At 35.9% G+C, this 70,764-nt stretch overlaps 1 protein-coding gene across 3 annotated transcripts; it reads right to left on the bottom strand.

The window, feature by feature from the left end:
* Positions 1–12,927: 12,927 nt before the first annotated feature.
* On the bottom strand, positions 12,928–66,673 carry KPNA5 (karyopherin subunit alpha 5). 3 transcript variants are annotated; one of them, XM_008007240.3, is made up of 15 exons: positions 66,454–66,673; positions 66,241–66,300; positions 58,110–58,243; positions 55,440–55,541; positions 55,204–55,303; positions 50,769–50,863; positions 47,441–47,572; positions 44,433–44,521; positions 32,096–32,195; positions 26,218–26,381; positions 24,127–24,205; positions 22,638–22,763; positions 21,868–21,995; positions 18,765–18,943; positions 12,928–16,396 (listed from the first exon to the last, which is right to left on the bottom strand). In XM_008007240.3, the coding sequence occupies exons 1-15, from the start codon at positions 66,455–66,457 to the stop codon at positions 16,209–16,211; spliced, it is 1,680 nt and encodes a 559-aa protein (XP_008005431.1). In that variant the 5' UTR covers positions 66,458–66,673; the 3' UTR covers positions 12,928–16,208. The 3 variants fall into 3 exon arrangements, with proteins under 3 accessions (XP_008005431.1, XP_008005430.1, XP_008005432.1); XM_008007239.3 differs by having other exon boundaries at positions 66,241–66,346; positions 66,454–66,558; XM_008007241.3 differs by lacking the exon at positions 66,241–66,300 and having other exon boundaries at positions 66,454–66,581.
* Between the last annotated feature and the right edge of the window lie 4,091 nt (positions 66,674–70,764).

Raw genomic sequence — 70,764 nt, 5'->3', positions numbered from 1 at the left:
AAACTAATGAGCAAAATCAAACTTACACAGTCACGCATCATTTAATGATGGGGATACGTTCTGAGAAATGCATTGTTAGGTGATTTTATCATTGTACGAACATGACAGAGTGTACTTACACAAACCTAGATAGTGTTTATATTTTTATTTATATGTACTTTTCATATGGAAAACCAAATGTCCCAGCACCATTACTGAATATCAGTCATGTCCCCTACTTGATCTGCAGTGCCAATACCAAGTGCCATATATCAGGCTTCTATGTATGCTCCCTATAATCTTGGGAACCACTGTTGTATATGTGGTTCATTCATCTTATACCAAAATGTAATTATGTGGCACATAACTATACTTTGTTAGAAAAAGGCTTACTTTGATTTGAAAATGAAAATGTTAATATATATATTCCTGTGACAATAATCTCATTTTTGAATCCTAACTCTTAGAGAAGGCATGAAGCATTGTTATGAGTCTGTGTCTTGGATGAACCAAGGCACTGCTGCTTTATTTCTTTTTAATTTGTAAATTTGTACACAATAGATGTACATAAATTCAGGGTACATGGGATAACTTGATATATTTTTATAATGTGTAAAGATAAAATCAGTGTACTTGGGATATCCGTCACCTTAAATATTTGTCTTTATGCTAGAACCATTTGAATGATTCTCTTCCAGTTATTTTGAAATACACAATAGATCATTGTAAACTATAGTCACCCTACTGATCTATCTAACACTAGATCTTATTTCTTCTACCAAACCATATGTTTGTACCTGTTAATCAACTTGTCTTCATTTCCCTCTCCCCACCACTCTCTCTGGCCTCTGGTAACCACCTGTCTACTCTCGGTCTTCATGAGATCCACTGTGGCACTGGCTGCTTTCACATTTTGCACAGTAACTCCTTTTGTTTTGCTTTCATGGAACTCTTACTCTGGAGCTATTAATTCTTAAATTATCCTTTGTCATCCAGGTTTTTATATCACAGAGCAAAGCATGAGTAAGATTCAGAATGAGAGTGAAATGCTCTTTTTGAACAATAGTGTAAGGTTGGTTATGATGAGAGGCGAGAAAGGAGAACCGTCAGACCACATTCTTGGGCATATACATCGTAGGAGGGAGTATATATGGAGTTAAAATATCTGAAAATCAATTACCTTAAAAATATACTATGCTTTAAAAGTCTTTTTATACCTTGACGACTCCTGGAATATTCTAAATATTATTGAGATACTCAGAGAATAAGAATGAATATGATGATTTCCATTTCTGGTTACATGGAAGATGAGATGTCCAGAGAAAGTCTTCCAGTATCGGACTAAATAATCTGGAGAAAGTATTTTTTTAAACATCTTTTAAAGTACTTGGTTAAACTGTTGGGAAAAGAAGGAAGATCCTTGTCATAGATAGTCACAGATAATAAAGTAAAAATCTAGAGTGTTAATAAGCATATCTGATGCTGCTGTTTGCCATGGGCATATCCAGTTATCCTAAGTGGTTATATGCTGGAGAGAATAGTCAAAAACATGAACCTGTAAAGGCTGCGAGAACATCCACACAAAGGCAGAATTCCAGAAAGGTTATACTTATCCATATGGTTGAACTGAAGTTTGGTAGTGGTGGGGTGCACATATCAGAGTTCTACCAGATAAATGGAACAATAGGAGATATAATGTCCTATTTCTCTGGTAGAATGTATATCATATTCATCCTTATAAATATTCTCTTTGAGCTGTTCAATAATATTTAGAAATTTCATGAGTCTTGAAGGTATAAAAAGACTTTTAAGGAGTAGCATATTTTTAAGAGAATTGAATGTGTGTGTGTTATACTTACATGTATGTATGTATATGTAAAAGATGATAGATGATAGATTAGATAGATAGATAGATAGATAGATAGATAGATAGATAGATAGATAGAGAGACAGACAGACTATAGGAATTAGCTTATCTGATTGTGGCGGCTGGTAATTCCGAAATCTGTAGGGCAAGCCAGTAGGCTGAGAATTCTCTGGCAGAAGCTGAAGCTACAGTCCAAAGGCAACATTTTTTTTTTTTTTCTTCCTCAGGGAAACCTCAGTTTTATCACTAAGGCCTTTCAACTGATTGGATAACACCTACCCAGATTATCAAAGATACCTCCTTTAATTTGAGTTATCTGACTATAGATGCTTACCCAACTACAGAATACTTTCACAGCAACATTTAGATTAGTATTTAATTGGAAACTGGGTACGGTAACCTAGCCAAATTTACACATAAAACCAGCCATCACAGTGCTCCAGAGAGAGAGAGAGAGCAAGAGAGGAGAAATTTACTTATCATCTTGAGATCTAAATGAACAGTAAGAGAGACAGAGTAAACGAGAGAGAGAGAAACCTATCATGTTAATATCTAAAAAAAAGAAAAAATAGAGGAAAAAATCTTTAAGAACACTTAACCATATTTGTCATTACATGTTTTTTGAGACCAGATTTTATGCCATCTGTGTTAACCACCCCCCCTACATAAGTCTACACCAAGTATTTGGTTAAAAGTGCTCACAGCAGAATTTACTGAGGACTTAATGGAAGTGTTCTAAAACTGGCTTGTTGTAATGGACAACTGCACAAGTGGGTAAATTTACAAAGAAAAATGTACACATAAAATGGGTGAATTTTATGGTATATAAAAATTACAGTGGTATATAGAAATTATATGAAAATAAAACTGCTTTTAAAAGTAACCTGAACAACATACTATGTTTCCAAGGCTGGGACATGGTAAGTATTCTATGTTGCTGTTCTGAATAGAAGATAGTATGACCCTTGTGGAGGGAAATTGAACAGTTTCTAGCAAAACTGTACATGTTTATGGACCTAACAGTTTACAGTGATTTTCACTGTCATACTATTTGCAATAGCAAAGACTGAAAACAATTTAATTGTCCATCAGCAGAGGATTGATTCAATAAATAATGCTAGGTTCACACAATGGAATACTGTGCAGATGTGGTAAGAAATGAAGAGCTCGGCATCCTGCTATAGAATGAGATACAGAATAGAGTTAAGTGAGAAAAGCACATTGGAGGAAAGCATATGTAGTATTCAGTAAAGGGAGGGGAGCTGTAAATGTATTTATTATAATATTTTTAAAAATGGAAGTATAAACCAAGAAAAAGTTTTTAATGTTATATATGGAAGAAAGGAAGAAATAGGTGGAGGAGGGAGTGATAAAAGTGAAACTTTTCTGAATATAACTTGTTTTATCCTTTTGAACAATGTAAAGGTCTTATATATTAAATTGTTTAAAAAAGTGGTCAACTTTTTAAAAAAATCAAAACCAAAATCGAACAAATAAACCTGTGTATTAAATTGCTAGGATGACCAGATGGAGAGTAAATATTTCAAATGATTTAAAAATATTTCTAGTGATATATACTAGATATATACATATAGCGATATTTAAAAAAGATATCCCCTCCCCATCTCCCAGAAAACATTTTCAGTAAGCAAATTGTGATGATTAATTTTAGGTGTCTACTTGACTAGATTAAGGAATATGCAGATAGCTGGTATAACATTATTTCTGGGTGTATCTGTGAGGGTGTTTCTGGAAGAGACTGACATTTGAATTTTGGGCTTTTAAAGAAAATGCACCCTCTGTGTAGACAGGAACCATCCAACCAGCTGAGGACTTAGAACAAAAAGGTAAAGGAAAGATGAATTCATTCTCTCTTATGGAGCTGGCACACCCATCTTCTCCTGTCATTCATTGGTCGTCAGACCTCCAGGTTCTCTAGTTTTGGACTCTAAGACTTGCAGAAGCCCCCTGGATTCTAGGGCTTTCACCCTTGCACTGAGAGTTATACCATCAGCTTTCCTGGTTCTGAGGCCTTCAGACTTGGACCAGGCCAGACTACCCACCTTCCTGGTTCTCCAGCTTGGAGATGGCCTATTATGAGACTTCTCAGCTTCCATAATTGCATAAGCCAATTCCCCTAATAAATCCCTTCTCACGTGTCTATTGTTATTAGTTCTCTCTGGATAATCCTAATACACATATTATTAATGATAATATTGGTATTGTTAATATGACAACCATACAAATATATATATATGTAATATAATATGATACAGCAAGTAACACACACACACTTTTTGGGCCAGGCACAGTGACTCACGCCTGTAATCCCAGCACTTTGGGGGGCCGAGGTGGGCTGATCACCTGAGGTCAGGAGTTCGAGACCAGCCTGGCCAACATGGTGAAACCTTGTCTCTACTAAAAATACAAAATATTAGCCGAGCATGGTGGCACATGCCTGTAATGCCAGCTACTCAGGAGGCTGAGGCAGGAGAATCGCTTGAACCCAGGAGGCGGAGGATGCAGTGAGCCGAGATTGTGCCACTGCACTCCAGCCTGGGCAACAAGAGCGATATTCTGTCTCAAAAAAAAAAAAAAAAAAAGCCACTTGTGACGGCTCATGCCTGTACTCCCAGCACTTTGGGAGGCCAAGGCGGGTGGATTACCTGAGGTCGGGAGTTTGAGACCAGCCTGACCAACATGGAGAAACCCCATCTCTACTAAAAATACAAAATTAGCCGGGCATGGTGGTGCATGCCTGTAATCCCAGCTACTCGGGAGGGTGAGGCAGGAGAATTGCTTGAACCTGGGAGGTGTAGGTTGCAGTGAGCCGAGGTCGGGCCATTGTACTCCAGCCTGGGCAACAAAAGCGAAATTCCATCTCAAAAAACAACGACACCACCACCACCACCACATTTTTCCTAGTTCTGTCCATTGATAGCAATGGACAACGCAGTAGTAATATGCAGTTCTAGCACCCAGATCTTGGTTTCTAAATACTATTTCATATTAGAAGAAACCCAGGGCTCCCTCCTGAGTTGGCTTATTCCAGGTCTGGTACACGAAATACAGAAGATGGTCCTGGAACATCTGGCCATACAGAAAATAAGGAAGCTAATAAAGCTTTGGGTTCTATGTCTAGAACTAACCTGACAACAGTTCCACCAGCCAAAAACAGGAACATCAGCAAGAATAGTAACTGGAAAAGGTTGAACCTCTTCAAACAGATTTAAATCTGTGAGTTCAAAATAATAAAACAAAAACAAGAAACCAGGTCACTGTTGGAGAAGGCCAGGGAATCACATTATTTTGAAAACAGTTAAAGGAAGAAGTGAAATTGTCTCTGTTGCCGATGACGTGATGTTACACACAGAAAGCCCTAAAGTCTCTTCCAAAAAAACTGTTATAACTGATAAAGGAATTCAGTAAAGTTGCAGGATACAAAACCAGCAGCATTTCTATAAACTAACTACAAATTATTCAAAGGAGAAATTAAGAAACAAGTCCATGTACAATAGCACCAAAAAATACTTAAATCAACCAGAGAGGTAAAATATCTACATGCCAAAAACTATAAATAAAACATTGAGAAATGAAACTGAAGAAGACATAGAAAGATATCCTGTGTTCATGGATTGGAAGAATATTGTTAAAATGTCCATAACTATCCAAAACAATCTACAGACTCAATGCAATCCCTAACAAAAGTCTAATGACATTTTCCACAGAAATAGAAAAACAAATTCTAAAATTGATATGGAACCACAGACGACTCCAGATAGTGAAAGCAATACTGATTAAAAAGAACAATGCTGGAGGAATCACAATATCTGATTTCAAAATATATTACAAAGCTATAGCAATCAAAATAACATGGTACTGGCATCAAAACAGACACATCAAGCAGTGGAAAAGAACAGAGAGCTCAGAAATAAACCCACATATCTATATGGTCAATTGATTTGTGACAAAGGTGCCAAGAACACCCAATGGAGAGAGTCTTTCAGTAAATGGTTGGAAAAACTGGACATCCACATGCAAAATAATGAAATAAGACTCTCATCTCACACTATGTAGAAAAATCAACTTGAAATAGATTAAAAACTTAAACATAAGACCTGAAACTGTAAAACTAGTAGAATAAAACAGAGAAAAGCTCTGTGACATTGTATGGGCAATGATTTTTTGGATAAGAACTCCGAAGCACAAGCAACAAAAGAAAAAAGATAAATGATTACTTCTGAGAGAGGAGATAGAAAGATACTAGCTAGGCAGATAGTTAAGGCAAAAAGTTCTTGGCAGAACTTTCTTTCTAACAAAAAGCAGTCAAAGAAATCACTTTTTTTTTCCTAACAAAGAGCAGCCTGGAAGATCAGGCTGCAAAGGAAGTTCGAAGCTTGCATGGGGAGGATATCTGCAACTGCACCAATAGAAAGGGGTACCTGGGACCAGGCATGTCCACCATGGGGGCTCCACCTCCCCCTTTTTTAAGCACATGCACAGTAGGAAAGCAATGTGGAGTCACTCAGGCAAAGGACCCACAGCATAATAAAAGGTTGGGGTGGGGGATGCCAGAGATTCACATTCTATGCAGATAGCATACCTGGTCCTAACCAGTTTTTCGTGCCCTTTGAGATAAGATACTGCCTCCCCACTAACTACTTATAAAACCCTTGCATTTCACTGCTGAATGGCACCCTTTTGGGACCCCTTTCTGCAACAAACAGTTGTTCTCTTTCTTTTGCCTATTAAACGTCTACTTCTGCTGTGACCTCACCCTTGGTGTGTGTGCATCCTTGATTTACTTGGCCATGAGACCAAGAACTTCAGATGCCACCCCAGGCAACGAGGCCATTTAACTTCAAACTAAAAATATATAGATATATATAGCAAAGAAAACAATCAATAGAGTGAAGAGAAAACCCATGGATTAGGAGAAAATATGTGAAAACTATGTATGTGATAAAGAGCTTCTATCCAAAATATATTAGAAACTCAACTCAATAGCAGGAAAATAAATTACCCAATTAAAAAATGGACAAAGGATCTGAGTAGACACTTATCCAAAGAAGACATACAAATGGCCAAGATATATGAAAAAAAAATGCTTAAAATCACTAATCATAGGGAAATACAAATTAAAATTATAATGATATATTACCCACCCCACATCTGTCAGAATGGCTATTATCAAAAAGATGAAAGGTAAGTATTGGTGAGGATGTGGAGAAAAGGCACCTTTTGTACACTGTTGGTAGAATGCAAATATAGCTGTTATAGAAAAAAAGTACAGATGTTTGTCAAAAAATTTCAAATAGAATTACCATATAATCCAGCAACCCCACTTTTGAATATATATCCTAAGGACTTGAAATCAGTATGTCAAAGAGATATCTGCACCCACATGTTCATTGCAGCATTATTCACAATGGCCATGATATGAAAGCAACCTAACTGCCCATCAAGGAGGAATGAACAAAGAAAATGTGGTACATATACAAAATGGAATACTACCATCCATCTGGACAAAAAGAGAAAATTCTGCCATTTACAACATGAATGAATCTGGAGGACATTATGCTGGGTGAAATACGCCAGGAACAAAAAGACAAAACTGTGTGATCTCACTTACACGTAGAATCTAAACAACTCAAACTCATAGAAGTAGAGAGTAGAATGATGGTTACCAGATTGGGGATATGGAGGGGATGAGGAATTGGGAGACAGTCAAAGGGTACAAAGTTGTCAGTAAAACATATAGAATAGGTTTTAAAGATCCATTGCACAGCATGCTGACTATAGTTAGTAACCATGTATCGTATATTTCAAAATTGCTAAGAGTAGATTTTTGCCAGATGCAGTGGCTCACGCCTGTAATCCCAGCACTTTGGGAGACTGAGGTGGGGTGGGCGGATTGCTGGAGGCCAGGAGTTCTAGACCAGCCTGGGTAATATGGTGAAACCCCGTCTCTACTAAAAATACAAAAAACTAGCTGGACATGGTGGTGCACGCCTGTCATCCCAGCTACTTGGGAGGCTGAGGCATAAGAATCACTTGAATCTGGGAGATAGAGGTTGCAGTGAGCCGAGATCATGCCACTGCACTCCAGCCTGGGTGATGGAGTGAGACTCTGTTTTGAGGGGGAAAAAAAAAGAGTAGATTTTAAATGTTCTCATCATAAAAAAGGGTTTGTAAGGTGATAGATATGTTAATTAGCTTGATTTTTATCATTTCATGATGCAAATATATTTTAAAAACACAATATACCCCATATATACCATTATTTCTCAATTTAAAATAAAAAATACATTCATGACAGAAAGAAAAAAAATGTCTAAAAAATGGAAAAGCAAAAAAAAATTTTTTTAATATCATGTTAACATTAAACTAGTATTTCTGAATCTATAGTCACTGAGCTAACTACAATATCATCGTGATTAAGTAAGATTAAAATCTTTTTAATTTTTGAAATGTTGATTATACTTTAAAAACTCATTTGTACAGCTGATTATTTAAAATTGGAATTAATATCAATTAGCAGAGTGTGACATCTTTCAAAACATAGACTCTAGGGAGAACAATAAAAAGGGGTGTTTGCTCATTTAAAAAAAAAAAGGATTTTTCCCCTTTTAAAGTAACCAGTATAATTTCCAATTCCAACAAAAAACTTAGTGGCAAATCCCCAGCACTAGGATAGATTTGACAGTTTTATGGGTACAACTAGAATACCCCTTCTTACATAACAGAATATTATTTATATAAATTGTCCTCAACTTTCACACAGAAAAATTGTGATAGCTGTAAATTTTCCTTAATATATATGCTTCAAAATACAATATTGAAGGATTATCCTTTGAAAAGTTTTAAATCCCACTCTAAGAGGAAAGCAGGAATAGATATTCACTTAAATACAGTAAGCTGTGACAAATTACTGAGTTAGAAAGTCAATATTTTAAATTTTTATACTGATAGGATTTTCCTATTTGTTGAACTTTTTAAATTGGTGTCTTCTCTTCGTGTGATACATCAAAACTCTTAGGGCACAGTGAGACATAAAATAAAGTAGGTAAGTTCAAGTAGTGCTTTCAAAGATGTGATAGTTTTAAAACACACCAATATTTAAGTCTATTTTTGTGTGTCTTATTCTGTTAGGAGTATATAAAAAATATCCTGTGGTTAGTACAACAGAAATCAGTATCAAATGAAGGAGAATTGTGTTATCTGGTAGAGGGATTTCCAAAAATGACTTGTACTTTGGGTTAAATATGTTTATTTAAAAAAAACTTTCTCCATAGACGTTTTAGATGTCTATTATCGATAGAAACTTGTGGTTCTTGATACTCCTGTTTACATTTCATGAGGTAGTTCACACATATCTTTTCAAGTGGAATGGGTAATGGCCAGTGTATTTGTTAAAAACTGTATATATCACATGTGTTTATGTATGTATGAATGTATATTCTATACACACATGTGTATTCTGTTATCTTTCTGAGGCAACGTTAATGAATTACCATATGCACAGGAAAAAGAATAACTGTCATTTGATCCATAAATCTGCATTTGTGTTTTAGTATGTGTATATAAAAAATTATTTACCCAGTAATGTTATTTGACATTAAATTGCAACAAATAAAATTTATTGGTGCTACTGGTTTGCATGATAAACACAAGTTTTTTGTGTATTTATGACCAGCACTTTGTATTGGGTGAAAAGATAGTTAATCCTGCGGTTCAAGAAGGGGGAAAATAAAAGACTTGACTGTTTCATAAAAGGCATAAAACATTAATACACAAAGTAGATTCTTTTATTCTGGAATTGTGACTGAAGGACAGTCATGGGGATTAAGAACAATGCTTTAAAAAAAAAATCTTGTTTCCCTTCAGTTAAATCATTTCCTTCACTGTTTCCTATCTCATCTTTTTTGTTGTTGTTTGTTTTTTAACAGTAAATCCCAGAACAAAGGTTTAATAATCTTCTTTTCCATCGACTGACTGCTTTTTTGGATGGTAGGCATTCTCTGGTGCATTGGTACAGAAGACTTCACCAGGGAAGCCCATGGTAGACCTTTCAATATGATCATGATATTTTTCATCTTGGCATAATATGGCTGCTGTGTCCTCATCCTTCAATGAAAAAAGTCTGTCATTTCCACCATAAAGACCAAAGGGAAAACATTTTCAATTAAGTTTCAACTATTTTGTTAAAATTCACTTATCAAGTACTCTGAAAATATCAACTATTGTTCTGTTCTTTTAGCACATAAATGTACAAATTCTCATCTGAACCTTAAAAAAAGACATAATTCTTAATTTCTATGCATAAAATAATGTAAAAAATATATAAAACATAAAAAAATTATCAGAACTATATGGAAAATTCAAAATTGACCAATCATCTTGCAAGATTTTAACACACTTCTCGTACAAACTGGCGAATTAAAAACTGATGAATTAAACAGACTGGTATGTAAAAGACATGAATCAATTAACAAAACACATTCTTTTCTTACACACATGGGCCATTTCACTAAAACCAACACATACCAGATCATAAAGCAAATATCAATGAATTTCAAACTCATGTAGTCACATCATAACTTAGAAGTTAGTGGCATAATATTTTTAAGGTCTGAAATTTAAAAGCACATTTCTAAATGATTCATAAGTCATGAATAAATCATAAACTTTAAAATACTTAGAGCTGAATAATTTGTGGAATGCAGCTGAAATGGTACTTCAAGGTAAATTTTTAGCCTTCTCAAATTAAACATTTAACAACCTTAAGAAATTAGGGAAAGACTTAAGAATAAATCCAAAGAGAATAAAAGATTGGAAATTGTAAAATTAAGAGCAAAAACTAAGGAAATAAGTAAAGACTATAATCACTATAACTGAATTCAGCAAGAGTTATTGAGACAAAAAGGTACAAAGAAAACAATATGAAAAATGATAAAAGCGCACATTAAACAGAGATTTTAAAAAAGAACATGGATTGGTATGCTAACTTCTGCTTTAAGCCAAACTAGAGTAATAGGGACCAGGACAAAAACAAGAAACAATAGTTTCCAGACATTAGACATCAGATAATGAGGAACCATGATCTGCAAAACAGAGGAAGCAAATTAGCTGAGCCCTATGACTGCTCTGTCTCTTACTGCCTAGAGTTTCACAATTGCCGGGCAAGGAAGGGAAATCCAGGTATAGCTACGAAGTCTCTAAGTTGGGGAGAAAGAGTTAGGAAGCCACGAAGGACAAAACTAGAGTTCACAAGGTAGAGTACCAAATGTGACAAAACTACAGATTTCTCCAGATTATCTGCAGAGGATTCCCCTTGAGTCTTCAGCTGAGTATTGTTGACCGCATGTGACTACCACCCAAGGCCTTCTAAAGAACCACCTGAAAGCACAAGGGGAAAAAATTTTTGGAGCCCACAATGATCAGGAACAGTTTAAGTTCCACTAGCCAAAGTGAAAATCCCTTGTAATTCATAGGGTAATAGAGTACTTGGAATGGTACTGACTCAGCAGTAAAATAAATGTTGTTCTATGCCTGCCTTACAAAGTTTAAAAGCAATCCTTTCAATGTTCACATTTTCCCCCTAGTAACTTGTGTTAAGAAGAATATGGGAAATTCAATATCCAAACATGTAAATGTATGCAAATGAAAAATACTACCCATAATAAAAAAATCAATAAACAGAAACAGACCAAGAAATGACAGAATTAGTAGCAAGGCCATTCAAATAGCTATTATTGTTATACTTGCTGTGTTCAAGCCAGCAGAGGAAAGCTTGAGTATGATAAAAACTGGAAGATATAAAACAGATCCAAATTGAATTTTTAAAGATAAAATACACAATGTCTGATATAAAAAATACACTAATGGAATTAAGAGACCAGACACAACAGAAGACTAGCGAACTTAAAGACGAAGCAATGAAAACTACACAAAATGAAAAATAACCAAAAATAAGCAAAGCATTAATAAGCTGTGTGAGTATTTCAGGCAGACTAAGTAGAATTGGAATTGAAAAAATGTTTAAATAATTGCTGTGTTTCCAAATTTGATAAAAACCATAAATCCATGGATCCTAGGAAGCTCAGCTAACTCCAAGAACAAGAATTGGTTGCTTTGGGGTGTAAAATATGCGTTTAAAACTTTGTGTTACTGGCATGTAATTTAAAAAACATACTGTAGCCCTGCACTCCCTACTGAGCACTTGAAATATGGCTAGTGCCAGTGAAAAGGTGAACTTTTGCTTATGGTGATGGCAGCATATCTCTATGAATTTATTAGAAAATCATATTGTTACTGCCCAAAGAAGAAACTTTGTACCCAGTCACCTCCCATTTCCAACTTTCCCCAGTCCTAGATACTAATTTATGTCTGTTTCTATAGATTTGTCTATTCTGAACATTTCATATAAATGGAATCTGGTTTCTTTCACTTAGCCTAATGTTTTCAATGTTCACCCATGTTGTACTATATATCCGTATTTCATTTTACTACTGAGTAATATCCCATTTTATGAATATAACATTTTATGTATCCATTGGCTGATGAACATTTGTTTCTACATTTTGACTATCATGAATTGATCCCTTTATCAAATGACACTCTTTATCTCCAGCAATAAATATTCCTTGCTCTGAAATGTACTTTGATATTAATATGGCCACTCCAACTTGCTTTTGATTTGTGATAACATGGTATATCTTTTTTCCTTCCTTTCACTTTTCACCAATTTGCTTCTTAAAAATGTTTTCTTAGAGGTAAAATACAGCCTTACTTTTTTATTAAAACTGATAACCTCTGCACTTTAATTGGCATGTTTAAATCATTAGTAATTACTGTGATTACTGATATAACTGGGTTTGATCTATCTTGCTATTTGTTCCATCTTCATTTGCTTTTTCTCTTTTTCTGTCTAGTTTTGGATGAGCTATTTTTTATAATTCTATTTTTTCTCCTTTGTTGGTTTTAGAAAGTAAATGGATTTTTAACCAATAATAGCATCTATCTTTGTTCTGTTAGGAAACAACAATCTTAAGAAAAAATGAAATGGACACATTTATATAAATGCCATTTTAAAATATTTTATTATTTGTTAATATAGTGTTGTAACATTTCATAATATTGCATACTGCTCAAAAGTTGGTTTATTTAGTAGGGTAAGAATATCTTCTCTTCTTACTCCCCAGTCAGAATTTAAAGATATACTATCCTTTTAGAGCTCTATTATATTGGCTCCTAAAATGTCACATTTCATAAAACCATGTAATGAATAAAGGTTAAGAATAGTTTGATTTCACAGTTTCACAAGCAGCCAGTAGATTGCTGAATTGAGAACCGCAACAAAAATTCGCTAAGACTTTTTTATATTTATTTTTCCATAATGCTCCGTCTTAAAAGAAGAAAAAAATATAAAGGCAAAGGTAATATATGCTTCTTTTAGTCCTTTATCCAATAAATCAACCTTTAACTGCAAATAGGTTTTACAGTTACCAAATGATATGTCAGTTCCGTGCCAGCAGAATTTATTACTTTTTTGCTTTCTTGTTCTGGTGTTACCAGTAAGTTGAACAAATGACACTAAAATTTAAGAACACTATCACTTAAAACAACGTTTTGAAATAAAACATAGTAAAAAGACCACACCAGTCAGTCAAGTGCTTATAAATATAAAACAAGCATAATTGCATAGATTAAATAGGAGAAATTCAGATTCAGACAAAAATAAAACACCAAATTTAATTAAATAAATGAAAAGGACTCTTTCAAGTATTTTCTTGATATTTGCATTAATGCTACATGCATTCCTCTTTATAACACTTTTTTTTGGCATAGTTTATCTTGGATATAAACATAACAAATCTTAGAAAAGCAAGTTAAAAAAGTATTTTCCCCCCACAAGGGCCAGTGAAGACTAACGAAAATACATTTTGGAGCATTTTATTTTCCTTCTTTCTTTCTTTCTTTTTTCTTTTCTCCTGGTCAGGGCTCTGCCTGATGAAATATTTTAAATGGTATACTTGAAAAGAGTAGCTATATTTTTGTAGAATTTTCATAACAAAGTATTTGTTAGTCTTGATCCAATAAACTCATCAATAAGCCAAGTCAAGCCAAGTCAAGAGCTGGTCCCAACTGCTATATAGTGTTCTTTGCAATCAAATATAAAATTAATTACCCAAGTAATATATTCAAGGAAATAAATATAACTGTATTTAAATGCTTATAAAGTATAATCATAGTCCGTAGAGATATGTTTGTTTTACCGGCAAAATTTAAGTTCCCTTTCATAGGTCATTCTGTGTGTATGCATGAACACACACATATATATTATTTTTCCTTCTATAAGAACTATTTTGCTTGAAAAATTTGGCTTAGAAATTTATTATAGTGACTACAGGGTCCTCAAAATAAAAGGAGGCACAGCTGGTCAGTTTATGAATCATGCTGCATTATCAATTTTAATTGACTAGAAAGAGTAGAATACCCTGTCACCTGATACTTAGAACCATCTGCACCACAAAAATGTTTATCTGATAAATTCACCATCAATTTGGTAAGCTTTAATGTAACTACCCTGTTTTTTTAATACAGATAATGCAAAAGGAAATCATTTTATATTCAACTATATACCTTCCACTATGAAAAAAGGGGCACAGATACAATCTTCTACTTAATAATAAAAAAGGGCTGGCAGATGCACTCAGCATTACGAACACCATTTAAACCTGTATTTTACACCTGTAGGTTTTAAGTGTCTTGTCAAAAGCTTAGTTTCATGATATGTAATTTACAAAGTGATATATTCTTTAAAAGTACTTCTATATACATTTTCCTCTTGGAACGTGCCTCTGATTTCCAGCAGAAACATTACAAATACTATCATAAATGAAATCTTTCTTTAAAGAATAGACCATGAATCACATCAAAATTGCCTTAGTTCTCATCTTAAAAAGAGTTGTAAACTAAGTTTTAAGTAAGTGTTCTAGGTATATAATTGGACACGTAAATAGCCTATGTATAACTATAAATTAAAAGATTAAGTTCAACAGTAGTTGAACTGTGAGAGTAATGAACACACATATGTAGGTATAAATAAATATATATATAATTTTTCTATTGAAACCTTTCTTTTAAATTTTCAGTTTGAAGAGGTTTTTGCTGTTAAATCATAAAACATACATATTGACCAATCTGATATGAATGTAATCTATGATTCATAACAAGCAGCAGTATGACCCTCTGAGTATTACTAAAAGAAAAAAGTCTATCATAGATTTGAACCATATTAAAGAATCTTTAGCAATTTTCATTATCATCATCATTTAGCATCCAAATGTTAAACGTATTTAATAAAATTTAACACATAATAAGGTTATTTCTTCAGGATAATTTTGTCATTCAAGTACCTAAACTTACTATTATATAGAAAATGAAACTTTTCAATTACTGCTCTGAAAAATCAGAGAAATAATTAGTTATTATTTTAGATACGCAGCATTACTTTAGATTCATGATGACATCTCTTTCATGATGCTCTTTAAAACGAGTGAAAAACAAACACTGTTTCAAAAATGGTAGCATATTTGGTTGAAATACAAAATATACTAACATACGTAGCACTTATATGTTAAAAACAGAAATATTTAAATGTTTTGTAATCTTTTTATGTGTTCAACATGAAGAACAGCTTTTCTCTTCACAACTGCCACATTTGAATGGATTATCAGTACAATATTTCTTCTGTTTTATAAATAAATTTTATAGGTATTCTGTTGCAATTTTTTGCAAAGTATAACCTACAGCACAGTGATATATATAATTTAAGGTAATAAACACTTTCACATTCTAATTTAGCATTTGCATTATTTCATGCTTCTGAAGCTTTTTTGTTTTTATTTCTGCTTCAAGATAGAGGTAGATTTAGTAGAGATTGGGTATGTAAGACTTACTGCCAAAATGCAATTATCAATAGGTTTACTGCTAATGTGCAGTTTCCAAGAATGCTTGAAAAAATTCAGAATTACTAAGTAATACTTCACCAAAGTTCTCCTTTTCAAGCTTAAATTACTAAACAATTGCATATTCAATTATTCACAAATAGATACAAAAATCCAAACAATAGAAGATATAAATACAGGCACAACATCAACAAAACTAAAACAACAACAAACTACAATGAAAGATTGCATCTGAATGGAAATTTTTGTTTCATTTTGCTTTCTAAAAGTGCACCAAATTCTCTTTTCTGTTCTATGTAAAAAAAGAAACATTCTTACTGACGCTGGCAACAAAGAGGAGTTACCTGAAGCTACCCTTTTTAGCCATAAATTTTTTTTCCTCCAGTATGTTAAAGTTGAAATCCATCCATTGGTGCTTCCTGCTGCTGAAATATAAACTGTTGTTGGTTTTCATCCACCTGAGGTACAATGCTGGGGTCATCTTCTTCTACACCAAAGTAATGTTCAATCAGATCAAATGCCTTCTGGTAAATTTCCTGATTTTCATGGCTTTGCAAAAACTCTATTTTATCCAGACCTATTATACAAAGCATATATATAAAAACAAATTGTTACTACAATTTCAGTATTTGTTAAAATCAAAATAATAAATGAACATCATCTATCACCTCACTGGCAATGGGACTGCTATTTTAATCTAATTGTTGCACATATTGATAGCCATCACTTATGGTTTATACTTCAAGAATGAGAGTATGTGGCAGTGTGATATGAAGAAGGACCATAGGCCTGGGAGTAAGATCACAGACACCACCCTGCTAGGTGTGTGATGTTGGCCAGGTAAGTTCAGTTCTTCTGTTTCTCAACTGTAAAATGGCAGTTTTAGATAAAGTAACTCCACAGGTCCTTTCTAGAGCAACTAACATAGCGCAAAAAGGGAAAGCAACAAAACAAATTAAATGAAGAAACTAAAACATGCTGAGCCAGAGAATATCAGTATGAAATAAATGTGTAAAATTTGCAAACCCATACAATAAAAAACATACAGCTGCTGTATGATTTAATAGAATTACAATCTACAATTGAAACTGAAAGGCCTCATTTTGAAAGGATGACGAGAATCTATAGCAATAGATTTTACTGCTTATCAGAAAAAGCTCTACACATAAGTCTGGGTAGTGCTGAAAACATATTTCATTTAATTACAGATAAACCACTTCAATCAGATTATCACAGAATAAAAAAGCAGCAAAGAAGTCATATCTATATACGATCACAGAATAGCTCAAACCCTAGTCTAACTTGGGGTCAAAATAATGACTGAGGTAAGACAATACTCTTAAATCAGTGACTAAATCTTGTATTCATGTAATGTCTTATCCAGTGATGTTATATAATTTGAAAGAAAGACAAAGTGATATCATGGGCAAGAATCAAAAGTAAAAGTCTGAATCAGCCATACAATGTAAGAGGACTTAATACAGAAAAGTGAATATTTAATGCAAATAAAAGAAAATCAATTTAGATTCATGCCTTATCTAAAATAAATTCCATATGATTAAGTGAAAAGTTTTAAGAACCTAATTTTTAAAACTTGGCAATAAAAAAATTAATTTTCACCAAATCTCTGTGGAGGCAATGACTTTGTAAACTTTGAAAGAATAGAAAATTAGACTGAGTTATTTATGTTAAACATAAATGAACATGGGATATTTTATTAAAATAAAAGAATGTACTCAATGGACGATCTGAAAAAAAAAAAACAGACCTAGGAAAAAGCCGTATCAAAATAAACTACTATAAAATAAAATTCAAATTTTTACCAAAAAAAAAGTCAAATAGATAACCAAAGTATAATAAATATGCAATTTGGATGAGGAAATAGACTAAGTCATGAAAAATACATACTACTATCTATAGTAAATAAACCAAAAAAATGTACATAAAAGCAACTTGGTGTACTATTTTACATCTGCTGAGTCGGCAAAAAAAAAAAAACAAGTATGAGGTTGTAGAATAGATTTATACAATGCCAGTAACTCTGTCAGCAACAGGCCTTTGGAAAGCAAAATGAGAAGACATATCAAACGCTTAAAAAGAAGTCAGTGCCTAAGACTCAGCAACTGAATTCCTGAAAATTTATCCCTGGATATTAATTCCATAAAAGAAATAAATTTATACACAGAAAGATGCTTATTTTGGTATACATAAAGTGATAAACTGGGAACAAACTAATGGTCAACAACAGGTTATGGTTAAATTTCCATTCAAATGGCTAAAACTTCACTCAATATATAACATTATGGCCAGACACGGTGGCTCATATCTGTAATCCCAGCACTTCGGGAGGTTGACGTGGGCAGATCACTTGAGGCCAGGAGCTCGAGACCAGTCTAGCCAACATGGAGAAACCCCATCTCTACTAAAAATACAAAAATCAGCCGGGCATGGTGGCATGCACCTGTAACCCCAGCTACTCAGGAGGCTGAGGCACATGAATTGCTTGAACCTGGAAGGCGGAGGTTTCAGTGAGCCAAGATCACACCACTGCACTCCGGCCTGGGAGATGGAGTAAAACTGAGTCTCAAAAAAAAAAAAAAAAAAAATTACATATTTATATATAGTATATACATAACATTATGTGGCCATTATAATAAAATTATGTAGAAATTTAAAATTTCTCCAAATGTTAAAAAGTAGAACATAAAACTATACATACAATACAATTAAGTCAATGTAAAGTATTTGTGCATAAAGACAATGTAAAAAAAAGTAAATAAAAAAATAAATTGTTAGGGTAATAAAATTATGGGTGACACTTTAAAACTTAAAAAAATATATACTGCTTTTACAACAAAAAAAATGTAGGGAACTAGAAGGGGAAAGTATCTATGACAGATAGTTAAGAACTGACTACAATTGCAAATTTTTAACTGATTGTTTACCATATGCTTCTTCAATGAGAGCACAGTATGGATTAACGCCGATTCCATTCTGCTTAGATTCTTGTTCTCCAAGACGTAAAATATTTTCAAGTCCATTTAAAGCCACTTGGACTATTTTGGAGTCCATAACAGTCAAAAGATCACAAAGTGGTTTAATGCAGCCTAAGGCTACCAAATACCTTCAGATTAATTTAAAAGAGAAGAAATGGGAAAAAAAGATTTAAAAAGACTTAAGTACAAAGGTGTTACTATTTGTAACAATAACGCAAAAATATTTTTCATAGTGAAATGTTACATAAGCAATTAAGAAAAAGTATTCCTATACAAATGTAAACATTACACATATTTAAATTCTCACATAGGAAACTTAAAATTTTCTCTACTCAACTATTCTCTAATTTAACATACTTAGCAATAAATGGTCTTGCAACGACTATAAAATACACACACAAACTGGTACTTGGGCGTGTTTTTCATGGTGCTCATCTGAGCACTAAACGTACGTTCGAAAGGTTTCTGTTTGTTTTTTTTTTTAAAGGCAAGCCCACACACACAGACACACACACACACACATAGAGGTCATAAGGGGGTAGACAGAAATGGAAAGAAAGAAAAGACATCTAAATTAAACTTGAGAAAATTTCCCATAAAAACAATCACAGCTAATGTTCTAAAACATATGCTGTGTTTCAGAAGTGCAGAAGGCCTCTAGGAACAAAACAGGCTCTCTTGTGAATAATTTTCATAAATAATATTCACAAAAAAATTCCATTAATTTCTGAATGCATGTCCTTTTCTAGTTATTGGCTGGTTTTCTGTACTCTGTAATGTAAATTAAGTAACTGATTTGTTCACTTGGCAAAAAATCCGTATTAAGTACAAAGGTTAAAAACATACTATGAAGCCAGGCTGTGTGCCTTCAAGTCCCAATTCCACTCCTTATTAGTTTTGTGACCTTGAGCAATTACTCTGTGTCTGTTTCCCCATCTTAAAAATGGGAATAATAATAGTACCAACTTCAGAGAGTTGTTGTAGGAACACAATAGACATTTAATAAAAGTTTCTGTCCCTCTTAAAAAAAAAATGTATATACCTTCACTGGAGCACTCATTTACCCTATACTGTACTGTAATTGATCAAAAATATCTGTTGAATGAATAACTGACTCACCGTTAAGAGATTAAAGGAGATAAAATACATGAAAGTAGCTGATACATTGCTGGTGCTCAATAACTGAAATGACTTAGCACAATAACTGGCAATAGTAGGCACTCAACTAGTGGTATGGATGCAGAACTTAATCTGAGATCAAGAGGTCTTTTCCCATATATGCAGACTTAATGAAATGATTAAAGTGGTTAGAAAAATAATTATCTCAATTTGGGTACTTGATCCATACTAATAAATTAAAGGAATAATATACAGAATAGATATAACCACAAAAATTAATTGAAAAAATACAACTATTTGCAAGTGAACAAACTTGCAGCCCAAATAAAATAAAAATAACATCAGCATTTAAAAAACACAAAATAGAACAAAGGAAGGGTCTTGATTTATTACTGCTTGTATCCATGACACAAAGTGGAAATACTGATTAAAGCAAAGAGAATAGAAAATAAAAGGCAGAGACAGATGTTACCAATATACAGCAATATAAATTTGAGAGAACAAGATAATACTACAAATGAAGGCAATAAAAGACAATTTAAGAATAGGTAGAGTTCAAAATCATGTGATTTATAAAATAGCATTGCAATTTGACTTGTTTTATAAATTGAAAAATAAATCAAATATGCATTAGAAAATATTTTCTAAGAAGTCTAGTTTCATGGAGGGATCCTCCAAACAAGACGATTCTGTAGAAGTAAAGCTTTTAACAGAGGTGTAAGTGAAACTTTGCTATGTCAGATAAAAAAGAGTGAAAGTACATGATAAAAAGAGATTCAGGAATCAATACTGACAATAAAAATTATGATGATTACAAATAATAATAGTAGCTATTCTTAGTTATTATCTATTAGTTATTAATAATATGTTTAGGAACTGTGCTGACACTTCAAAGACATAAATTTCACTTAACTATCAAGATACAGTCCCTCAGTCTCATCAGAGATTGGTTCCAGGACACCCTTCCTCTCAATACCAAAATCCACAGATGCTCAATTCCTTTATATAAAATGGCATAGTATTTGCATACAACCTATGCATATCTTTCCATGTATTTGAAATCATCTTTAGATTACTTATAATACCTAAAACAATGTAATTGCTATGTTACTAACTGTTGTATTGTGTTTTTAAATTTGTATTATTTTGTATTGTTGTATTGGCATTTTTTACTGTTTTTTCTTTTTTAATATTTTTGACCTGCAGTTGGTTGAATCTACAGATGCAAAACCCAAGTATATGGAAGGCTGACTATACTACCATTACTATTTGTTACTGGAACTCATTTTTTAAAATGAAGAAACTAGATTAGAGGGGTTAAATGACTTTGTCAAGACCACACAACTTTTACTGAAGGAGCAGGATTTGAAATCAGGCTGACTTAAAAGCCCATGCACCTATTATTTATATTGTCAGCAGAATAAATAAATTTAAAAAGCTTAGACTCAAAAAGCTAATATTAAAAAAGGTAACTAGTATAGAAAAATAAAAGTAAGATACTATCCATAGGCAAGGCTAACAGTCAATGAGGAGCAGAACGTCACCATATAAACAGTGTCTATTTCACTTTTTATTTAAAGTGGATATTCAAAATTGTTAGCCATTTCTATATAATAAAGCTATATTTTTATGATTAAAAAATATTTAATGCCCATGACAGTGTACTCTACAAATTAACACAGACCGTTCCCATTTGGATTTTTAATCCCTGATTTTTCATAAGCAGCCTATCAGGGAGAATGATGTTATATTTTAAATGAAAAAAACAAAAAAACCATTGTGAATGAGTAACTGATATAATACATGCCATCATTTCGTATTATCAAACTGACTTAGAAATAATACTTTAGTTGCATCAGTAAATAAAAATACGTTTTATTTCAACTTTTGTCTCATTTACATTTAAAAAACAATTAAAAAGTGTATATCATACCTTATTTGCTCTGGAGTACCTCCTGATGTCGCATTAGTTATAGCCCAAGCTGCTTCTTTTCTGGTACGAAACTCTGCTTTCTGAAGAATCTCAATCAAAACAGGAAAAATATTTGCATCTATAACAGCCTGAGAGGGGGAAAAATATATAATCAGTACAAACACTGTTTCTAAAATATTACCAGTAAAAAAAATATTGAAACTCAATGGCTTCAAAATGTCAAGGTTTTGGAAATACTTTTCCAAGAATTTTTAATTTCTATTCTATCAGCAAACTTTCAAATATTTTTCTTTTTACATAGGAAATTGGCTTTTTAAAGACTGGAGAATAACAAAATATAAATTTTAGAGATGATAAAGCACAAGGCATGTGACTGATCAAAATGGATAAGTAATCACTGACACAAAAAGCTTGATAGGACCCTAATAAATCATTAAAAGCTTTGAGAGGAAGATTATTGCATAACTTATTTAAAACTAATGCAAAAAATATATATTTCTAAAGACAAACCATTATGTGTCAGGCACTGTGCTAAACACACACACACACACACACACACACACACTTGCTATACTTCACTAGAATACTACAAGTAAATGTTATTATTTTAGAGGAGGAAAGGCCATGTTCTTTAAAATACTTTTTCGGTATCTTTTTAAAAAGGAATCTTTTTTAGTAACTCAATAAAAAACATTTAAAAAGTGTTAACTTTTGTCCAAACTGGTTTCTTAGACCTTGCTGTTCTACTCTCAGATCTGGAGGGTAGTTACCTGAATCTGAGCTCTATTTCCAGCAGTGATGTTAGAAACAGTCCAGCAGGCTTCTTTTCTAATTGACTCCTTTGGGCTACTCAATAAATGTAAGAGACAGGGTAATGCAGAGCAATTCAAAATTACCTAAAACAAGTTAGAAATGGAAACAAAAAGTTTTATAGTAAATAACCTATGTGAAAAGCTACTAATGAATTATTTAGATATACAAAAAACATTCTAGAAAATGAAATTAAGAAAGGAGAAATTCCTTCCAAAGGAAAATTTGCTGTCTTCTACACTTCTGCGATTGATAAACCTAGTCTCATGCCACTATAAGGAAGTGTCCTGTTCTCACCCCAATAAAATGAAAATCAGAGGTGTATCCTTCATATTTACAAATGTTCTAAGAGTTCAACTGATAAAACTGAAAAAAGATTTGGTGACTTGAGGTCAGGATCCAACCTCTAGTTTTGCCAAATGAATTGTTGAAAAATATATATATATCATACAGTCTGAAAAAAATCTAATTCTACAATAATTAAAAACATTAGCATGTAGAATCAATTGGCTTCATAAAAATTTTTACTATCTTACTCTTCTTCCGTAAACAAGTATATTCTGCATTGTCCCTTTACATTCTTTATTCCATTGCAAGATTAATTATATTCCTATATTCAAAATACTCCAATGATTTACATTAAATTCATCTGGTGAAGAAGTACGGAGCAGTGCACCAGAAATCCAACGGAAAATTACAGTATATGTCTAGAATGGCATTTTCATTTAAAGAGCTATATTAAATGAATAACTGTCAATTACTAAAGAGCAACTGTTTAATAACTTTGATTAGTATCCAAATAGGCCTTTAAAAGGATAAAACTGAAAGAAAATATGTAAGTTAGAATAAAAAATATACTGTAAAGCAGTAAACAAAGGAGAATCTAAAGTGTTAAATAATTTAAGTTTCTCTATCTTCAAGAAAGATTGTGCTGGGCATAGCGACTCATGCCTGTAAGTCATACTTTGAGAGGCCAAAGCAGGAGGATCGCTTGAGCTCAGGAATTTGAGACCAACCTGGGCAACATAGCAAGACCCTGTCCCTAAAAAAAATAAAAAAATTAGCCAGGTGTGGTGGTGCACACCTGTGGTCCCAACTACTTGGAAGGCTGAGGTGGGAGGACTGCTTAAGCCAGGGAGGCAAAGGCTGCAGTGAGTCATGATCACACCACTGCACCCCAACCTAGGGGAAAGAGCAATATCTTGTCTCTAACTAACTAACTAAATAAATAAATAAATAAATAAGAAGATTGTAACCCAAATCTGGCTGGAGTCGATCTTGACAGCATATCTTCTTTGACATCTCACCATCCTCCAAGATACAGATACAGACACACACACAATTATGGTGATGTTAAAATCTTGATTAATATGTAATCAAGTTGTACGAAACATAAATTTTTTTAAGTCCCTTATGTTAACACCTTATGATACTCAAGTATGGACTCACCTGTGTTTGAATATCATCACCAGTCACAATATTACCAACTGCCCTTAATGCAGGTGATACAACTTTATAATCATTGTGCCTAAAAATAATAAAAACATGAACCTAAATACTAGTAAGAATTTAAAATGTACACAAAAGTTACAAAAATACTACAAACTCCTGCAGGGTGTTCAGCCAAAGATCCCATTGAAGTTTTACTAATTATTCTGATAACCTTTATAACAAAGGATCTAATCCAGGATCATTCACTACAGCCAGTTTCATGTCTCTCCAGTCTCTCCAGAATGGTTTCTCAGTCTTCCCTTGATTTTCATGATTTTGCCATTTTTGAAGATCATAAGCCTGTTATTTGGGTTTATCCAATGTTTTCCATGATTAAGACCCAGGTTATATACTTTGGCTGGGGGATATCATAAGTGCTATAATCTTTTCATTATATCCCAGTCTGTTTTTTCCCATTATATTGGTACTGAATTCTGGTCACTAATTACGATGATGTCTGCCAGACTTTTCCACTTTACCATTATCGTTTTCTCGTTTATAATTAATATAATTAATATTTTGCAACAAAATACTTTGAGATAATGCAAAATTCCACTCCTTAACCTACTTTTACCACTAGGTTTTAGCATCTCTTGATGCTTATTCTGAAGTATTGGTAATTATTAGTATTATTACCAGTGATGTATTTCTAATACTATCATTCCAACTACATGCTTTAATGTAGACTTATGGGTTTCGTATTTTAGTCAATAAAATATACATTAATATAATTTATTTCAAAGCACAAATTGTCCCAGGTTTGGATAGTGAGAACCCCTTCAAATAGGCTTCTGTGTCCTTTTGACATCTGTCCATTATTTGAGCACTCATTACTTCCTGCATTCATCTTACATTTTCTCAGTCCCACCCCTGAAACCAGTCATTTCTCCAAGAATCTTGGTTCCTTTTAATGGAGAGTAGTGTTTAGAAACTTCAATTTGAACTTCAGTTTCCTTAGCTTATTAATGTAGAAGTGTTACTGCTCCCAGGCCCTTCAAGAGGATGTACACACACACTTACACACATATATATTTACTTCTATACCTAGCTATGTTAAGAGCCATGAGTTCACACTGATATTTTTAGTTCTAACCTAAAATCATTAGATTATTCAGGCTTTCTCCTCTTCTATATTTTTATCTCTATTCTCTGGTAACAGGAAATAGCTTCTATTTTCCTAACCTCCGTATATCAGCCAATCTTTTACCTCAGCTAGACTGGCATCCCACGATGTGCTGGCTCCAAGCCCTGCTCCAGTCTGCTTATCTGCTCACCCCAGTGGGTGTCATTATCAAGTTTAGGCCCTGATCCCCACTGCTGAACCTGCATGCCCACCCTCCTCTGATGCTGTCCTCATGCTGGGACCCCAACTCCTTATCAGACCTCGCTTTGTGCCATCTACCTTGTTTGGCCCTACAACGGCTTCTTGACAAAAGAAGAAAGGAAGGAAGATAATACATTTTTTAAAGAAGGTAAGAAGATGAAGTTATGAAGTTACAACATCTTTTTAAAACAAGTTTTCTTAAATGTTTTTAACTTCTTTGTATAGAAAAGCTGTTCTTTTTAAGGAAAATAGCTATAACAGCCCAGCAAAGAGAAACATGTTATCTTTAATAGAGGTGAAATACTAAATGGCTTTCACTACATGGACTTTTACTCAAATTAATTATTATAATGAAAAATAAACTAGATTATTCGTTCTGTGAGAGGAGAAACTATGTTCTACACTTCATTAACAATGTTTCACACAACACCTTAGCAGGTAACAGGCATTCCATAAACACTTATTAAATTAAGTTTCTCTAACTCATAAAGAGATCACATTAAACTAAGGAAATTCACTTACAAAATAATTAGTCCCAACTACAAGATATAAGTTCCAAATTTTAGGGTCAACTTTCTAGGATTGTGTCTATTAAGTGTAGGGTCAGTAGCTTTTTAATTTTCCCTGAAGACAGTGACTCTTGAGATATTTACAAAGCTATTACTTGAATTGCTAATTTTAAATCCCAATCATACAATTATTAAGCATAAATTATTTATAGTTACATCAAAAGTTCCACCAATCTTCGACAGACTCCAGAATCAATGACTGCTTGAATTTTATCATTGGGTCCATCAGAGAGATAAGAAAGGGCCCAACACACGTCTGCTAACACATCTGGGTCACTGCTAAACAACAGTCGTGACAGGACATTTAAGCAAGGTGAAACCTGTAAGGGAAGAAAGAGCATATCTAAATTTTTTCTCTATTTAAAACCAAGTTTTCTCAGAAAAATATAGAAATTAATTTTAAAACAAAAATTTAATGTTATAAAAATTTATATTGTTTTAAAATTATAATCAGATATATGAATATGAAGCTGATTATGACTACTGTTAATCTTATATTGAATAAGATATGTAGTAAAATTTGTTTTAAAAAATAGTAAAATATTTGGGATCTCTTGTCTGTGTCTAAATCATACACACTCCCACAAAAAAAGCACACCAAAACTGAGAAGTTCAAAAGTTCTACTTAAGTGTTTGCTATGAGGATCACAGAATATAATCTAACTTTAATAAGCCTCACTTTACTCATTACATGTACTTATCTGGAAATAAATCTACTAATCATTTGAGGAACTAAGGTACAGAAAGTACAAAAATAAATATATTTGTGAAGGGTACTCAAGTGGAAGTCATTATTAATAAACTATTACACTGATAAGAATGCATGTAGCACCTAAGAACAGAGCCTGACATAGAGTAGGCACTCAAATGTTGGCTTTTTTTTTTTAACTCCCATGATCACTATTGATGCTATGTTCCTTAAAGTTTTTTTTTTTTAAATAAGCAACCTAACATATCCCTTAGTCTTTCTCCTCAGTTAAGAACTATGTTAAGCTGGGCACGGTGGCTCACGCCTGTAATCTTAGCACTTTGGGACGCCGAAGCGGGTAGATAACCTGAGGTCAGGAGTTCAAGACCAGCCTGACCAACATGGACAAACCCCATCTCTACTAAAAAAAAAAAAAGAACTATGTTATATGTTATATACCCCACAAATAAAAAGTGATGACATTTTTCTTAAATGTTCTAATATTTTAGATGACTTTTCCCTTTAACCCTGTTTTAAAGATTATCAGTATATAAACCATTCTCTTCTGAAAGCAGTTAACATCTCTGCTGCGCCTGTCCTCTAAAGATGATTTTCAAGATTATCAGTATATAAACTATCGTCTTCTGAAAGAAGTTACTGTCTCTGCTGGGCCTGTCCTCTAAAGATGACCCTAGGACTCATGTACACAAATCAGTTAGCTTACAAAATAGGTATGTCCATCTGTTAGTGGGCAAATAAAATCAGCACAACTGGATCTTTCTCCAGCGATCAAGCTTCCACCCTTGCCAACCTCCTCTTCCTTGAACAGAGAAATCAGGGTTTGTTTTTATTTTTTTGTTTTGTTTTGTTTTTCAGACAAAGTCTTACTCTGTTGCCCAAGCTGGAGTACAACCTCCACTTCCTGGGCTCAAGCAATCCTCCAGCCTCAGCCTCCTGAGTAGCTGGGATTATAGGCGTGAGCCACCATACGTAGCTAATTTTTGTACAGACAGGGTTTCACCATGTTGCCTAGGCTGGTCTAGAACTCCTGTGCTCAAAACAATCCGCCCACCTCAACCTCCCAAAGTGCTGGCATAACAGGGCATGAGCCACCATGCCCAGCCAAATATCAGGTTTTTAAAGCAAATATAAAGTACGTTAAAAAAAATTAATATAGCTGACATATGTCTTTTCACTGAGTTAAAAAACAATGAACTAATACATATTTCCAGTATTAAGTGAGCAAAGTAAAAACATTTCTGCCCCAGTATCTTCTCAGGAAAAAAGAAAAGAAACAGAAACACAAATTCTAACTCTGAAAAATCCAGTAGACATTAATAATCCTGTCCACAATATATAAAGACAAAAGTGAATAAAGAAACAGTAACCGACTCAGGAGAGAAAAGTGGAACCTTAATGCCAGGAGAGGGAACTACCAGTAAGAAGAAAGCTAATTTATCTCCCCACTATCACCACCAAATGCTTAGAAATCAGAGGCATCAGGTATCACAGACAGTAGGGGAAACGGTGCTAAAATAGAGGAAGAGATTAAAAATCCGATAAGCAGCAGGTTAGACTTTGGGTCCCTACTACAAAGGTAAGTGACTAGCATTCTCAGTGCTACCAAAGACTGGAAGTTTATTTGAAGGAGAAACTGGACAACAAAATGTGAATCACAGAAACTGAACTTCGGGATATAAAGCACAGTGGAGGCTGAAATGAAGCACTAGACTAGTAAGTAGGAGATAAGTGTAAGTCTGCATACTGACTACTGAAAATCTCTAGCTCTCTTCCAATACTCATTTCCCAGATGTTTATTATTTGTATTTTTTTATTTTTGAGACAGGGTCTTGCTCTGTTGCCCAAGCTGGAGGTACAATGGCATGATCACAGCTCACTGTTGTCTCAACCTCCCAGGCTCAAGCAATCCTTCCATCTCAGCCTCCTGAGTAGCTGGGAGGACAGGCATGTGCTACCACACTCGGCTAATTTTTTTTATTTTCTGTAGAGACAGGTTCTTACAATGTTGCCCAGGCTGGCCTCGAACCCCCGGGCTCAAACAATCCTCTCACCTCAACCTCCCAAAGTGCTGAGATTATAGCATGAGACACAGTGCCCAGCTGCAGGATATTTAGTAGCCAGGTATGTTACCTACTCCATACCTCAACCCAATCTACCCATCTTCCAGCAAGAGAATGGAAACCCTGTCTCTGAAAAAACTGAACGGTCTCTGAAGGGAGACTGAAATTTAGTGTTCCTCAAAGAAAATATGGTTTTGCTGCCCAATTATCCTACAACAAAGTCCATTTATACACTCATCTTCCAATCAGCTTTTTAGTTTCTTCCGAAATTTGTTCAAAGATCACCAGATAAATGAAGATAGCCTCCAACATTAAAGTGATTAAGACAAACCACAAACAAAACAAAAAAAGCACAAAGAAACAGAGACACCAAAAAACAAACAAAAAACACTATAAATCCTTAGATATGACAATTTGCTGAGTCCATAAAAGAATTCTACCTAAAGATGAGCAACCAGAGAGTAAGAAAAGTAATTATTGAAAAGATAAAATATGATTGTAGAAATGAAAATTTCCGGCCTGGCATGGTGGCTCACGCCTGTAATCCCAGCACCCTGGGAGGCTGAGATGCGCAGATCACCTGAGGTCAGGAGCGCAAGACCAGCCTGGCCAACGTGGTGAAACTCTGTCTCTACTAAAAATATAAAAATTAGCCAGGCGTGGTGGCAGGTGTCTGTAATCCCAGCTACTTGGGAGGCTGAGGCAGGAGAATCGCTTGAACCCGGGAGGCAGAGGTTGCAGTGTGCTGAGATGGCACCACTGCACTCTAGCATGGGTGACAGAGCGAAACTCCATCTCAAAAAAAAAGGAAGAAAAAAAAGAAAATTTCAAAAAAAGTGAATGATTAAAAAACAAATCTCTCATATAAAATTACAGAAAATGTACTTAACAAACAAGCCTTAAGCCCCAAAATGTGATATTATTTCATAAGTTTGGAATACATAAGTAAACAACAGACAAAGTTTCCCTTAGTTCACATTTTAGTGGAAGATTTTTAAAAATTAAAATACATATATAAGGGCCAGGCGTGGTGGCTCACACTTATAATGCCAGCACTTTGGGAGGCTAAGGCGGGCAGATTGCCTGAGATCAGGAGTTCGAGACCAGCCTGACCAACATGGTGAAACCTCGTCTCTACTAAAAATACAAAAATTAGTTGGGCGAGGTAGCGTGCGCCTGTAATCCCAGCTACTCTCAAGGCTGAGGCAGGAGAACAGCTTGAACCTGGGAGGCGGAAGTTACAGTGAGCCAAGATAGCGCCACTGCACTCCAGCCTGGATGACAGAGCGAGACTCCATCTCAAAAAATAAATAAATAAATAAATAATAAAATTAAAATACATAAATAGAAAAACACATATATTATGTTAAAAGGTGATTTGAAGAAAATAGAGTAAAAACGAAGAAGGTCAGGTATACTCATGGGCTGACAGCAGTTGTTACAGTGGGTAGACACAGACTTAAGTGGGGCATGAGAGGACTGCTCCCCCACCCACTAGGAATGTCAGGTGATGGTTTGGCAATTATCACATTGCATCTTTAAAAGTGATAAATTGGCAGCCGGTGCCAGGAAGAGGCTATTTCCTGATGATCCTCACCTGTTGCACTAAAGTGTTAACTGAATGCAGGCACCAGGGAGATGCAACTTCTCAAGCATGTGCATTAAGAGACAAAATGGCAGAGTATAACTTTCCGGGGGTGGGGGGCACACTATTGGAAAAGGGAAGAAAGCCTCAGATGGGCATGCATACAACTTCCTAAACACACTGCTCATGCTCACCTCCCAAGGGTAAGGAGGGCACTGGGCATGGAGGCAGCACACCCTTAAGGGAAGAATCATGGGAAAGGGGCCAGTCTATAAAGTCCTAGGATCAAGGTTAATTTAAACATGGCACTCGACCTCAGTGCCTGCTTGGGTCCCTTCCAAGAGTACTTTCCTTTCTTTCCTGTTCTAAAGCCTTTTAAATAAACTTCCACTCCTGCTCTGAAACTTGTCTTGGTCTCTTTTTCTACCTAATGCTCTCAGTTGAATTATTTCTTCTGAGGAAGCAAGAATTGAGGTTGCTGCAGACCCACAGGGATTTGCCGCCAGTAACTTGGATACCTTCCACTGGCACCACAGTGACAGATTACATTATTAAAAATAGTAACAGTAGAGCTCATAAAAAATGTGACTTCTAAGTAAACAAAGATGAGGGAATCAGTCAAGTAGTTACCTACAAGGAGACTGTTGTAAGACAGTGGTTGTCAAAGGGTGGTCCATGGACCCCTGGGGGATTCCTAAAACCCTTTTGGGGGTATATGTGATGTCAAAACTATTTTCATAATAATACTAAGACATCATTCGTCTTTTTCATTTTGTTGACATTTGCACTAAAGGTACAAAAACACTGGCAGGTAAAACTATTGGCGTGTCAGCACAAATCGCAGCAGTAGTATCAAAATGTGCTGCATATCTTTGTATTCTTCACCTCCAGCTAAAAGGGCAGTGGGTGGGGAAGAGCCAGTTTTATTTAAGAGTTAATGTGAATAGACAGTAAAAATTACTACTTTTATTAAATCTCAACTCTTGAGTTTACGTCTTTCGAATATTTTATGAAATGAAATGAAAAGTAAAATGAGAAGGCATACTAGTTCATGATTTACCTTCCTGAATTAGAAATGTATTATTTTTTATCCCCAGAAACTTTATCACTAGACCTTTACCAAAGTTTAAACTTCTCTTAGTGCTAGATACTAAATTTAGATACTAAATTCAAAAGAAGTAGAATGGTATTCTAAAAATTTACCCCCTTTCTGCCTTCCTAACAGCATCTTAAACAATAAAACTAAACTGGGAATTAATTAATCATCTGTATTACTAGAGGCAAAACGTAGTAGATAGGGAAACAGATACCCTAAGAGATAAAAGTTACAATGGAAAAGTACAAACGGTGAACCTAAAGGAATTATTTAATCTTTTGGGGGACTTATTTTCCTATAAATGAGAGAAATAGACTAGAAGATTTCTAAAGTCAATTCCTTCATACATGTGGTTGCAGTGACTGCCTCTGGGCACAGGAATTTAAGGTGCGTTAGGAAAAGTACAAGGGACACTTCCTTTGTATTGTAAAGCTTTTGAATATTGTATATGTGCAAACATTGTATGGTCAATAAAGAAAATAATTACTAAGCAAAAAGCAGAGTTCCTTAAACATCAAAAAGCTATTATATAGAAACTTAGGTTTATGGAAACAGATTTTTTAATTTGTGTATTTTACTCATACCTTACTAAAGTTTGGAGGAGGGTTTTTGCCTCTGCATAAATTTGAGAGGGCCCACACAGCATTTCTTGTTGTTGTGAGTCTGTTTGAATTTGTTAATAACCTGCCAAGAAAAAGGAAAAAAAGGAATTATCACCTTACATTCATTTTTCCTCTTCAGCTATCGTAACATAAAATTTCTCTCCAATATATTGTATAAGATATTCAAACTAGTAAAATAGGAAAAAAGAATCTAAAATTCATTATGTTTTCAGAAGCAAAATAAGCATATTACAGTTCTATTTTCTAAAGTTTGAATCTACAATCTGAATTCTTAAAAGAATTCTTAAGAGGATGTCATGGGAAATTTACTTATTTCTATATATATTAAAGAAAGAATAGTAGATTAATTTTTCCTTTTTTTTTTTTTTTTTTTTTTTTGAGATAGAGTCTTACTCTGTCACCCACACTGGAGTGCAGTGGCACGATCTCAGCCCACTGCAACCTCTGCACCCTGAGTTCAAGCGATTCTCCTGCTGCAGCCTCCTGAGTAGCTGGGATTACAGGCGCCTGCCACCGCGCCTGGCTAATTTTCGTATTTTTAGTAGAGATGAGGTTTCACCACCTTGGCCAGGCTGGTCTTGAACTCCCAACCTCGTGATCCACCCACCTCAGCCTCCTAAAGTGCTGGGATTACAGGCGTGAACCACCATGCCCGGCCAGATTAATTTTTTTAATCATGAAAATAATATATTATATGAATTCAGAAAGCAAGGAATACAGTTTCAAATTATATAAAGATTACCTACTGACAAGGGAAGTTCTTTTGTTGTGTTTTTAACAGAGTATGTCTTAGTATTTTTTTTACCTGGTTTGCAATGAACCTTGGTAGCTACTAAGAAACTGAGTATCTAAAATGAGAATTTTTCTTCTCAGCTCCTAAGGAGTTACTACTTACAGGTTTGTTTTTTTTTCCAAAGCATAACTTTATGTTTTAGTTATTTATATTTAAATAGGAGATCCCCTAAAATAGTAGTACTTGAAACTTTTAGAATTATGGACCCCCTTGAGACCATAATGGATCCTTACCTCAGAAAAAAAGCACATATATCAAAATTTGGCATGCAATTTCAGGATTTTGTTAACCTCCTAAGGACCTCCACAAACCTGCTAGAAGTACAAAGAATCTAGGTTAAAAAAATCCCCGTTTTAGAGTGACATATGCAAATATGGTGCAGAATAGAACTCCAGGTGCTTGTTCCTGGGGGAACACCAAGAAACTTGCAAACACTGTCAGAATCAAGTTGATTAGAACTCTGAAGATAGTCAAAAGTTTACGGCAACTAAGATAACTTTTAACCAGGAAAGGGCTGAAATCTGGTAGGAAAGGTTTCCAGCATTTTAACCTACTCTTACCCAACCCCCTCCCCAGCCTGGCAGCAACCTTTAAGACAGAAGCCTGAGTTCTCACTGTGGGTTCCTGGTTCTGAAAGGAGTAGAGCAGAACTTGTTTCCAAGGAATTGTGTTTGTCTGTTCTGACCTATTTGGTGGCTCCCTGAAAAACTGATGCAAAGGGCTTGCCTTTGTTTTGCATAACTGGGAATTCCCTCAGGGTGGAAAAGTAGCTTTGTAAACAAGGAATGGTCCTCAAAAACAGTAAAAGGCAAATGAATGAGATGTGACACCTGAATAAAAGACACAGTTGAGGCAAACAAGGGATACATTGAAAACCTGTCTGGAAAGGTGGGGAGTAAGATACTTGGGCTATGAGGGATGTGAAAAGCTCCCACATGTATAAAACAATCTGAAGGCCCATGCACATGTCCAGGGCAGAGTCCACAATCAGAAAAAAACATGAAGAGACCTATGCTTTCACTTCTAGTTTTCCTTTAGACTTAGCACCAGCAGGGAGTAAAGCAGTGCTAAGTCACAGCTGTAATCAGCCTGACTAAGCATTGAAGAGGTGGCTCAATGCAGGGCCAATCTTTAAAAACCTGGAGACTTTTTTTTGTTGTTTATTTTTGGCTCCAGATATTTAAAGCACTCTCTGCTGTCAAACCATTAGCTACCCACTGAGTTAAGGGAAAAGAGATTTCAGAGACCACACATGACAAGGAATACAGGCTTTATAAAATTAATTTTAAAAGTCCCCAAATAAATAACTACAACAAGGAGCAACACGAAAACCTGGAAAGAGAGGAGAATCTGATTTCCATAGTTCCACAGTTACAATAATCAGTCCAGTTTTTCAACAAGAAATTATGAGGCATGCAAAGAAATTTTAAAAGTGTAGTCCATTAACAGTGAAATATATAAATTAAAAGAAATTTTCCCTGAGAAATCACAGACATTGGATTTACTATGCAAAGATTTTAAATTCATTGTCTGATACACTCAAAACAGCTAAAGGACCTATGCACAAAGAAACTAAAGAAAACTATAAAAACCATGTCTCAACAAATACAGAATCATCACTATGGAAACAGACATTATAAAAAGGAACTAAATAGGAATTATGAAGCTGTAAGTATAAAACTGAAATTAAAAATTCACTAGAGGGGTATGACAGCAGATTGAGCAGGGAGAAGAAAGAATCCACAACCCTAAGATAGGTTACCTGAAATTATTCAAACCGAGGAGCAGAAAGAAAAAGAATGACAAGAAATGAACACAATCTAAGAAAGCTGCAAAATACCATCAAGCATACCAATATATGCATAATGGAAATCCAAGAAGAAAAGGAGCGAAAAGAATATGTGAAGAAATAATTATTGAAAACTTTTCAAACTTTATAAAAGAAATGAATCTACACATCCAAGAAGCAAAATAAATTCTAAGGATAAACTCAAAGAGATACACATGAAGACACACGTAATCAAAAGACAAAGACAGAATCTTGAAAACAAAAGGAGAGAAGTGACCCATAGTATACAAAGATTCCACATAAAGATTAATAGCTGATTTCTCATCAAAAACCATGAAAGACAGAGGCAATGGGATGACATATTCAAAGTGTTGAAAGAAACTCTCAACTAAGACTTGAATATCTGGCAAAACAATCCTTCCAAACAGAAGGAGAAAGTGAGATTCCTACACGAGCAAAAGCTGAGGAAAGGCATCACTACCAGACTGGCTTTACAAGAAGAGCTAAAGGGAATCCTTTGTGCTGAAATGAAAGGGCAATAAACAATACCTCAAAACCATACAAAGAAATAAAGAATAGTGCTAAAGATAGCTACATAGGTAACTCTAAGAGCTAGTACTACGGAATTTTTGGTTTGTAAATCCTCTTTTTTTCCCTACATGACTTAAAAGTAAAATGCAGGGGCCGGGCACGGTGGCTCACACCTGTAATCCCAGCACTTTGGGAGGCTGAGGCAGACAGATCACGAGGTCAGGAGATCGAGACCATCCTGGCTAACACGGTGAAACCCCATCTCTACTAAAAATACAAAAAATTAGCCAGGCGTGGTGGCAGGCGCCTGTAGTCCCAGCTACTCAGGGGGCTGAGGCAGGAGAATGGCATAAACCTGGGAGGTGGAGCTTTCAGTGAGCCAAGATCACACCACTGCACTCCCGCCTGGGCAACAGAGCAAGACGCCGCCTCAAAATAAATAAATAAATAAATAAATAAATAAATAAATAAATAAGTAAAAAATTTTTTTAAAGTAAAATGCAAAAAAAAATCATTATAAATCTAGGGTAATGGGCACACAATGTGTAATAATGTAATTTGTGGCAATAACAACTTAAGAAGGGTGAGACAGAAATGTATAGGAGTAGTGTTCTTTGTATAATTTTGAAGGTAAACTGCGAGTAATTCAATCAAGGTGGTTACAAGTTTAAGGTGTTAATTACACTCCTTAGAGTAACCATTAAAAAAAAAAAAAAAAAACTTTTAAAAAAAATAGGAAAGGAAACAAGAAAGGAATCAATACTGTAAATTATTAATAAAAAAAAAAAGTGACATTTGGAAAACAAATAACAATGGCCAGGTGCTATGGCTCACACTTATAACCCCCTTGCCTTGGGAGGCCAATACAGGAGGATCGCTTGAATCCAGAAGTTCAAGACCAGCCTAGGCAACATAATGAGACTCTGTCTCTACAAAAGCTCAAATAATAGTAATAATAATAATAATAATAATAATAACAAACTGGCAACAGTAAGTCCCCATTTATCAGTAGTTATACTAAATGTAAATGAATTAAACTCTCAAAAGTAGTCAGTAACTGGCAGAATACATTAAACAAAACAAAACCTATAATAAGTTTACGATGCTGTCTAAAAATGACTCATAGAATCAAAGACATAAATAGGTTGAAAGTGAAATAGAAAAAGATCTTCCATGCAAATAATACACTTGATCTCAGCCAAAAGGCCGAGAAGTGATTTTCCATGCAAATAATAACAGAGAGCCAGAACGGTTATACTAATATGAGACCAACTAGACTGTAAGTCAAAAATCGTTTTCAGAGACAAAGAAGAACACAATATATCGATAAAAAGTCAATCTATCAGGAAGAAGTAACACATGGGCCAGATGCAGTGGCTCATGCTTGTAATCCCGGCACTTTGGGAGGCCAAGGTGGGTAGATCACCTGAGGCCAAAAGTTCGAGACCAGTCTAACCAACATGGCGAGACCCATCTCTACTAAAGATACAAAAATCAGCTGGGCTTGGTGGCATGTGCCTGTGGTCCCTGCTATTCAGGAGGCTGAGGCAGGAGAATAGCCTGCCTCAGCTTAAACCTGGGAGCGGAGGTTCAATGAGCCGAGACTGTACCACTGCACTCCAGCCTGGGCAACAGAGCAAGATTCTGTCTCAAAAAAAAAAAAAAAAAAAAAAAAGAAGTACCACTTAAAAACTTACATGGTCTAGGCCGGGCACGGTGGCTCATGCCTGTAATCCCAGCACTTTGGGAGGCCAAGGTGGGCAGATCACAAGGTCAGGAGATCAAGACCATCCTGGCTAATATGGTGAAACCCCATCTCAACTAAAAATACAAAAATAATTAGCCAGGCATGGTGGCGGGCACCTGTAGTCCCAGCTACTAGGGTGGCTGAGGCAGGAGAATGGCCTGAACCCGGGAGGCGGAGCTTGCAGTGAGCTGAGATCACGCCACTGCACTCCAGCCTGGGCGACAGAGCGAGACTCCGTCTCAAAAAAAAAAGCAAAAACAAAACAAAAAAAACTTACATGGTCTAACAAGAATGCCCCAAAATATACAAAGCAAAAACTGACAGAATTGGAGTGAGAAAAAGACAGTTGTGCAATGAAAATTTGAGAGTGCAATATGCTGCTTCAAATAATAGACAGAACTTCTAGGTAGGTAATTAATAAGAAAATAGGGGAATTCAACACTATAAATCAACTAGATATAACAGACATCTAGACAACATTCCAATCAAAAATAGCAGAATATATATTTTTTCTCAAGCACACGTGCAACATTATCCAGAATACATTTTATGTTAGATCACAAAGCAAATCTAATAATTTTTTCTTTTCTTTTTTTTTTTTTTTTTTTTTTTTGAGACAGGCGGTTCTCACTCTGTTGCCTAGGCTGGAGCGCAGCAATGCAATCTCAGCTCACTGCAACCTCTGCCTGCCTCCAGGCTCAAGCTATCTTTCCACTTCAGTCTCCTGAGCAGCTGAGACTACAGGCTCGTACCACCACACTCAGCTAATTTTTGTATTTGTGTAGAGATGGGGTTTTGCCATGTTGTCCAGCTGCTCTTGAACTCCTGAGCTCAACTGATCCGCCTGCCTTGGTCTCCCAAAGTGCTAGGATTACATGCATGAGCCACCACACCCAGCTCCAATAAGTTTTTTTTTTTTGAGACAGAGTCTCACTCTGTCACCCAGGCTGGAGTGCAGTGACATGATCACTGCTCACTGCAACCTCTGCTTCCTGGGTTCAAGCAATTCTCCTGCCTTAGCCTCCTGAGTAGCTGGGATTACCAGCATGCACTACCACGCCCAGCTAATTTTTGTATTTTTAGTAGAAATGAGGTTTCGCCATGTTGGCCAGGCTGGTCTCAAATCCCTGCCTCAAGTGATCCGCCTGCCTTGGTCTCCCAAAGTGCTGGGATTACAGGCATGAGCCACCATGTCTGGCTCTGGCCCTGATAAATATTTGACAAGTGAAATCATAAAAAGGATGTTCTCTGATAACAATGGAATGAAACTAAAAATAAAGAGGGAAAATTAGAAAATTCAGAACTATGAGTAGAGTAACATACTCTTAAATAACTAGCGAGTTAAAACACACACAGAGACACACACACAGAGAAAATACTTTGAGATAAATAAAAATAAAAACACACCAAAACTTAAGGGATGTAGTGAAATTAATACTCAGAAAAAAATTTATTAACACCCATATGAAAAAAGATAACCTTCCACCTTCAGAAATTAGAAAAATTAGAGTACATGAAACTTACAACTAGCAGGAGGAAGAAAATAAAGTTAAGACCAGAGATAAAATACAGAATAGAAAAACACTACAGAAAATCAATTAAACAAAAAGGTAGTTCTTTGACCAAAAAAAAAAAAATCAACAAAAACAAGCCTTTATTTAGATGGACAAAAGGAAAAAGATTCATATTACTACAATTTGGCTGGGTGCAGTGGCTCACACCTGTAATCCCAGCACTTTAGGAGGCTGAGGCAAGCAAATCACCTGAGTTCAAGACCAGGCTGGCCAACATGGTGAAACCATGTCTCTAAAAAAATACAAAAATTAGCCAGGTGCGGTGGTGTGCACCTGTGATCCCAGCAGCTTGGGAGGCTGCGGCAGAAGAATCACTTGAACCCGGGAGGCAAAGTGTGCAGTGAGCCGAGATCGTGCCATTGCACTCCAGTCTGTGCAACAGAGCAAGACTCCATATATAATCATATTACTACAATTAAGAATGAAAGTAGAGACACTACTATCAGCATTTCAACAACAAAAAAGAATTATGTGAGAATATTATCATCAAAAGCCAAGAAAGATAAGCTAGAGGAAATGAAAAACCACTTAGAAACACAGAAACTACCAAACTGACTTAAGAATAGAAAATCTAAATAGAACTATAACAAGATATAGAATTCTAATCAACATTTCCCAAAAAGGAAAAGTCCAGCATCAGATGGCTTCACTGATGAATTCTACCAAACATAAATGAATAATTCTCAAACTCTTTCAAAAAATAAGAGAACACTTAAAATAACAGAAAGAATGTAACTGGATTATTTGTAACTCAAAGGATAAAAGCTTGAGGGCATAGATACCCCATTCTCCATGACGTGCTTATTTCACATTGCATGCCTGTATCAAAACATCTCATGTACCCCATAAATACACACACCTACTATGTAACTGCAAAATTTTTCTTTAAAAAATAAGAGAACACTTCCTCATCAATTCTATGAGGATAGCATTACCCTGATACCAAAGCCAAAGACATCAAAACAAAAGTTACAAAAGAAAAAATATTTCTTTGCAATATACATACAAAAATTCTCAACAAAATTCTAGGAAACTGAATTTAGCAGCATATACTATGACCACATGGCATTTAACCAACGAATGCAAGGAAGGTTCAATATACAAATACCAATCAAAATAATAAACCATATTAATATAATGAATTTAAAAAACAAGTTATCATTTCAACTGGATGCAAAAAGTATTTAAAAGAGCTCAACATCCTTTTATGATAAAAACACTAAACAGGTCGAACCTGTAATCCCAGCACTTTGGGAGGTCGAGGCAGGTGGATCACGAGGTCAGGAAATCACGACCATCCTGGCCAACACGGGGAAACCCTGTCTCTACTATAAATACAAAAATTAGCTGGGCGTGGTGGTGCACGCTTGTAGTCCCAGCTACCTGAGAGGTTGAGGCAGGAAAATTGAACCAAAGAGGCGGAGGCTGCAGTGAGCCACGATCGTGCCACTGTACTCCAGCTTGGCAACAGAGCATGACTCCGTCTCAAAAAAAAAAACAAAAACAAACAAACAAACAAAAAAAACCAGAAATAGAAGGAAACTACCTCAGCAGGATAAAGGGCATGTATCGAAAACCATAGCTCACATCACACTGAATGGTGAAAGAGTTTCAGTTTTTACTCTGAGATAAGAAGACAAAGACACTCATTTTTGCCACTTCTAAATAACACTGTAATGGAAGCTCTATCCAAAGCAATTGTGCAACAAAAAGAATTAACACAGCCAAACTGGAAAGCAAGAAATGAAACTACCTTTAAAAAAAAAAAAAAAAATTTAGAGATGGGGTCTTGCTATGTTGCACAGGCTAGAGTGCAGTGACTATTCACAAGCATGATCATAGTGCACTACAGCCTCAAATGACCCTGACCTCAAATTCGAGTTCAAGACCAGCATGGCCAACATGGTGAAACTCCATCTCTACTAAAAATACAAAAATCAGCCTGGTATGGTGGTGCACGCCTTTATTCCCAGCTGCTTGGGAGGGTTGAGGCATGAGAACCACTTGAACCCAGGAGGCTCCTGACCTCAAATGACCCTCCCTACTCAGCCTCCCAAGGATCTGCGACCACAGGCACATGCCACTATGCTCAGCAATGAAACTACCATTATTGACAGATGACATGATCTAATATATGGAAATCCGCAACAATCCACAAAAAAACTATTAGTGCTAATAAATTCAACAAAGTTGCACGATACAAGATCAACATACAGGCCAGGTGTGGTGGCTCACACTTGTAATCCCAGAGCTTTGGGAGGTCAAGGGGGGATGGATCACTTGAGGCCAGGAGTTCAAGACCAGCCTGGCCAACATGGTGAAACTCCGTCTCTACTAAAAATACAAAAATTAGCCAGGTGTGGTCGTACATGACTGTAATCCCAGCTACTTGGGAAACTGAGGCATGAGAATCACTTGAATCTGGGAGGCATAGGCTGCAGTGAGCCAAGATTACACCACTGCACTCCAGCCTAGGTGACAGAGCAAGACCCTGTCTCAAAATAAATAAAATAAATACATAAATAAATAATCAACACACAAAAATCAGTTGTATTTCTATATACTACCAAGGAACAAGTCAAAAAAGAAATTAAGAAAACAATTTCATTTACATTTGAATAAAAAGAATAAAATACTTTGGAATACATTTAACCAAAGAGGTATAAAATCTGTTTACTAAAATCTACAAAATATTGTTAAAATGAAAGAGCTTAATTAATTAAAAGATATGTCAGGTTCATGAATTGGAAGCCTTAATATTATTAAGATGGCAATACTGCTTAAAGTGATCTACAGAGTAAATGAAACCCCTACCAAAATGACAATGACTCTTTCATAGAAATGAAAAAGTCAACTTACACCCACTAAGAAGATCTAAATCAGAGTAACAGATAATACGTGTTGCTGATGATATAGAGAAATTACAACACTCATACATTGCTAGCAGAATGTAAAATGGTATAGCTGCTGTGAAAAAGTTTGGTAGTCCCTAAAAAATTAAAGATAGAATTACCATATTACCTGGCAAACTCCACTCCTACATATTTATATACCCACAAGAATTAAAAACCAGTACTGAAACAAAACCTTGTACATGAATGTTCATAGGAGCAATATTTATAGTAGTCAAAAGGTGGACACACTGAAGTGTTCATCTATTAATGAATGAATAAAATGTGGCACATGCATAAAATGGAATATAATTCAGCCACAAAAAGAACGAAGTACTGATACATGCACTATAATATGGATGAACATTGAAAACAGTAAGGTAAAAGAAGCCAGACACAAAGGTAATATATTGTATGATTCCACATATGTGATATATACAGTATACGCAAATCCATAGAGAGAGAAAACAGATTTGTAGTTTCCAAGGCACAAGGTGATGGCAAAACAGGATGTGACTGCTAATGGGGGTACTGGGTTTCTGTTTAAGGTGGTAAAAAAAAATCGGGAACTAGAGAGTAGTGATAGTTGTACAATGTTGTAAATCTACTTAATGCCACTAAATTGTACACTTTAAAATGATTAAACTGGTTACATGTATTCTACCACACTAAAAAAAAAGTTACTGTTCTAAAGGCTTTCCTAAAAACAGACGTGAGATTTCTCCAAAATACAACAGATTTGGAAATAAAATAGTTACACTGATTTTGTATGCTAAGAGTTGACAAATTTTTTCAGTAATATTTTAGGGTTTGCAGGCCATCTTTCTCGTTTCTATTACTCACCTATGCTGATGTAGCATGAAAGCAACCAAAGACATTAAGTAAGTGAATAGGTGTGACCGTGTTCCGATAAAACTTAATTTACAAAAACGTGAAGCAAGCCAGATATGGCCTAAGAGATAAAGTTGGCCAACTCCTGTTGTATATTATTGTTCTTTTTTTGTGTTAATGGAGTTACTATGAGAAAGTACAAACTTGCTACATTATAAAGTTGAGTTAAATTACAGCAAAGTTGTATCAGGATAGTTTACAGTAGTAAAAGATTTACATTTACTGAGAATCAAATCAATACTAATAAAATAAATTAAAATGTCACTCAAACAGAACAGATAAAATGACACATTTGTTTTACATTTATTTAAGCATTACCTAATGTGAATTACAATGTGAACAACAAATAATGCATAATCATTTTTAAGCTGAAAACTTTTCCTTTTGCCCAACTCCAGTGAGAGTATCTAACTTAACTTCCTTTTAACTACCTTTCTTATTTTTTTAAATACTTGGAAACTTTCTAAGATGAAGTTTTATAATGAAACTCTGAAACTTTCCAACTTTCTAATACCCTTTTTGGAAATTATTATTATTATTTTATTATTATTATTATCTGAAATGGAGTTTCACTCTTGTTGCCGAGGCTGGAGTGCAATGGCACAATCTCAGCTCAGCGCAACCTCCACCTCCCGGGTTTAAGCGATTCTCCTCAGCCTCTCGATTACAGGCACGTACCACCACACCCGGCTAATTTTGTATTTTCAGTAGAGACGGGGACTTTCTCCATGTTGGTCAGGCTGGTCTCGAACTCCTGACCTCAGGGGATCCACCCACCTCGGCCTCCCAAAGTGCTGAAATTACAGGCATGAGCCACCACGCCCAGCCTGAAATTGTTTTTATAACCATTACTACATAGCTGGGTACTGGTTATTCTTCCTTCATTTTATTTTTTAGTTTGGTTTCTGTAGTCATGGTTAAAAAGCACCTTAAGGCATTTAAAGAGATTAGACCTAAGAAATGTTTACTACTTCATAAACCACTACCTACTTGAGATATTAACAAATAATAAAATGAAATAGAGACAGAACAACAAAAACAAAAATTGCTCAGTTAATTTATATACCACATAAATCAGGTGAGACAAGTATCAAATTGAAACTTTAAGAAAAGTTGTTAATAGTACAGACTTCAAAATAATTAATATTGAACTCTAAATCAGTACTTTCTTTTATAGCTCAGCGAAATTCTCAAATAATATGGACCATTAACTTTAAGCCCATAATAAATGAAATTATAGTGAGTGGTTCAGTGGTTTGCACACATCTTCAATCAAGATTGGTTAAATGAAACCATGCCAAGAAATAACTTCTGTCCACAGAAAGCTAGAGTAAAACTTTTTTTGAAAACTAGTGTCTAGAAATTTATTCTTCCTATTCAATTCCTCAGCTGGAGAGGATGCAGAATGCACCTCCACGCAGAAATGAAGAGTAAAATAATTACTTCTAACCATCTCCTTGATTAGTATTTTTCTTCACTATCTGCCATTGGCATTTATCTTACACAAAGATCCTCTTAATCATAAACAATATGTATAAACCTGTCTTTCAAAAATTTTTATGTCATTTCTATAAAGGACCTTACATTACAGGGTAATTTCTTTTTTAAAAAAATACATAAAGTAGTTGAGGAAACTATTAGATAAATCACTTTAAGTAAAATTCTAATCCTGAAAGAAAAATCTCTATCTTAAAATCTTTGTTCTTTTAATAAAATTTAAAACATACTGACATCCTAAATACACTATCTGTTCAAGTATTAAGGATTCTCTGCTATAGCAATATGTAAATTTTATTGTATTATAAACTACTATATATCCTTGTTTTTGCAGAATAATTATTTTATATTTGTATCAGTAAGCATCAAGTGAGCAATGACCACTGTTAAGTGTGGTTTAAGAGAACATAAAAGACACAGATAACAATTTGAAAATTTCTCTTGGTTCTACCTACTTTCAAGCTACTGTAGGCCTGATAACCATAAGACAAATTTAAAAGTATGACTGAAGAACTTAATTACATATGTAGAATATAGTAGAGTATATAGTTTTTGATACATACTTAATTGTGATAAAGTACTTACTCTAAAAGAGGTGGAAGTATTTCACAATTCAAAACAAAATCTCTGCATTCTGCATTGTCACCAGCAATATTGCCAAGTGCCCAAACAGCCTTAGGAAAAAAAAAAAAATTATCTTAAAACAGTATTTTAAATTAGAGGCTTTCCTTCAGGAATGAGATTTTAGTACAGAATGAACAAAGCAACAGTTTGTGACATGTTAAAAAAAAAAGTAGAGAAGAAAAACTTTCAAAATGCAATTTAATATTTTTATCCAAATTGAAAGACAGGACATTTAAAAAGTTTTCCAGCTGAGCAGGGTGGCTCACATGTGTAATTCCAGCACTTTGGGAAACTGAGGTGGGCAGATCGCTTGAGTCCAGGAGTTCAAAACCAGCCTGGGCAACATGGTAAAATCCTGTCTCTACCAAAAAAATGACAAAAATTATTTGAGTGTGGTGGCATGTACCTGTCATCTCAGCTACTTGGGAGGCTAAGGTGTGAGGATCACTTGAGCCCAGGAGGCAGAGGTTGCAATGAGCCATGCTCCACCTTGGGCAACAGAGCGAAACTCTGTCTCCAAAAAAAAAGTTTTCCTTGCGTACTAGTGAAATATCTATACTGTTCAACAAAGAGCATAGTTTACTCTGAATTTACACAGAAAGACAAAATATATCTATCTAGCAAATTTTCCAATTATAATCATGCACTGCATAACATTTTAGTCAATAACAGACTGCATATAAGATGGTAGTCTCAAAGTATTATAATACCATATCTTTACTGTACCTTTTGTATTTTTAGATACACAAATACTTACCACTATAGTCTATAGTAGGCTGGGTGCAGTGGCTCATGCCCGTAATCCCAGCACTTTGGGAGGTGAGGTGGGCAGATCACTTGAGGTCAAGAGTTTGTGACCAGCCTGGCCAACATGGTGAAACCCCGTCTCTACTAAAAACACAAAAACTAGCTGGGTATGATTGCAGGTGCCTGTAATCCCAGCTACTCAGGAGGCTGAAGCGTAAGAATTGCTTGAAACCCAGGAGGTGGTGGTTGCAGTGCAGATCATGTCACTGCACTGCAGCCTGAGTGACACAGCAAGACTCTGTCTCAAAAAAAAAAAAAAAAAAAGAACTGCCTACAGCATTTTTAGTACAGTAACATGCTGTATAGGTTTGTAGACTGGATGCAAAAGGCCATGCTATAAACCGTCTAGGTCTGTGTAAATAGACTCCATGGAATTTGCACAATGATGAAAATGTGTTTCTCAGAACACATACTGATTTACTAAATTTCAATTAGGTAAGAAATTATGCAAATGCAAATTATCATTTTATTTTATTCTCACCATAAACTTTTCATGTTAGTACAAAAGTAGACATGTTACTTTTCAATTGGGAAAGTTTTATTTCAATGTTTAAAATATAAGTTAGTATTTTTAACATCTACTCTAGACCTAAGATTTTTCTGTTTGTTTTTAAGAGAAACCTTTAAACTAAAGACATTTTCTACCTTATGGAGGATAATATTCTGTTGGAGATCTTAATTGATATAACATTCTTGGAGTCTGACTTTGAAATACATAGTAAGAGCTTTAAAAAATTTATCTTTTGGCCAGGCGCAGTGGCTCACGCCTGTAATCCCAGCACTTTGGGAGGCCTAAGTAGACGGATCACCTGAGGTCAGGAGTTTGAGGCCAGCCTGGCCAACATGGAGAAACCCCAACTCTACTAGAAACACAAAAATTAGCTGGGCGTGGCAGCAGACACCTGTAATCCCAGCTACTCGGGAGGCCTGAGGCAGGAGAATCGCTTGAACCTGGGGAGCGGAGGTTGCAGTGAGCCGAGATCGTGCCATTGCACTCCAGCCTGGGGGACAAGAGCAAGACTTCGTCTCAAAAAAAAAAGAAAAAAGAAAATTTTCCTTTTGACAGGGTAGTCATTTTTCCTAGTAAAATAATCAAAAGGCACATAAAGAGTGATGACATATAATGATATTCATATTATTAACAACACCAATAAGCTAGAAATAATCCAAGTGTACAACAATTGAGGAATAGATAACAAATTATGGTACATGTCTGAGCAGATACTGAGTAATCAGTAAAATTTCCTTGGAAGAATAATTACTGCCATAAGAAAAGGCTCCCAATGTTAGTGTTAACTGAAAAAATATATATATAAAATGAAATGAATAAAATGGTAGAGAGATCAACAGATTTATATACATAAAAATGACGCAAAACAAAAATGTCAAATGACTTGACTTTATTCAGATGGTACAATTATATGTAATTAAATTGTCCCTCTTAGAACAAAACTTTACTAAATTTATTAAAAAATGGTTCTATTCAAAGTAATGTGATACTCTTAAAACAAGCAACAATATAATCTACATATACGCAGAGAACAAGAAGTCAAACCAGTCCAGCTTTAAAACCCAGCTCTGCCATTCATCGTGACTTTAAGTAAGTTACTAACTTTTGAGTCTCAGTATGCACTTTTTTTTTTGAGACAAATCTCGCTCTGTCACCCAGGCTGAAGTACAGTGGCATGATCTCGGCTCTCTGCAACCTCTGCCTCCAAAGGCTCAAGGAATTCTTGTGCCTCAGCTTCCTGAGGAGCTGTGGCACCATGCCTGGCTAATTTTTGTATTTTTAGCAGAGCTGGGATTTTACCATGTTGGCCAGGCTGGCCTCGAACTCTGGGCCTCAAGTGATCTGATCGCCTCAGCTTTCCCAAGTGCTGAGAACACAGACATGAGCCACCATGCCCAGCCTCAATATGCACTTTTATAAACAGGAATAGTAATTCCTATGCTAGCTGCAATCACATTTATAGAGAACCCAGGATTATGTCTGGAACCGTTCATTCTTCCTCCCTTCTAACTTAACACCAAAAACACTACTGTAATTTAATGCAATATACAGCAATTAGAAACAAAAATGAATTATACATTGTAATTACAAATGGTACTTTCAAGAGAAAACTGAATTCTAGTACATATAACAGTACAAATTAGAAACGTACCTGCTCTTGAACATCTTCATGTTCAGAATTAAGAAGTTTGATAAAAATTGGAACAGCCCCAGTTTCAATCACTACCTTGGTATGCAGAAAAGTTCCAGATGCTATATTAGTTAATGCCCATGCAGCTTCAAACTAAGAAGAAAAAAAGGTAAAATAAAGGAAAGAACCAAAGAAATGCCAGAAAGGCAAAGAAGGAAAGAGAGGGAGTAAAGACCTGCTAGGACAACTGTGAAAGACTGACTTAATAAGGTTCATTGTGAAGTCAGATGTAAAGATTAAAAACTCTTAGGAAAAAAAGTAATTGTTATCAAAGGTCACTCATTACAGAAAAGTATTCTTTAATATGGGAAAATAACTGATAAAAATGTAATGAAAATATACAAAATCAACAATATATAAACACCTTTGAATTTATAATTCATAAAACTCCTCTTTATTATTACAGAGCCAAGTATTCTAAAGCAAGCAGTTTAAAAACAAATACGAGACACTACTTATAACAACAGTATATTCAGGACACTTAGAATCATAAGAGGTACTTATTTCTCTACAGATCATGTAACTTTCTACTTATTTAAGAAACAAAAAATTAGAAGTTGAGAGATTTAGGTATCTGTCCAACATCAAGTTTTCATTATTAACAGAGCCAGTGCTGGGACTTTTTTAAGCTGCAGAGTCTCTAAGAAGTTACTCATATCAACTCAATTAAAATCTGAATATATATATACATTATGGATTTAAAATAAAAGCAACTGAGAAAATTCAACCATGGCTCCAAAACAAAGAACTAGTGAATTACTGAAAGCAACCCACAAATCCAAAGGCAAACTAAGCAGCGACTATAGCTTAAAAAATATTTCACATATTTGACATATAAAATTAACCATGAAAAAAATTTTTTTAATATTTCACATAAATAACTTTTCACATAAATGTAGATGTCATTATAAGTAACAAAAAATGTACCCAAAAGCATTACCGAAATACTAAAAAGTACAGTTACTTTTACGTTTAGGACTAAGAACAAATTTTAAAGGGAATTTATATTTTAAAAAAATGGAGACCATAGTTCTAACCAATTGTAGATAATGAAATAAACTAGTAGACAACTAAAAGGTTACTCTGCAAACTTGCCCCTAGTATCCCCCAGAAAGCCTTAGTAAAGACTGGTAAAGTCAGAAGCCTACCAGCAACCAATTAAACATAAAACGAGTGATAAGCAAGTGACAACTGTGAAAACCTAGAGCGTATGGCTACAATTTTTTTAAAAAAAGGTAAACTTTCCAGTTAAAAAAAGAAAATAGAGACAGAATGCCTATTCAGTTTCCTTTCATTTTAACTATCTGACAACTATGGCAACACCTCTGATTTGTCAAAAGGAGCCAAAAACCTGGATATTCATTTGAAATCCCCCAATTTTTTAACGTTTAATATCTAATTCACGTTTTAAAACATGTGCAGGCCAACAAAACTTGTTTGTAGGCCCCCAGTGTGAGATCTATTAGTTAGATGGACCAATCATATGAACTAACATGCTTCACATGTGCTTGGGTAATGTGGTACAACATGTAGCTGTCCCAAGACCACACTGTTGAATTTCTATAGTTTTTAATTACAGTGATTAATAAATGCTTAACTTCTCTCTCTCTGTGTGTGTGTGTGTGTGTGTGTTTGTTTATTTAGAGACAGGGCCCAGGCTGGAGTGCAGTGGTGTGATCACAGCTCACTGTAACCTCAAGTTATACTCTCACTTCAGTCTCCTAAGTAGATGAGACTACAGGTGCATGCCACCACACTCAGCTAACTTTTATTTTTTTATAGAGATGAGGTCTCACTATTTTCCCAGGCTGGTCTCAAACTCCTGGGTTCAAGAGGTCCTCCCTCTTCAGCTTCCCAAAGTGCTGGGATTACAGGTGTGAGCCACCACGCCCAGCAAATCTTCCCACACTGTGCTGTCTACACATGCTATCCTCTAAACCTAGTATTAATTTTCCTCTTTTCAGTCTGCCAAAGGCTCCTTTATCCTCAAGACTAGTCTTGCAACACTACCTTTGTGAAGTCTTAAACTTAAACTTCCCCTAAACAGAGTAAGTTGCTATGTTCTGTGTCCCCAGAGTACTTTGTTTATAGCTCTGTTAGAGCACTAAGGACACGACGTTACCCCAGATCTTTTTGCTGTCTGTCTTTCCCAGGAGAAAGTGAGGAATTTCTCTGGACAGGATATCTGAATTTTGGAACTACAATATCTTACATGATGCTTGGCTCAAACTAGTTCTCAATAACTTTATTTATTCACATTCAATCATTTCTTCTTTCATTCAATTGGAATTAAAAAGCCAAATAATAGGTATCAAGAGGTCTGGGTTTTAGTCTGGACTTAGGGCTTGTATAAAGCAATGGAACCAGATTTCATGATCTCTAGATCAAAATAATTGACAATAAAACTGTAACACGACTAAAGTAGCCTCTTAGAGACTCTTACTGTAAACATTCTCAACAATTTTTCACATTCACACATGCAATACATTCCTTTGCTTATACCTAAAATGTGAGGATCTTTCCCAAATTATTCAGCTAGGTAGACCACTACTCTTAAGTCATAAATTCAATAATTGTTACTGAAGTAACAGTCCTCCATTATTGACAATAGCATTTATAAGTTAGGTGTATGTCTTGTGCAATTCCTGATACATAGATAAAATTCCAAGCTGTACTCTATCTTAAGAATATACATAGCAATGAATGTCGGGAAAACCAATCTTTTTTTAACACTAAAATATTCACAAACTTCAGTAAATTACCATTAGTAGCAAATTATTTGGAAAACATCTTAAAATTGTAACTATATTATGGTTGAGAACCCATGTTCTTTATGACAAACTTAACTCTGATCACATTTCTACTAGATAACACTAAATACTAATTAATTCTGTTTTGAAAAAAAGAAGTAATCAATCAGCTAAAAGTTTTTTAAGAGGTAAAAGTTAGAACCCTGGCTAGCTAAGAATCAAAATAAATTTAACAACATTTTAGTCCAAAGTTTTCTAAAACAAAAAAGTTATTAAAGGTAAACAACTATAAATTGTTTATTAACAGTAGTAATGATTTTATATACTTTTTCCAAAATTGCTTAATAAAATAACAATTCCTAGAAAAAACTAGCACTGCAACCATGTCCAAGGCAAGACAGGTGGCACTACCTTTTCTTTTAATTACCAAGTATTTACTTAATGCTTACAATAGAGTCAATACTGCAGAAGTTGCTTTCACTAGAAACTTTAACATGTCATTTCTAGAGAAAAATTAAGAAAGAAAACTTTAGACTCACTTGTAAAGTGCAATTTTCATTTCTTTCAAGAAATTTCACAAATCTCTGTACAACTCCTGGTTTCTGTATAACTTGATCTATTGGTGGATTAGGTTCTAAAAATTTAAAAATACTTAAGTTATTACAAATACACAAAAAGAAAACAATCTGGTCCCTGTGTCCATTAACAGGACACATAAAATAACTCTTTCCTAGGCTTCCCTGACCCAAGATTAAAACCCTTAGCTAGATGTAATTGAAGTCAAATTTTCTCCAGATTATAATTTTTTTTGTACATTTTGCAAATTCCGCTTTCTTATTCACTGCAAGAAACTTTAAAAATATTTCCTACATAAACATTTAAATTTTATAAATTGAAGGCTATTGAGGACACCTTCAAAACACTGATTATTTCTGCCCAAAACTCAAAATACCAACTGAGGAATAAAGTTTCCACTAATTCTTTACAGTACTACCCTCAATTTCTAAGCATATCTCCTCCATTATCAACCACAATTTACCTAATGTCTGTCAAACGAGATTCTTTTTTGTCCGGGAATTATTTTTTACAGAAATGCTAATGGACTGTCTACAATTATTGATAATTTTCATGAAATGCAGACAGTTTTTGAGAATCATAAAACATGTAGGAAGCTTATATAAAATCCAGACAAAGACATTTCAGGTACTGGTCATCTAAGTATAAAGAACTCTCTCTTCTACCTTGGCTTCAGCAAAACACACCCTCTGTGGTTCTTCAGTAGCTTCCCTATTGGTGCCCCTTTGGGATAGTCATATTCCTGTTTATTCTCATCTTAGAAAATGTACCTATTTTGTTAATTCAAGTACCAGATATTATTACTATTTGTGATAATTCACAAACCTAACAACCTTAGCTGAATTCTCCTTTCCTAGATTTCAGACCATATTCCTAAGTGACTACAAGATGTATTTTTATTTTCACACCTTTTAAAATGTATTTTCACACCTTCTTTCAAAATGCAGCATACCCAAAATCAAACTCATTATATCATCATGGTTATTCCTTCCCTTGCCCTGCATCCACCAGCCAAACTGCATATTACTGAGTTATGTATTCATGTAGTCATGCAAAAGAAAATACTCATTTCTACTTCTGATTCTTCCTTTTCTTCTTACTTCCTCTATTTGACTGTGTTACTGATCATAAAGAACTCATATATTAATGTTAACATACTGTGTTTAATAAGTAGGATGAATAAGCAAATGGTGGATATAAAACATCTGTACAAATCGTTCTTTTTGATATAGAAAAACATTTTCATTAAATTTTAAGTCAGCTCAAATCCTAGAAACCTTGATCTCAATTGTTAAGAAAGATTTACTTAGAAACAGACTTCCTTCTTCCTTTTCATTTTTCTACAAATTTGCTATTCTTCTAACTTGGGCAAAATTTAGAAAATTTCTGCAATGTTAGTGAAGTTACATCCATCAAGTTTTGTTTGGGTGTTCTAAATGAAAAGCCCCAATTCTTCAAAATGGAAAAATGAATTCCAGATCCTAACTTATACTGTTATAAAACATCGACAGGATAAAACAGTAAGTATTCTTAATCATTTTACCTTCCACCTTAAAAAAATCAAAACAAAACTATAGGATTGCAATTATCACCTTCACTTTCTTGTTTTTTCTTTATTTCCAAAGAAAATCATAAATATATTATCCTATTTTGTTTTAAATTTAATGGACAGAAATTTTGTCTTGCTCTTTATGAGAGAAAGAGATGAGAGAGAAGGAAGAAAATACAGGGTTTTGTGGTTGGCGGGTAGGGCGAGGTGGGCATTGAGACTGTCAGCTATATATATAAAAGTAAATATAGATATGATATGAGATATACCCACACATACACATAAGAACCCAGATACAGTTTCTTCCTGGTGAATTAAAAGCAACACATTTATATTTATCTTCATCTAAAAGAAAGCAATTAAAGTGCGCTTGGATTGTCAGCTAATCTAACAGGTATTATGAACTACTATTAGCATTATATTGACAGGATGATAGTCTAAATAATCTTATAATGGTGATAAACTGCTACCGAGAAGACTTTTAGTCATTATGGCAATGAGTAGTATATGGAGAATATCTCCTTCAGAACTGAAAACTAAGCAAGAGTCAAGCAAAAGAAGAAAGCTTTGGAGAACTTTCTACAAAACTGGGATTGAAGAAAAGGATGGTTTGTGATTTACATCCACAAGAGTGGCCACGACAAGGAAATAAGTAGAAGATGTAACAAAAGGTCACCATCACAGACTTAAGTCAGAGGAGTAAAAGCTAGAGCTAAGACAGGCTGTGCAGTACCCAGGGCATATTCGTATCTTCCTAGTGTCTACAGTAAGAACACTAATTATAATAAAGAAATGCTTGCAAAAGAGGCAAAGTTTCCTGTGGTTTCCGCTTCCAGTTCTGGGCTCTAGATGCTTGCTTTCTCATATTTCCTACTTTGACAGATCAAATAAAAATACAGTAAATCTATTATTTTTCTAGGGCTGATAGATTTGGCAGGAACCCACATCAATCAGTGAAAGAAAACATCTATTAACTCCTTGCTGTATGTCCAACTAGGCAAGCATAATTCCATTACAAAGAAGAAACAGAGAACACAATTGTCTCTGTGAAAGATAGTACAGTTTAACGGAAACAGAATACCTTTAGGAATTAGAGTAAATGAGGACAAAATCTTCTGATCAAGGAATTCGATACCCAGACAACTTGCTCAAAGACATCAGAAATATAGTATTTAGACATATAAAGGCTTAAAATTGTACCAATGCAATTTTCCTAGAATGGGGGTAAGAAAGGGGTAGAAAATCCTTCAAGCAATGCTTTAATAAAAATTTAATCAAGATAAAGAATTCAATAATAAGGAAATGTTACAAAAATACCGGCGGCAAACTCTAAAAATCTTAAATAAATCTAAATAAATTCTGTTAACAGTATGACATGTAAAAATAAAATCTTGACGAAATATAATTTAAAAACAATTTAACAATATTAATCTGACTCAGAAAATAATCCCAATCATAAAAACAAAAACTGTGAAGTATTGTGAGGAAGAGAGAAGCCATTCTTGATTGCATAAGGGTTTCTTGACATTGCTAAGGTATGTGAGGAACAGAAATTGAAAGTTAAATTTATTTATGAACATAAATTACAGTAAGAAAGCAAAAGTGAAAGCCTTATAATCTATGCTGACCTGATCACAAGATATCTTTCATTCTTCATGTGTCACTAACCTCTGTCTCTCTTAGGATGATAAGGCAGTTGAACTAAGAGCATTTTCAAAACCTTATCAGTTCATATATAAAACCCCATAAAATTAGAACTACTAGTTCAATAAATTCCATATATGAAACACAAGACAAAGATTTAAATTTTTACTTAAATGAATTCTTATTAACTCAATATAAAATTGGTCAAATAACATAAAAAGGCAATTATATATTATAAAGAACCAATAAATAAGGCAAAATATTCCACCTAATTACAAAAAAAAAAAAAAAGCCAAATAATGATTACTATTATATAAGCATTTTTTTCTTAAAGATAACTGTGAGGCCAGGCATGGTGGCTCACACCTGTAATCACAGAATTTTGGCAGGCCAAGGTGGGAGGATAACTTGAGCCCAGGAAATTGAGACCAGCCTGGGCAGTATGACAAAACTCTGACTCTACTAAAAATACAAAAAATTAGCTGTGCGTGGTGATGCATGCCTGTCATCCCAGCTACTCAGGAAGCTGATGTGGGAGAATCACCTGAGCCTGGAAAGTAGAGGCTGTAGTGAGCTATGATTCTGCTACTGCACTCCAGTCTGGGTGATAAGAGTGAGATGTTGTCTCAAAAAAAAAGAAAAAGAGAATTGGGAATGTTGGTAAAAATAGTGAAATGAATGCTTGTACAAACTGAAGATGGGAGTGTAAATTAATACAGTTTATTCCCTTTGACCCCCTACTTCACTTTTATGAATGAATATTAAGGAAATTTATATTGCTTAACAATTATTGTAGTATGTTTATGGTAATCTAAAATTGAGAAAAATTTAAATGCCTGATTACATCATTTTATGTTCATACTCTATGTTATGGTACCATTTAAAAAATAATGTCTGAAAAATATTTCTACAAAAATTAAAAAATATATATCTCCAACCTTATTTCTTGGCAGCAGGATTAGTCTCTTTACATTTGCCTCTTTAACTGCTTTTATATTTTTACAATTTTTCTAGAGTCAACATGTGTTACTTTGTTAACATCATATTCAAAAATGGATGTTACTTTACAATATATTTTACAGAGAATATAACACCTGTGTCTAGCAAAGAAAGGTATTTTAAAATTTAAAAAAAAAAAACAATAAAATAAACCTCTACTACAAAATCCTGTAATATCAAATAAGCATACTGAAAATAATTCTTGCCTTTAGAAAGCAGCTTTCTAAATTTCTGTGTTGCTGTTAGCTGTTGATCAGCATTATTAGAAAAAATCATCTGAACCATATCTGTAGTAACAACTTCTTCCTAAAACACACACACAAAAATATAATTAACATTTAAACATTTTACATGAATAATTTTGCATGCATAAATATTTGTTATATATACTATTGCTAAAATTATTGAGGTATAATTTGAAATATATTTTTGTAAAATATACCTCTGGAATGGGTACAGTGGAACTAATATCTGGATCCTGTATAGGACTTTCAAGCATAGATTCATCATTTCTGGGCAAAGAGACATTTCTGCGTTTGAACAACTGTAATAAAGAGAAATCAGTTTACACGTTGAGCTTTCCATAAAACATTCAATTGCCATAGAATTCCATGTTTTCATTTGAGTGGACAAAAAAACCCTATCAATTTTATAACTTAAAATTCTGAATATTTGAGTATTTCCCAATCATTATACTAGGAAGTAAGGTATTTATGAGAAGTCAGAATTTCTGGGCTAGCTTTTGGCTGCAGAGACTACTTCACATCACTTAAATCTCAGATCTTTTACTAACAGTAAGCTTGTAAATGGAATACACATAGTCATTTTATAGCACTTTAAAAAGCACATATTTCCACACTGGATTATGAGGTATCTAAGAATTTTTGCAAGAAAACTTAAAAAGCACATCTGTTACACAGGAAAGATAACATCTGATACATTAACTGATTTAGTATATCTGATTAACAAGGAATAGAAAACAATTCTTAGGAATCACAGTCCTATGCTTATTAATTCAGGAGCAGATAAAAATGAAGCAGAAAAAAAGAAGAAAGAAACATGGTGAGTTCACTAAGGGAGATTTATAGGTACTGTTGACCCTCCATATCTGTGAGTTCCACATTTCCAGATTCAACCAACCTCGGATCAAAAATAATAATAAGAATTAAAAATAATAAGCCAAACATGGCAGCACATGTGTCTGGTCTCAGTTACTTGAGAAGCTGAGGTGGGAGGACTGAACAAGCCCAGGAATTGGAGGGCAACCTGGGCAACACAGCAAGTCCCCATCTCTTAAAAATCAACAACAACAAAAATACGAAAATAAAAAAAATACATATTTTATTTTACTTTATTCTTATTTTATTTTTTGAGATGGAGTCTCGCTCTGTCGCCAGTGCAGTGGCACAATCTCAGCTCACTGCAACCTCCACCTCCTGGGTTCAAGCAATCCTCCTGCCTCAACCACCTGAGTAGCTGGGATTACAGGCGTGCGCTCACCATGCCTGGCTAATTTTTGTATTTTTAGTAGAGATGGGGTTTCACCATGTTGGTCAAGCTGGTCTCAAACTCCTGACCTCAGGTGACCCACCCACCTAGGCCTCTCAAAGTGCTGGGATTACAGGCATAAGCCACTGAGCCCGACAATAATACGTATTTTTAAACAATACAGTATAACAACTCAACTACAGAGCATTTACACTGTATTAGATATTATAAGTAATCTGGAGATGACTTAAAATATACAAGAGGATGTGTGCAGGTAATATGCAAATACCATGCCACTTTACATAAAGGACCTGAGCATCAGTGAATTTTGATATCCGCAGAGGATCCTGGAACCAAGGAATGACTCTACATTTCCTAAATCAAAATTTGAGGAAAACAAAATCTGATTATATTATTTTTGATAGCTAAATAAATATCAGGGGTTTTTTTTTGAGATGGAGTCTCACTCTGTCACCCAGGCTGGAATGCAGTGGCGCGATCTCAGCTCACTGCAAACTCTGCCTCCCGGATTCACGCCAATCTCCTGCCTCAGCCTCCCGAGTAGCTGGGACTACAGGTGCCCGCCACCATGTCTGGCTAATTTTTTTGTATTTTTAGTAGAGACGGGGTTTCACCATGTTAGCCAGGATGGTCTCATCTCCTGACCTCGTGATCTGCCCGCCTCAGCCTCCCAAGGTGCTGAGATTGCAGGGGTGAGTCAGCGCTCCCAGCCTCTTCCTATTTAATATGTAAACAATCCTCCTTCTAATCATTTATTCAACACGATTTTTTTAGTACCTACTATAATGCATGAAGGACTGTGTTAGATGCTGCAGATAGGGAGATGAGAAATCATAATCATATTTCTGAAATAGGTCTTGCCTATTAAATGCCTGTAATCCTAGCACTTTGAGAGGCACAGGCAGGAATGTTGCTTGAGGCGAGGAGTTCAATACCAGTCTGGGCAACATAGCAGGATCCCATCTCTACTTACAGAATAGAATAGGCCTTTTCTACTTTCTTCACTGCTAGTCCTTTTCACACATCAGTTTTAACTCATATGTGTGAGAACCACATTCTTTTACTTATTTATAAATACTTCTACATTTAAGTACACCTTGGAATAAAAAATGTTGAGATATACTCTCTTAAATGATTTTACATTCTTTATGTCACATATGCAAAGTATAAGCAGAGATCCGGCTAATAAGACAATGGGGGAACAGTATGAGTAGCATGGGAAGATGACAATAATTTACTTATGGGCAAGAATTGTGAAAACTACAAAGCAGCAAATAATATATAATGTTTCTTTAGGGGGCAAATTTTATAATGACAAATGGAAGTGATCTAAATAGACGCAAGGGGAAAAATGTATTAGCAGTGAGGTAAAAATATAATTAACACAGCAGGTTTATCAATAAAACAGAAAATCCATTTCTCCCAGGACTAAAAGTAGCACAGAGTTCTGTTTCACAAATTTGCAATTATGATGCCTGGAGTCTAATAAATAATAGATTTAGCTATATTCAACTTCTTAAAACATTTCCATTTTTAATTATCCAATAATTAGCAAATAATTAAACTTTAAAAAAAACAAAATTAAATAGCTAAAAACACCTACCTGTTCTTCCCTTTTTTGTTTTCTAAGCTGTATTCCCTCTTCTTCTCTTCGTCTACGCATCTCTTGAGGATTTAGGGCTTTATTCTTGTAACTTTTCATTCTATAGTTATCTTTCCCTGGACTAGCCATGGCATCTTAAAGGAAGGAGAAAAGAAAACAGACACTGATAACTCACTCTCTTAAAACAACAGGAGACACTTAATCTAGCAACTAAATTCAGGCTCACTGATTAACAGGCTAACAAAACCCATTCTGAAAATTATGTACAAAGAATACATTCCCTTAATTCCACATCAAGATTAAAGCAAAATGCCCACATATTTGAGAAATAATATCTTAAAACAATTTTGGAATAAACAAAGACGAAGTTTAACCTATCTCATTGATTCTAAGATGCCACAACCTTTCCTGTCTCCTTAGCCCCCGCAGTGTTTTAACCTTTCTGAAACATAATTACCATCAGGAAATAATCATGAATTATTTGGGTAAAAAAAAAAAAAAAAAACAGTCTTCTAAATTACAGTTTCTGGCTAGATCAAGAAATAACCAGCATTGAAGTGCCTTATTTTTAATGGAATATGATATTAGGCTCCAGTAAGCACATCTAAAATATTTATTGGGGTCTGGCTTCTTACTGAAGGCACTGCCTTAAGAGCTGTGGTCACAGGGTCAGGACTTGAATTATGACTACAATATCAGTTTTTAGTACTCCAGTATAACTAGTTCTTTTGAAATACTAAAATACATGTATACTTTATTTTTAAGTAGTTTTATTGCAAATGTATTTTAAAACATTAACATTTTTATATATTTTATAAATACATAAAATACATGCAAATATATTTCATATTTGAAATATATGTGCTAGTTTTACTTTTAGAAAGTGAATTATAAATGTTTTAACAATGTAACAGTATTGATATCTTGATATTATCTTATAGGAATATTAAAATACTGATATTATAACCTATTCTGGATGTATACATCACACACACACAAAAATCAGCCTAAAGCAGGGTGCCAACTTCAGTTTAACATTAGATAGTGAGTACCCAGTATGTTATTCTGTTAAATTCAGAGGACATATCCATGTCTAACCAGAGACAATATTGTGACCAATTAGCTTATGAAGTAAACAGAAGAGAAGGAGAGGCTGGCATCTGTCTGCCATCCCTGTTACTGAAGAGACAGACTAATGAATTGGCAAATTTTATTGTAAGCAGTAAAGTACACTAAAATACATGCTTTAAGTCTTGTGGGAGCAGTGAAGATATGGCAACTAATTGTGCCTTAGGGACTTCTGAAAGCTTCATGGGTATCCTATCTTAAAGGAAAAGCAGGAAAGAGAAATGGGAAGAATCAAGCATTTCAAGCAGAAGGAACATATGCAAAGGCAAAGTTTTTGAAGAAGCCTTGCATAACCAAGAACAGTAAGAGATTGAGTGTGTCCAAAATGAGGATGCATGGGAGAACATAAAGCTATAAAGGTAGGTTAGAGCCCATATGGTTCCTATAATGCAGCTGTGAAATTTGGACTTGATCCTAAGGAACAGAATTAAAGAAATTAAGGAAAAGGTTTTTTTTTTTGTTTTTTTTTTTTTGAGACGGAGTCTCGCTCTGTCGCCCAGGCTGGAGTGCAGTGGCCGGATCTCGGTTCACTGTAAGCTCCGCCTCCCGGGTTTGCGCCATTCTCCTGCCTCAGCCTCCCGAGTAGCTGGGACTACAGGCGCCCGCCACCTCGCCCGGCTAGTTTTTTGTATTTTTTTAGTAGAGACGGGGTTTCACTGTGTTAGCCAGGATGGTCTCGATCTCCTGACCTCATGATCCACCCGTCTCGGCCTCCCAAAGTGCTGGGATTACAGGCTTGAGCCACCGCGCCCGGCCGGAAAAGGTTCTTTTACATAGTTCAGAGAGACAGGAGAGATGCTGAAGGCATGAACTAAACAAGTTACTACAATGAAAACATAGAAGACAGGTTGGATTACAGAAACATTTCTGAAAGTGATTCAGTAAAAATTAGAGGCCATATGAATGTAACAGATATCTGGGTAGGAAGAAAAAGGAGTTTAGGATGACTCCATGGTTTTCAACTGAGCCATTTGAGTAGTATGGCAAGATAACATAAGACAGAGAATACAGATGGAGGATCAGAGTAGTGGTTGTTCTGTTTACATATCGGCTTTTTTCTGAGACAAGAATAATGAATTCCGTTATTTTAAGTTTATTTTTAAATTTATATTTAGTAAAAATCACTCTTTTGGTATACAGTTCTATGAATTTAACAAATGTATACGCATGTAACTATCACAATCAAGATACAGAACAGTTGTTACCCCCAAAAACTCCCTCACGCTGCTCCTATTAGCCGTCCCTGACCCTTAACATCTGGTAAAAACTGAATTCTTCATCCCTACAGTCCTGCCTTTTCCTGAATTTCAGAAAAATGGAATCATACAGCATGTAGTCTTTTAAATCTGGCTTCTCAGAAAAAGTATAAAACACCTCATAATATAGCCAGCCAGGGAGGTGAATGACCTCTAGAGTGAGAACTACAAAACACTGCTAAAGAAATCAGAGATGACACAAATGAATGGAAAATGATTCCATGCTCATGGATAAGAAGAATCAGTATCATGAAAATGGCCATATTGACCAAAGCAATTTACAGATTCAATGCTATTCCTATCAAATTGCCAATGACATTCTTCACAAAACTAGAAAAAACTATTTTAAAATTCATATGGAACCAAAAAAGAGGCTGAATAGCCAAGGCAAACCTAAGCAAAAAGAACAAAGTTGGAGGTATCATATTACCTGACTTCAATCTGTACTACAGGGCTACAGTAACCAAAAGAGCAGGGTACTGGTACAAAAACAGACCCATAGACCAATGAAACAAAATAGCCCATAAATAAGGCCACACACCTACAACCATCTGATCTTTGACAAAGCTGACAAAAACAAGCAATTGGGAAAGGACTCCTTATTCAATAAACGGTGCTGGGATAACTGGCTAGCTACATGCAGAAGATTGAAACTGGACCCGTTCCATATACAAAAATCAACTCAAAATGGATTAAAGACTTAAATGTAAAACCCAAAACTATAAAAACCTTGGAAGATAATCTAGGCAATACCATTCTGGACACAGGAATAGTCAGAGATTTCATGACAAAGGGGCTATTGCAACAAAAGCAAAAATTGACAAATGGGATCTGATTAAACTTAAGAGCTCCTGCACAGCAAAAGAATCTATCAACAGAGTAAAAGACAGCCTACAGAATGGAGAAATTGTTGCAAACTATGCATCTGATAAAGGTCTAATATCCAACATCTATAAGAAACTTAAACAAATTTACAAGAAAAATACAAACAACCCCATTAAAAAGTGAGCAAAGGACATGAACAGACACTTTTCAAAGGACCTACATGCAGCCAAGGAGCATATGAAAAAATGATCAACATCACTGATCATTAGAGAAATGCAAATCAAAACCAGAATGAAAAACCATCTCACACCAGTCAGAATGGCTATTACCAAAAGGTCAAAAAGAGTCAGGTATGGTGGCTCATGCCTGTAATCCCAGGACTTCAGGAGGTGGAGACATGAGGATCGCTTGAGCTCAAGAGTTCGAGACCAGCCTGGGCCATACAGTGAGACCAAATCTCAACAAAATATCAAAACATTATCCACGCAGGGTGGCACGTGACTATAGTCTCAGCTGCTCGGAAGGCTGAGGTGGGAGAGTCACTTGAGTCCAAAGGTCAAGGCTACAGTGACCATGATCACACCACTGCACTCCAGCCTGGGCAACAGTGAGACCATGCCTCAAAAAAGAAAAGAAAAAAGTCAAAAAACAAATGAAAATTAGTTCAATCACTGTGGAAAGCAGTGTGGTAATTCCTCAAAGAGCTAAAAATAGAACTACCATTTGGCGCAGTAATCCCATTACTGGGTATATATCCAGACGGATATAAATCATTCTACCATAAAGACACATGCACACGAATGTTCAGTGCAGCACTTTTCACAATAGGAAAGACATGCAATCAACCTAAATGCCCATCAATAACAGACTGGATAAAGAAAATGTGGTACATAAATACTATGAAATACTATGCAGCCACAAAAAAGAATGTGATCATGTCTCCTGTGGGAACATGAATGGAGCTGGAGGACATTATCCTTAGCAAACTAATGCAGGAACAGAAAAACAAATACTACATGTTCTTACTCATAAGTGGGAGCTAAATGATGAGAACACATGGACACAAAGAAGGGAACAACAGACACTGGGGGCCTACCAGAAGGTGGAGTGTAGGAGGAGGGGGAGAAGCAGAAAAAAATAACTACTGGGTACTAGGTTTAGTACTTGGGTGACAAAATAATCTGTAAAACGCCCATGACATGAGTTTACCTATATAACACATTTGCACATGTGACCCTGAGCCTAAAAGGTAAAATCAACAACAACAAAACCAACAAAATAAATCTGGCTTCTTTCATTTAGCGTGGTATTTCAGTCATCCACATTGTTGGCATCTATCAACTCTCCTTTCTTATTGCTACTATTCCACTGTAGGGACATATCACGGTTTATCAGTTTTCCAGTTAAAGAACATCTGGGTGGTTTCCAGTTTTTGGAGGTTATGAATAAATTTGCTACATACATTCATGTAAAGGTGTTTGTGTAAACATAAGTTTTCATTTCACTCAGTAAATATCTAGTAGTAGAACTGATGGATAATACAGCAAGTTTATGTTTCACTTCATAAGAAACTGCCAAACTTCTTTCCAAAGTGAGTATTCCATCTTGCATTCCCATCAGCAATGCATGAGAGTTCCAGTTGCTTTGCATCCTGTCTCCACTTGATAATGCAAGGGGTTTTGTTGTTGCTGTTGTTAGTCATAGCCATTCTAATAGGCGTATAGTGACTCCGGTTTTAAACATGTTAAATGTATAGTACTTGGTGCACATGTAGGAGGCACTGATCTATAGATGGTTGAAAATATGGATCAGAACTCAGGACAGGTATCTGGAGTGATCATTCAGTATCATGCAGAGCTACAGAAGGATGACCAAAGGAGAAACCTTGGGGACAATTATATTTTAGTGGAAAAAGGCAAGAGCAAAAGAAACCAAAAAGAAGAAGGTCAGAGAAGTAGAAGAATAAGGAAAAATATAAGAGTCCTGCAAAGGAAAGGAGTTCAAAAGATAAAGGAATATTTAAGATGTAGTACCACTGATAACAGGCCACTCGGTTTATTCACTCATTGATTCATCCAGAAAATAAAAGTGTCTGTAATAATCTAAGTACCATATCAGGCATCAGATTTGGTAATTATGTCACTGGTAAAGATAGTGAGACAAATCTCACTACTGGTGGAGCTCAAGGTAGAAAAGAAGGGGCTGAGGCCTTGAGAATGATTGAAAAGAAATGCATGATAAATCTGCCAAAATTCCTTCTTTAAAATATTTAATGGATTCAGCAATACTATGTGCACCTACAAATAGTTATCATTAGTAACTGCTCAATATGGCCAGGCAGGGTAGCTCAGGCCTATAATCCTAGCACTTTAGGAGGCCAAGGAGAGTCGATCACTTGAGGTCAGAAGTTCAAGACCAGCCTGGCCAATATAGTGAAACCCCGTCTCTACTGAAAATACAAAAATCAGCTGGGCATGGTGGTAGGAGCCTGTAATCCCAGCTACTTGGGAGGCTGAGGCAGGAGAATCGCTTGAACTCAGGAGGCAGAGGTTGCAGTGAGCCAAGATCACTCCAAAAAAAAAAAAAAAAAAAAAAAAAGGCCAGGCGCGGTGGCTCACACCTATAATCCCAGCACTTTGGGAGGCCAAGGCGGGCGGATCACAAGATCAGGAGATTGAGACCATTCTGGCTAACAGGGTGAAATCCTGTCTCTACTAAAAATACAAAAAATTAGCCAGGCATGGTGGCAGGCGCCTGTAGTCCCAGCTACTTGGGAGGCTGAGGCAGGAGATTGGCATGAACCCTGGCAGGCAGAACTTGCAGCGAGTCGAGATCATGCCACTGCACTCCAGCCTGAGCGACACAGCGAGACTCCATCTCAAAAAAAAAAAAAGGAGGGAACTGCTCAACATAACTTTACTAATAACAATGTTTGGTATTATTCTCTATTTTATATCTATAAAAAGCTATACTCTTGAAAGTAAAGAGATCAGAGTTCATTACAGAGCAAACTGACCACAGTATTAGTTGTTGAATTATACAATACGTATAAAATATTTAAGTAAAATAAAATGCTCATGGAAATAAAATTCTTAAAATGTTTATCACCTATATATGTAGCATATTCTAGGCCACTGGCTGTAAACATTTTTAATCACACATCCTACATATGTAAAATGTATTTGTGCATTCATCCTCAATATATTTATTTCTATACATGCATTACTATTCTAATATACTACTCTAGCATAAAATTCACAAAAAATAGAAATTTTTAATGAAAGTTTGAAAAGGTAAACAAATAGAAGTTCTAATATTTTCTTACCACATCTGACTGGATCATCTTGTGCCCTACCACACACACACACAAAGGCGCTACTTATGATAGCATTAATCCAAGCAACCACATTGTAACCTGTTCAGCATAAATTTTAGCCAAATAAAATATAGCCCCAACAACTCATATATCACTTGTTCCTTTTTCTTCAATAGGAAAATTTAACACCTGCATCCATCCTCACTGCAGTTGATTTAAAGGGGACAATAAATCAACTCACTGCATCTTCAAATTTAACACCTGCATCCATCCTCACTGCAGTTGATTTAAAGGGGACAATAAATCAAGGGAAATTATCTCTAAAGGGGTCCCACCCAAGGGGATTGTTTCTTTCACTGAAAAATAAATTTAAAGGCTGCACTTCAAAGGCTGAGGTCTCATAAAACTTAAATATAAGAAATGTTATTCAGGCACTTTAAAGCTACAGAATAGAGGAATTTTTTTTCATTCATAAGCTTTCAACGGCTCTTAGAAAAACCATGTTTAAGTTGAGCAAATAACTAGAATCCGAACTTACGATTTTCTTTAATATCAAACGACATTATTTCTTATGCCAGTAAAGCCTTCATTTCCATGGGGCTGGGCGCCTCATTAGAGAAAGTAAATGACTGCACAAAGTGGGGAAAGTGCCAACTAGAGAGCCCTTATAACCAAACAAGCAATACTTAGGTCGGAGAGACAGAGTTGTTCCTGACCTACCAAGAAAGCCACTTTCCTACAGATTATGAGTCATTATTGGGTATTGTAATTGAGAGATAAATCATTAGTGTTTTTGTCTTTTTTAAAAAAACGTGTCCAAAAAGCTCAAAAGTAAATGCCAGTGTCATATTCTTTTTTTTGTTCGTTTTTTGTTTTTTGAGACAGAGTCTCACTTTGTCGCCCAGGCTGGAGTGCAATGGCGAGATCTCGGCTCACTGTAAGCTCCGCCTCCCGGGTTCACGCCATTCTCCTGCCTCAGCCTCCTGAGTAGCTGGGACCACAGGCGCCCACCACCACGCCAGGCAAATTTTTTTTTTTTTTTTTTTGTATTTTTGGTAGAACGAGGTTTCACCATGTTAGCCAGGATGGTCTCGATCTCCTGACCTCGTGATCCGCCCGCCTCGGCCTCCCAAAGTGCTGGGATTACAGGCGTGAGCCACCGCGCCCACCGCCAGTGTCACATTCTTTAGACGTATCACTGTCATTTCACAGCTTTCAAATACTTCCATCTCCTATGCATTATCGATGAAAAACTAAGTTTTCATCTTAGAACGGAGCTGACCGACTATTAGAAGCGTGGAACCCAGGCTTGCCTTGTCGTCGGGAATGAGCACTAGAGGCACCTGCACGCAGGTGGAGGAGGGCAGCTGGCGGAGGGAGAGGGCGAGGCTAGGAGGCCCCCGGGATGGAACCTGTCTCTTCTTTGGACACTGTGGAATTTCCATAAGCTGTTGGACACAACCGCTGGGTACCAGGTATGAGTGGCAACATTTGGCAACTCCATTAACTGAAAAGAACTACCGGGAAACGGTGAGGCGGGGAGGCGAAGACGAGACCGGTTGCCCACCACTCCTTCTGAGGACCTGCTGAAAGAATCTGAACTCACCACGCCTTCGCGTCCGCAAGAGAAAGGTCCGGCTGCCACGCCCCCGCGACCGCTGTCGCCCTGGGGAAAACATGAGAAACACCCGGCACCGCCAGGTTCCAGAGACCTTCGCAAAGGAAGGGGTAAATAAAAACCATGGCCCCAGAACTAGTAGTTCCCAAAGGGACGAAACCCGAGGCTCCCCCAACCTAGCCCGTGTTCACTCCAGCTTACCCATTAATGTGGCACTCTCCGATGCCCTGATTTCCCAGTCCCCAGCGGCGACGTGTGTGGCGGGTAACAGAAGGGCCGCCACTCCGCCCCTGGCGTGAAGCCTAGCGACCCAGTTTGCAATCCAAGATGGCGGCCACCTGCGCCCCTTCTCCGAGACCCCGAGGCTCGGCTCCCAGAAGCCCTTGCACTCGACGCGGCGGCAGCGGCGGCGGCGAAGTAGTGGTGGCCGCACATCCTAGCAGTGAGGCGTAGAGAAAGTGCGCGCCTCCGCCCCACCCACCGAAGGAGGAGCCTGTGCCTGCGACAACCCCTAGATTTTAGCTGCGCTTGCGGTGGCCAGGCTGTGGGTACTCTGCAGCCCCTAGACCTCCGTGCGTGCAAAGGGACAACCCCCTCATTCATTTATTCTTCACGCGTGCGTGCATGCATACATTCTTAAGGATATAAACTGTGTCAAGTACCATTTTAGATTCATTATTGGGGCTACAACATTGCAAAAAAGATGGTAAAAATCGCAGCCTTGTTGAGTGTACAGAGAGGCTCAATTTTCTTCAGCATCATTAACTTCCTTTTATATGCTCTGCTCATTTTGTTTCAAGCTTTTTGTCATTTATAATTTTATATTCTATAACATCTGTGGGTTTTTGTTGTTTGTTTGTTTGTGTTTGAGACGGAGTCTCGCTCTGTCACCAGGCTGGAGTGCAGTGGCATGATTTTGTGATGTCGGCTCACTGCAACCTCCGCCTCCCAGGTTCAAGCGATTCTCCTGCCTCAGCCTCCCAAGTAGCTGGGACTACAGGCATGCACCACCACGTCCAGCTAATTTTTGTATTTTTAGTAGAGACCGGGTTTCACTGTGTTGGCCAGGATGGTCTTGATCTCTTGACCTCCTGATCCGCCCACCTCGGCCTCCCAAAGTGTTGGGATTACAGGCATGAGCTACCACACCCAGCCACATCTGTGGATTTTTGACAACAATGTAGTCACCAGTAAACGAATAACTTCAGTTAAAGTAGTGTAGATTATAACACACAGCCCTATAATCTACCCTGGAGTTCAACAAACGGTATTGAAAGCAGACTGTGTTCCAGATGCAATGCTAGGTAGAGAATAAACAAGATAATACATGAATCCTGCCCAGAAGACGTTTGCAATTTTTTAAGAGGAAAAACATGATGACAAATTGTTTTAAGATGTTTGCTATTTTCAATAGTTAAAAAACAAACAGGAGAGAAGGGATTATTTAACTGTGAGTATGTAGGGCTGAGAAAGGCAAGCTTGAGAGAGGAAACCTGGGCACTGTTACCAGAAAGCGTGGCCAATCATGAGTCCATGTAGTGAAGTGAAAGCAAGTTTATTAGAGAAGTAAAGAAACAAAAGAATAGCTACTCCATAGGCAGAGCAGTGGCTTGGGCTGCCGGATTGAGTATACTTATAGTTCTTTTTTTTCTTTTTTTTTTTTTTTTTTTTGAGACGGAGGCTTGCTCTGTCGCCCAGGCTGGTGTGCAGTGGTGTGATCTCGGTTTACTGCAATCTCCCCCTCCCGGGTTCACACCATTCTCATGCCTCAGCCTCCCGAGTAGCCGGACTACGGGCGCCTGCCACCACGCCTGGCTAATTTTTTTGTATTTTTAGTAGAGACGGGGTTTCACCTTGTTAGCCAGGATGATCTCGATCTCCTGACCTTGTGATCCTCCCGGCTTGGCCTCCCAAAGTGCTGGGATTACAGGCGTGAGCCACCAAGCCCGGCCAGTTATTTCTTAATTATATGTTAAACAAGGGGTGGATTATTCATGAGTTTCCAAGGAAAGGGGCAGGCAATTTTTGGAACTTAGGGTTCTACCTTCTTTTAGACTATATGACTTCTGGATGTTGCCGTGGCATTTGTAAACTGTCATGGTGCTGGTGGGAGTGTCTTTTAGAACGCTAATGCATTCTAATTCGCGTATAATGAGAAGTGAGGATGACCAGAGGTCACTTTTGTCTTCATCTTGGTTTTGGTGAGTTTTGCCTGTCTTCTTTACCACATCCTGTTTATCAGCAGAGTCTTTGTGACCTGTATCTTGCATGGACCGCCTATCTTCTGTGACTAAGAATGCCTAACCTCCTGGGAATGTAGCTCAGTAGGTCTCAGCCTCATTCTACCCAGCACCTGTTCAAGTTGGAGTCACTCTGGTTCAAATGCCTCTGACAACAGCACTATTGAAGTATTGATAGGAGTTTACTTGCGTTAATCACCTGGTCACCTTATCCCTCTCTTATTTCCTCCCTACTCCTCCATCCTGGGAGACTGAATTCAAAGAGACAATGGCCAGACAATATATACAAATAGAACACTAACCTATAATCTTCAACAACCAGTCCAGGGAGGCAACCTGCTGTGTCCAGTAACCAGTCCAAGAAATCAGATTACTAAATGTAGCAACCAGTCCAGGAAGCCAAGCAATAACCCTTGTAGCCATCAACCCCAAATGACCAGGATGTGATTAATAACTGATAGCTTCTCTAATTTTTGTCTGGGCTTCCAACTCAAAGCCAGCTAGAGAAAGCCAAATATCTACCCATCCCTAAGTAATTACACAGGATGCCCTGCTTTTAATTATCCCACCTGCAGCTTCTCCATGCCAACAGCCTTGAACTGGCATACTTGAAGCTTTCCCTTTTTTTCCACTCTAAAGCTTTCCCACTCCTCTGCCTGCCACTGAGTCTCTGACAAATGCAAGTGATGGTGGCTGACTCCCTTGCTATTGTAAGCTCCAAATAAATTTGGCTTTGCTTGTTCTCATTTAGATAGTCTGCACTTGTTTTTATACTCCCGAAGAAGATTCCTGCTATCTGGACATGTCTTCCCTCTGGATAGATATGGCAGAAGAGATGGTAATGGTGTCTTTTAGACCACTGCTCAGAAGGGTCTAGGTCCTGGCTTTTCATATCCAGGAAAGAACTGGAGGAATAGGATTGGTATCAAGATGCTGATGTCATTAGTTGTATGCAATGCCAATCACAGCAACTTCCTACCAAGAACTGACCTTCTACGGCATCTTTCCCAATCTGCCTATCAAAATAAAATCCACTTCTCAGTGGTCCTTTTATCCCAAAAGCTGCTGCCTCAAAAGTAGAGAGCTTATTGCCCTATTAGATTACCTCCTCCACAGGCCATGATGGAAAAGAAAGGTTTCTAGCCCATGGGTTCAACAATATCTTTTTACTTAGGCAGATGCTATGGTCTGAATATTTTTGTCCCCCTCAAATCCATGTGTTGAAACCTAACCCTCAAAGTGATGGTACTGAGAAGTGGGGCCTTTGGGAGGTGATTACATCATGGAGATGGAGTTCTAATGATGGGATTAGTGCTCTTGTAAAACAAGGTTAAAGGAAATGCCTTGCCCCGTTCACTATGTGAAGGTAGAGGTACTGTCTATGAGGAAACTGGCTATCATCAGAGACTAAATCTGTCTAAGCCTTGATCTTGGACTTCTAGTTTCCAAAACTGTGAGGAATACAGATGATCCTCAACTTACAATGGGGTTATTTCCCAATAAACCCATCAGTAAGTTGAAAATATTGTAAGTTAAAAATGCATTTAATACACCTAACCTACTGAGCGTTATAGCTTATCCTAGACTACTTTAAACATGGTCATGACACTCAGCCTACAATTGGGCAAAGTCGTGTACCACAAAGCCTATGTTAGAATAAAGTTATAAAGAATTTTTTAATCAAAATTCAAAATTTGAAGTATAGTTTATTGTTAATGTGTATCACTTTTGCACCATTGTAAAGTTGGAATGTCATATAGGTCAAACCATCATAAGTCGGGGACTGTCTGTAAATGTTCACTGTTTATAAGTCAACCCATTTTTGGTATTTTTGTTATGGCAGCCCAAATGGAATAAGGCAGCAGGTAAGTTACCAAAGTAAGAACATACTTCTGAGATCCTGTTGATCACTGCCAAGTTAAAATTTGATATACTTAACTTTACAATGACCCTATGAGATAGAGGACACTGAGGCACAGATGAATGTGTAAGTAAACTTTCCACTGTCACAGGGCTAGTAAGAAGCAGCTGTGATTCGTACCTAAGTAGTTTATCTTAATGAGAACTAGATGAAGACTCAAAGTTATTAGTAGCAGGATCATATAATTTATGTGAACCGGGACATTTTTGATAGTGGAATGGGATACTATTAATAACTTTTTTGAGATGACTGTCCTGAGCAAACTGGGACACATGACCATCCCAATTGTTGAAGTTATAAATTATTGTTAAATTTCCGTCACTTCTGTAGCACAAGTCATTCCACACAACA

This window comes from Chlorocebus sabaeus, chromosome 13, assembly GCF_047675955.1.
Source record: "Chlorocebus sabaeus isolate Y175 chromosome 13, mChlSab1.0.hap1, whole genome shotgun sequence".
Classification (NCBI taxonomy): Eukaryota; Metazoa; Chordata; class Mammalia; order Primates; family Cercopithecidae; genus Chlorocebus; species Chlorocebus sabaeus.
This window is presented reverse-complemented; position numbering and strand designations above follow the sequence as displayed.

Bases quoted from the DNA above. Each gene is read 5' to 3' on its own strand.
- KPNA5 (XM_008007239.3), bottom strand. From the start codon at position 66,313: ATGTTTTCCCCAGGGCGACAGCGGTCGCGGGGGCGTGGCAGCCGGACC. The intron at 32,196-44,432 runs GTAAGTACTTTA...TTTTCTTGGCAG, and splicing joins ATACTTCCACCTCTTTTAGA to GTTATTAACAAATTCAAACA. The intron at 18,944-21,867 runs GTATGATATACA...ATTAATCTGAAG, and splicing joins GGTACTCCAGAGCAAATAAG to GTATTTGGTAGCCTTAGGCT.